The sequence below is a fragment of the Camellia sinensis genome, chromosome 5 (genome assembly GCF_055761805.1).
Source record: "Camellia sinensis isolate YWXY chromosome 5, ASM5576180v1, whole genome shotgun sequence".
NCBI lineage: Eukaryota > Viridiplantae > Streptophyta > Magnoliopsida > Ericales > Theaceae > Camellia > Camellia sinensis.
Window position 1 is genome coordinate 34688328 of NC_138965.1, and position 72089 is coordinate 34760416.

The 72089-nt window shown below is 35.7% G+C and overlaps 2 protein-coding genes across 4 annotated transcripts; both read left to right on the top strand.

Moving 5' to 3' along the window:
• Positions 1-17629: 17629 nt before the first annotated feature.
• On the top strand, positions 17630-19646 carry LOC114291737 (phosphatidylinositol 3,4,5-trisphosphate 3-phosphatase and protein-tyrosine-phosphatase PTEN1). Of its 2 annotated transcripts, XM_082868538.1 has the most exons (4): positions 17630-17754; positions 18083-18269; positions 18788-19024; positions 19380-19646. In XM_082868538.1, exons 2-4 carry the CDS (start codon positions 18219-18221, stop codon positions 19548-19550), a joined length of 459 nt encoding a protein of 152 aa, XP_082724664.1. In that variant the 5' UTR covers positions 17630-17754; positions 18083-18218; the 3' UTR covers positions 19551-19646. The 2 variants fall into 2 exon arrangements, with proteins under 2 accessions (XP_082724664.1, XP_082724665.1); XM_082868539.1 differs by lacking the exon at positions 17630-17754 and having other exon boundaries at positions 18039-18269.
• An 11969-nt stretch (positions 19647-31615) lies between these two features.
• On the top strand, positions 31616-50041 carry LOC114298000 (glutathione S-transferase zeta class). Of its 2 annotated transcripts, XR_014329341.1 has the most exons (14): positions 31744-31886; positions 32048-32159; positions 32257-32313; positions 33049-33134; positions 33227-33298; positions 34856-34909; positions 35035-35110; positions 38381-38596; positions 40149-40202; positions 40329-40404; positions 41998-42059; positions 48047-48106; positions 48777-48882; positions 49704-50041. XR_014329341.1 is itself a non-coding variant. In XM_082868549.1 (11 exons), exons 1-10 carry the CDS (start codon positions 31884-31886, stop codon positions 48879-48881), a joined length of 687 nt encoding a protein of 228 aa, XP_082724675.1. In that variant the 5' UTR covers positions 31616-31883; the 3' UTR covers position 48882; positions 49704-50041. The 2 variants fall into 2 exon arrangements, 1 of the variants encoding a protein (XP_082724675.1); XM_082868549.1 differs by lacking the exons at positions 33227-33298; positions 34856-34909; positions 35035-35110 and having other exon boundaries at positions 31616-31886; positions 38525-38596.
• Positions 50042-72089: the final 22048 nt, after the last annotated feature.

Here is a 72089-nt window from a genome sequence, read left to right on the forward strand (position 1 = left end):
GTGATCAAGGGACATGACCATTCGATCAGATCCATCAAGGCCTATAAATAGGCTGTGAAATCAACCATTTCAATCCATCCAAAAATTCAGAATTCATTCCTACAATTTTCTCTCTCTCCCTCTTGATTTAGAGTTTTCAATCAAGAGTTTCTTAAGCAAATTTCTGCTTTTCTTACTGGTAATCAAATTCTACAGATTTGATTATCAGTGTCTTGGTTTTTCTTGATTATATCAAGAGTGTTCTGATCTATTGTCGTTAGTGCAGACGTCGATAGACTTGATCTTTAGACCAGGCTTCATTGTATCTTGGAGGCAAATTTGTTGTAACCCCCTGCACACCTTTTGGTGGGTACAAATATTACCTTTAGGAAAGCGACTAAGTAGCGCGGCTTGAAGCATTAAATTTCTGTTCTACATAGACACAATCATCGCCAAATCTTGAAGACTCGAAGACCACTAACTGAAGAATTCAAGAAGACGAATTGTTCCAATAGGACACACTTCGGACTGGGGACACATGGTGTCCATTTTTGTTTCCCACTATAATAGCATACCCAAAGTAGATGAATTTGATAAGAATAAATATTTGGCATATAATTAATATATAAAATTATATATTTTTCATGTGTCCCCGCATGTCGTATACTATATTTTTTGAAAATTTATTTATCTGTGTTGTGTCACATGTTCTTACTTCTTAGACAAGTGCCAATTATATAGTCAACAAAAACAAAGTAATTGTAACAATTCAAACCAAAATTAACAGAAGGAAGATGCAACAAATATTTCAACTAAATAAATAGAGGGATGGGGGAATCAATTAAAATCTTGAATATAATATATATTCTGAAAGTCTTTTATAGTTTCTAAACAATAGGTTTTATGTTTGAACAAGAATGATCTCTCATCATGAGATAGATAAGTTAATACCCGAATGCACCAATGATATGTGTCCCATCAGCTGATTGCCCATCTACTTGCCACCTTGCTAGGCCAAAATCTCCCACCTACAATTAGCTCAGCAATTGATGATCAAAATAGGAGTTTGAAAGAGCACCAACAATTGTGTTTCCATACATAATCTGTACAGATTCTAACTTTCCAAAAATCCGTGTAATAGGTAGTAACAAAAATAATCACAAAAGGTTGTCATCGAAAGAGGCATTATTAACTGACCATGAGTTCAAAGTCATGGGTTAGGAGCATGTTGATTTCAGTGGATGTACAACTGGTGCGGTGGCTTTTTAAGCAATAGAGAACAATTCTGAATAGTAAGGAAAGGTGATCGGTCATTATTCGCTTGGTTATAATGCATAGACACCTCATCTCTTCATGGCGAGAGTTGCAAACACAAAGACATGAATATAGGTTGTAAAAGGATAGAAAGATACACTACAACAAAATACACATTTGGCGACTAAAAAAATTTAGTCACCAAAAGGTGGGGAATTGGCGACTAATAATTTTTTTAGTCGGCAAAAGTAAAATATTTATCTACTAATTTTTTTTAGTCGGCGTATATTGATTATTGGGGACTAAAAAAAATTTAGTCACTAAAAATTCCAGAATTGGCGACAAAAAAAAAAAATTAGTCACCGTATATTGAGTTTTGGCTACTAAAAGCATTTAGTTGCCGAATGGAAAGTAAAAAATTATTTTTTTATCTTTAGCGACCAAATGGAGAAAAACTTTTGGCTACTAGTTTTTAGTAGCTAAAATAAAAGCAGACTTTAGACGACTAAGAACTTAGTAGCTAAAAAAAATAAAATGAAAAAAATAAAAAGATGGAAAAACCCTTTGGCGACTAAAACTGTCACGACCCCATTCCGCCCCTAGTAGAATGGTGCCATGATAGCCAGTAATCCGAGATTACCAAAGGCCAACTTACAAGGATTCACACACAATCAGAGTACACATATGGGGCTAACATGTGCGGAAGCAATAAATTTAAATCTAATTAGTCCATAAGAGTTGTGCATAGATCGAATGAAATGTCATACATCTTAACAAGGTCTTACAACTTGGATACAATAAAATGAAATACAAAATACATCTTGACCAAAAGGCTTCTCAAGCCATCATATACAAAACACAATGAATTACAAGCTAAGAAGCATGATCTTCAAGATGCTACAAAATGCGAGTCCAAAACAAGTTGCAAAGCACATCTAGGCATCACCGCCGTCCTGCTCATCACCTACATATATAGAGAGAGGGTGAGCTTAGATACTCAGTGAATGGTACAAGTAATAAAAGGTTTGCATGAATAATATTCGAGATCTTTATCAAAGTGATACACATTATATCTTGCACAAAATCAAAGACAAAACAAGTTCATCTAACAAGTCTTCTAAGCTTCATCAATCAAAGTCTTTCAAGGCTTTCAAGTTTCAAGGGGTGACATTAACAAAGGTGCTACAAAAGCTTAGAGTTCTCTAGCACGTACGGACTTTCAAAGATTGTGCTACAAATGCTTATAATCCCCTAGCACGTACGGACTTTCAAAGGTTGTGCTACAAATGCTTATAGTCTCCTAGCACGTACGAACTTTCAAAGATTGTCATCCAAAACAAGGCTAACACTTGATACACAAAATAGGGATAATCATTCATACTTAACAAATACTTTTCCAAAACAAAGCAAAGCAAAGCTTTATCAAAACTTTATAACATAACTTTATTAAAAATACCACTCACATAGTTCTTCAAACGTCGCGGTCAAGCGAGAGTCCAAGTCCTACAAACACATGGCAAGGTCTATTGAATGCACTTTCAAACAAGCTTTACATGGATGCAAATGATCTCGGCATTCCTTCAAAACTAAGTCGAACCGAAACAAAACACTGTTTCTTATCTCGGGGAACACTTGCTGGGCACCAACCAAGTCTTGACCGGGGTCCCACACCTCCTTGTCGAGGTGTGGCCCCGATGGCCACATTCAAGGAAATGAAGTCGGGAAAATCTGGGTTTCCCTTTCTTGAAGAACATGAAGAACATGGATGCAAAGATCATAACTTATCATTACAAAATTTGAGATTTCATGCTATGAATTCAAAAACATGGACATGGGTACCCATACTCGAAGATTTTATGAAAACAAACACAAAAACATGAATCTTGATGCAAGTTTTCGGATCAAACAAGGTTTTTATTCAAGAACATGTGAATATCACTTTCTCTTTCTAAACCCAACTTTAAATCAATGCATGGCTTACAAATCGTGCTCGATCATGTAATGCAGCTAGATGAACATTAAGAACAACAAGAGTAGATTAAGATTCTAACCTCAAAACACGAATCAAACGGTTTGAACTCTAAGGATCAAGCTTGGAAATTTATTCCTCCTCTAAGAACTTCTCTCACCTCAAGAACAAGATATGATACAAAATGATGCATTTCTCTCTCTCTCTGCCGGCTGATTTAACACTCAGCTCGGACACGTGGCAACGGTTGGTTGGTTCTTCTAAAAAAGGTGACTGAGTGAAGAGACAAAACTATGACAAAGTGTGGTTAACAAGCAAGATGGCATAGGCACTCCGGTAGGTAATAATCTCGGCTAAGAACAAGGCATCGACAAGTAAGGGAACAATGATCTCGGCTAGGAAGGACAACACTTGGCCTAGCTGTGCCACACCTCAGCCTAGATGTGCCACACCTCAGTCTAGGTCGCACCAACCCAGGAACAAGATCTCTTAGGCGCAAAGGTAACATCTCGGCCTAGGTAATACACATCTCGGCCTTGGTGATGAACACGGCCTAGATGATGACATCTCGGCCAACATGCCTTGGTGAAGGTGGAGGTCAACCAAAGTGGTTCCAAGATGGTTCTAAGCTTAAGGTGACCTCGGCTTGGATTAACCTAGGCTAAACACACACACCAAACAAGGAACAAAGCATGCAAGTAACACTTATGCAAGACAAATCAAGGTTTTGCAAATGCAACATATCAAGACAAGATCATGTAATATATGCAAGCATGACTAGAGTAAAGTGAGGGTTGTTACAAAAACTTTGGTCGTCATAGATATATCAAGTTTTGGCGACCAAAGTTTTAGTAGCGGAAAATAAGATTTTTGGCGACTGAAAATATTAGTTGCCATTTATAGGACTTTTGGCGACTAAAAAATATTTAGTCGCCAATACCTTCGCCGACAAGCTTTCCGCGACCAATCCGGCGACCAAAATATTTAGTCGGGCAAAATTTTTAGCGACTAAAAATGTGTATTTTGTTGTAGTGATATGAGTCGTAATAAACAGCAACAACAAGGGCAATTACAAATTTTAGTGATTGCAATGGAGAGAATTCTGAAATTTGCGAGCGTTAGATTCAAATAACGTTTTAGTTCTTTTATATAATAGTTTAAGATTTATATAATAGTTATAGATATGAAGTCAAATATTAGAATTGGTGTGACCTAATCTAAGTACCAGAAATGCATTATCTCAGTACCATCCTCTAAAATATATGTATGTGTGTGTGAAAGTACGTCCAAATCTGTGAAAGATAGATTGGATTAATATTATTTTGATATCATAAGCCATGTTAGACAATTGGTATAGATTTTTTTAACACAGTTTAGGATTGGTAATACCATAGGATTAAGGTTGGAACTAGTAGATTAAATATAATATGAAACTACTTGTATTATATTTGATTAGGATGGAATATATAGCATTAGATACACTACAAGAATTTTCACATTTTGTGACCACTTTTGCCGACTAAAAAAATTTTGGTCGCAAAAAAAATTATATTTGGCGACCAAATATTAATTAGTCGCAAATGATCATTATTTTTGGCGACCAAATATTATTGGTCGCAGAAGGTTATATTTTGGCGACCAAAAAATGAGTTGGTCGCAGAAAGTGGTATACTTTTGCCGACCAACTACAAATTTGGTCGCGGAAGGTCACATATTTTTTGGCAACCAAAAATTTGGTCGTGAAAAACTTATTTTCAGCAATCAAAAAAAATTAGTCGCCAAATTAGTACTTTTAGCGACTAAAATTTTAGTCGCCGTTGATTGAGATTTGGCGACTAAAAATTTTTGTCAGCAAAAGAACCTGTTTTTGCGACTAATTTGATCTTTTGGTCACCAAAAGTTTGGGGGGAAATTTGAAACGTGGGGTGGGAATTGTATTTCAGAAAAAAAATTAAAGCCTGATCTCCCTTGTCTCTATCTAAAAAACGCCCTAATCTGTGTCTCTCTATGTTGGCCCGCCCTTCCCTCTTTCTGTGTTCTCTCTCTCAATCGATGCCCACTCTCTCTAGCTCACCGAAGTCCCTTACCACCATTGCTCACGTCCGTCGCACATCGCCATCGACATCGCCCTCTGTCTAATGGACTCCTCATTTCTGGGCCGTGGAAGCAAGGTTGAAGGGTGAGATACGAAGGGAACGAGTGGGATTCGGAGACCTTGAAGGTTTTTGTGGTCCCTCATTTGCATAATGACCCGGGTTGGAAGCTCACTGTTGAGGAGTATTATGATTGACAGTCGAGGCATATTCTTGATACCATCGTCGAGGCTCTTTCGAAGGTGATCTGGGTTTAATTTTGGGGTTTGAAATGTTGTTCCTTGATCTGAATTCAGTTGGGTTCTGCTTGTAAACTGAGTTTAATTAGTTAGTACTAGTTGCTTGATCTTAATTTTGTTGGGTTTTACTCATTTCAAAGGTGATCTGGGTTTAATTTTGGGTTTGAAATGTTCTTTATTGATCTGAATTCAGTTGGGTTCTGTTTGTGAACTGAGAGTTTAATTAGTTAGCAGTAGTTGCTTGATCTTAATTTTGTTGGGTTTTACTGATCTTTGATGAACAATGATTCTGCTTTCGATCTAGCTTAACTATAGTGCCGGTAAACTTACTAAGAAAAAAATTATACTTCATGCAAAAAAATCTAATGGTCTTCATTACGGAATAAGATACTTCCACACAAATTCACATTTTTGGTTGAATTTTGACAAATTATATATTTCATCAATTATTGGACCAAGTGAATTGGATGTAAGTGATGAAAAAAAAGTCCGTAATATATAGTAAAGTAATTTCACAAATGATTTTTTAGATACTCAGGCATTTAGTTTATTGGATGAGAAAATATATGCAAACTTGTTGGCTTTGAAAACTACTAATGGAACTAAAAAGTGAGAGGCTCACTAGCAGGTTTCCGTTACCAAATGCTCTCTCTCTCAAGAATGTTCAATCTAGTAGTTTAACAAATGATTTTTTGGGATTCAAGCATTTAGTTCATTGGATGAGAAAATATGCATACTTGTTGGCTTTGAAAACTACTAATGAACCTAAGAAGTGAAACGCTCACTAACAGGTTTTCTCTCTCTCTCTCTCTCTCTCAATTATGGTGTGTCAATTGCCTTGAACTTAATTGGGGTTGGATTGCTAGTTTATTGGTATTATCTTTGCCTAGTCTATGGCAAAAAGTTATTAATGTTGAATGCTGTCACAGCCCAAACCCGGCCCTATGGGTTTAGCACCGTAACCGGCCAGTAATCCGAGATTACCGAAGGCCTGCATGACAGTAATACAGTAAAACAGAGTACAGGGCCTGGCGGAAGCCAAAACAGTAAATAAACAATGCCCAATGAGCTGCGACAGTCTATATGAAAAGATTTTTCATACATTTATACGTAAACAGTACAGAACGGTATGCACAATATTTACAATCATTCCGACCAGGGGCTCAACCCTATTAAACAGTACGGTAAACATTCAGTCTATACAAAACAGTGAAACAGTACAGAAGGGGGAATTGTAAAACACCCCTAAGCCCTAACACGTTAGGCTCGGAACCTCGCAGTGAGGCACAAAGGCTGGCTTGACAAAACTGGAGTTACCCTGACGCCTCTAGCCGCGGTCTGGTGCCTGTACACCTACATATATATATGAGCAGTGAGCTAAAGCCCAGTGAATAACATAAAGTGTAAAGGGGTTTAGAATGAATGTCCTTACAGTAATGTAAACAGTTCATTAAACAATACTTCAGTCTTTCAGTCAGAACAGTTATTCAGTCATATGTGGTACATCCATTAGCATAGCAGTAAACAGTAGGTCTTAAAGACCGAACAATAATGATGGCCATCAGTCAGTAAACAGCAGTGGTTCCACGAGGGAACCGACAGAGATCTCTGTAACAGTAACAGTAACAGTAAACAGTAGGTGCTAAGGATGCCACAATACAGTTCAGAAGATAGGACATACATTCATTCAGTAAACAATATCAGTTCAGTAAACAGTTCAGTTCAGTATTCAGAAGATAATCATTTGAACATATCTTTACACAATTGTTACTCACAGAGTTCGGGCTACAGTAAGCTAGAGCGTGTCTCTCCAGTCGCCAACCCTACACAATTAACAGATTGAACACACTAAGCTACACAGCTGGGAAAGATAATAATTTAACCCCTAATGCCTCGGTGTGTTCTACATCTATATCCTCAACTAGATGTCTACAACTAGGCCTAAGAATGCCTAGAATGAGATGAGGATGCAAAGATGCACATTTAAAAGCATTTTCAGAAAAACAGAGTTCCGCTCGAGCGCAGGTTTCCCCGCTCGAGCGGTAATGCAACAAAGGTACACGCTCGAGCGTAAACTTTCCCGCTCGAGCGTACTGTAAAAGTACTGGATGGGTGAAATCTCCGCTCGACGCCCGCTCGAGCGTGAGACATGACTCCGCTCGAGCGCCCAATCCTCCGCTCGAGCGTAATGCAAAACAGTGCAGAGAGATGCTGGATGCTCGGATTCCACGCTCGAGCGGAACTTCCCCGCTCGAGCGGAAGTGCAAAATCTGGAAACCCAGATTGCACCTCCAAGCTCAAACTCAAGTTTAAATGCATCAAAACCGATCCTCTTGGGCTGAATTTCCAGAAAACATTTATAAGCACATAGAATAACATGGTTCAAATCAAAGCCCAAGGGTGTTTAATTCAAATCCAATTTCAAACCATTTTCCAAGAACATGGAGAACATGCAAACATGCATGATCTTAAATCATTTTCAAAGCTTTAATGCTGTTTCAAAAGAGCTCAAACCTTCAAAAACAAGATGAACTCATGGAGTATGACCAAAAGATGGACATGCATGTGAGGAAACATGGACTACAACCTCAAAACTTCAATATATGTACATGCATGCAACAATTAAGCCACAATTCAACATCTAAACCATGTTTTGGCTCTACACTCCATCAATATGACATGAACCATGCAAGAATCAACTTAAAACATGAACAAGAAGACAATGGAGCTACCTTTAGTCTTGTAGTTCAAGAAGGGAGCTCAAATATGCAATCTACCCTTCAACAATTCTTCAATTTCCAAGCAATATTGAGATGAACTCAACTCCTCAAGTCTCTCTCTCTCTATGGTCGGCTAAGGGTCTCACAAATAGGCCAAAGAAATGTTTGATTCAATGTATAAGGCTCAAGTGTGTGTGTGAGATAGTGGTCTACTAGGGGTAGTTCGGTAAATAAGGCCAACTCTGCAATTGATCAATATTTAATCTAATTTAATCGTACCTAATCAGTTTTCAGATAATTATACCATAAAATCATTTTAAATATGACGATCATAATACACTAACCCATTCCCGATTCGGCCGCCGATAAGGCCTTCAATTAATAGTTTAAACATAAAACACGAACAGATCAAACAAACAGTCAACAGATAAAATGCAATTCAAACAGATGTATTCACTCAATTCAGTTTCAATTTCGGTCAGTCAGTTCAGTACTTTTAATCAGTTCAATTATCAGTCATTAATCGGTAAACAGTATGAGGGTTGTTACAGTCTCCCCTCCTTATAAAGAGTTTAGTCCTCTAAACTCGAGTTACCTTCATTCTGGAAGAAAACAGGGTTCAGTGGAAACAGTTCAGGATATCTTTTAGCCATGTCATCTTCCCTTTCCCAAGTGGCATACACGCCACCATGGTTTTGCCAGTCAACTTTCACTAGTGGGATCGTTTTGTTTCTCAGTTTCTTGATCCGTCGGTTTACAATCTGTATAGGCCGTTCCTCGTAAGTGTAGTCATCACTCAACACTACGTGGGTAGGCTCTATTACATGGAAGGGATCCCGGAGATAATCTCTTAACATCGAAATGTGGAAAACATTATGCATATGCTCCATTTCAGGAGGGAGCGCAACTTGATACGCCACCGGATTGATTTTCTCAATAATCTCATACGGTCCGACGTATCTTGGCGCTAACTTGCCTTTGACTCCAAAACGAGTCTGGCCCTTCATTGGTGTCACTTTCACGAAAACGTGATCACCCACTTCATACTCTCTGTCCCGCCTTCTGACATCTGCATAACTTTTCTGTCTACTCTGTGCAGTTTTCAGTCTTTGCTGTATCAGTTTCACTTTCTCAGTGGTTTCATAAACAATCTCGGGCCCAAGCAAAGGCCCATCTCCAACTTCTGCCCAGCAAATTGGAGATCTACATTTTCTGCCATACAATGCCTCGAAGGGCGCCATACCAATACTCGAATGGTAGCTGTTGTTGTAGGCGAATTCAGCCAAGGGTAAATGGCTTTCCCAGTCTCCCTGAAAATCAAGGACGCACATTCTCAGTAAATCCTCCAGAGTTTGGATGGTTCTTTCTGACTGGCCATCTGTCTGAGGATGATAGGCGCTACTCAGTCTCAGTTCAGTACCCAGTGCAGTCTGTAGGCTTTGCCAAAATCTCGATGTAAACTTCGAATCCCTGTCAGAAACAATAGACACAGGCACTCCATGCAATCTTACAATCTCATCAATATAGATAACAGCCAATTTGTCCGCATTATAGATTGTTTTGACAGGTAGGAAGTGAGCAGATTTGGTTAGTCTATCAACAATAACCCAAATTGAATCCATACCTTTTCTGGAGCGAGGCAATCCCACAATGAAGTCCATCGTGATATGCTCCCATTTCCACTCTGGTATGGGTAGGGGTTGCAATAATCCGGCAGGTCGTTGATGTTCAGCTTTGACCTGTTGGCAATGAAGACATTTGGACACAAAGTCAGCAATTTCTTTCTTCATTCCTGGCCACCAGAAATTCCGTTTCAGATCTTGGTACATTTTTGTATTCCCCGGGTGGATAGATAATTTCGAATTGTGGCCTTCTTGCAGGACCCTTCTTTTCAGTTCAGTATCATTCGGTACACACAGTCTTTCATGAAATTTCAGTACATTATTCTCAAATTTGAATCCCGGTCTCAGTTTAGATTCTCTTTCTTCGATGATCGTTTTCAAGAAGTCATCCAGTTGCTGTTTCTCTTTAATCTCCTCAATCAGTGCCGGTTGAGCAGAAATAGCAGCTAAGGTTCCACCTTGTTCTCGTAAAACAATTTCAATTTCAGATTTTTCAAGGTCATAAAGCAACTCTTTCTGTCTGGTAAGCAAACATGCTAAGCTTCCAATCGCTTTCCGACTCAATGCATCGGCAACGGTATTGGCTTTTCCCGGATGGTACAAAATCTGCAGGTCATAGTCTTTAATCAGTTCTAGCCATCTCCGCTGTCTTATGTTCAGTTCTTTCTGTGTGAAGAAATATTTCAAACTCTTGTGGTCGGTGTAAATTTCACATGTCACCCCGTACAGATAGTGACGCCAGATTTTCAGTGCAAATACTACTGCAGCAAGTTCCAGATCATGGGTCGGGTAGTTCTTTTCATGTGGTCTCAACTGTCGGGAAGCATAAGCAATAACTCTCCCATTCTGCATTAAAACACATCCCAAACCCTTATGAGAAGCATCACTAAATACAGTATAACCATCCGTACCTGAAGGTAAAGTCAGAACAGGTGCAGTCACTAATCAAGTCTTCAACTCCTGAAAAGCAGATTCTCTTTGATCAGTCCAGTCAAATGATGTCCCCTTCTGAGTTAACTGAGTCAATGGTAGGGCAATTTTGAAGAAATCTTTGACAAATCTTCTGTAATATCCAGCCAATCCCAAAAAGCTTCGGACTTCAGTCACATTTGTTGGTCTAGGCCAGTTCACTACAGCTTCAATTTTCTGTGGATCAACAGAAATCCCATCTTTGCTAACAACATGCCCCAAAAACATAATATGGTCAAGCCAAAATTCACATTTAGACAGTTTAGCATACAGTTTCTGTTCTCTTAAGGTTTGTAGGGCAAGTCTTAGATGATGTTCATGCTGTTCTACACTTTTGGAGTAAATCAATATGTCATCAATAAATACAACAATAAAGTCATCAAGGTAAGGTTTAAAAATTCTGTTCATGAGGTCCATAAAAGCAGCAGGGGCATTCGTGACTCCAAAAGGCATAACTAAACATTCGTAATGTCCATACCTCATTCTAAAAGCAGTTTTCTCAATGTCATCTGGTTTAACTTTCAACTGATGGTATCCGGATCTGAGATCAATCTTGGAAAATACTTTAGCACCCTGTAACTGATCAAACAGGTCATCAATACGCGATAATGGGTATTTGTTCTTTGCAGTTACCTTATTCAGTTCACGATAGTCTATACACAGTCTCAGTGAGCCGTCTTTCTTCTTTACGAACAAGACAGGTGCGCCCCACGGTGAAGTACTGGGCCTGATAAACTTCTTGTCTAACAGTTCTTGCAATTGCACTTTCAACTCCTTCAGTTCAGTTGGAGCCATTCGGTAAGGAGCTTTAGAAACCGGCTGTGTTCCGGGAATCACATCAACGGTAAATTCAATCTCCCTGTCAATCAAATCCCCTGGCAAATTGTCTGGAAAAACATCTGGGAATTCTCTGACTATAGGAATACAGTTCACATTAGCATTATCATCAGTAGATACAGTCAGTACAGAACACAAACATCCCTTACAGCCCTTTCTAATCAATTTTACAGCTTTCACAGATGAAATCAGATACGGGGGAGGTACTACTCCAACCCCATTAAACACAAATTCAGGCAGACCAGTGGACGGAAAACAACTTGCTTGGTCACACAGTCAATAGTGGCATGATATTTTTGTAACCAATCCATTCCCAATATTACATCAAAATGATCAATGTTCAATGGCAGTAAATCGATAAACAGATGCATATCCCCAACAATAATTTCACATGCGGGGTACAAATAAGCACATGTCATGGATCCCCCTATGGGTGATGATACGGCTAGCAGATAGTTCATGGGTTCTAAGGGTCTATTCAATTTCCGTGAGAAAGCATGCGATACATAAGAATATGTAGACCCCGAATCAATCAATACATATGCATTTTGCGTACAGATAGAGAGGATACCTGACACGACGGTCTCTGTATTTTGCACGTCTCCCGGTACTAGGGCGAACACTCGGCCCTGCCTCATGGGCTCTTTCCCGGTAGCTTTGGGGTTCGGCTTTGGTGCTACAGTTGATGCTGCTGCGCTTGGTGCAGCTTTACTACTGGCTTGTGGGGCAGAGGGGCAGTCTTTAACCATGTGACCCACCTTGCCACACTTGTAATAGGCTCCAGATATTTTGTAGCAGACCCCTTTGTGCTTCTTGCCACACTCAGAACAGGGTGGTATGAACCCACTCCCTTGACTGGGGCTGGTTGTCGACCCCGTATTCTGTTTCTTGTTGGCCGGGTTATGCTTGCCTTTCTTGAAACGTGGGGCGGGAATTGAATTTCAGAAAAAAAAAATTAAAGCCTGATCTCCCTTGTCTCTATATAAAAAAAGCCCTAATCTGTGTCTCTCTATGTTGGCCCGCCCCTCCCTCTTTCTGTGTTCTCTCTCTTAATCGATGCCCACTCTCTCTAGCTCACCGAAGTCCCTTACCACCATTGCTCACGTCCGTCGCACATCGCCATCGACATCGCCCTCTGTCTAATGGACTCCTCATTTCTGGGCCGTGGAAGCAAGGTTGAAGGGTGAGATACGAAGGGAACGAGTGGGATTCGGAGACCTTGAAGGTTTTTGTGGTCCCTCATTTGCATAATGACCCGGGTTGGAAGCTCACTGTTGAGGAGTATTATGATCGACAGTCGAGGCATATTCTTGATACCATCGTCGAGGCTCTTTCGAAGGTGATCTGGATTTAATTTTGGGGTTTGAAATGTTGTTCCTTGATCTGAATTCAGTTGGGTTCTGCTTGTAAACTGAGTTTAATTAGTTAGTACTAGTTGCTTGATCTTAATTTTGTTGGGTTTTACTCATTTCAAAGGTGATCTGGGTTTAATTTTGGGTTTGAAATGTTCTTTATTGATCTGAATTCAGTTGGGTTCTGTTTGTGAACTGAGAGTTTAATTAGTTAGCAGTAGTTGCTTGATCTTAATTTTGTTGGGTTTTACTGATCTTTGATGAACAATGATTCTACTTTCGATCTAGCTTAACTATAGTGCCGGTAAACTTACTAAGAAAAAAATTATACTTCATGCAAAAGAATCTAATGGTCTTCATTACGGAATAAGATACTTCCACACAAATTCACATTTTTGGTTGAATTTTGACAAATTATATATTTCATCAATTATTGGACCAAGTGAATTGGATGTAAGTGATGAAAAAAAAGTCTGTAATATATAGTAAAGTAATTTCACAAATGATTTTTTAGATACTCAGGCATTTAGTTTATTGGATGAGAAAATATATGCAAACTTGTTGGCTTTGAAAACTACTAATGGAACTAAAAAGTGAGAGGCTCACTAGCAGGTTTCCGTTACCAAATGCTCTCTCTCTCAAGAATGTTCAATCTAGTAGTTTAACAAATGATTTTTTGGGGATTCAAGCATTTAGTTCATTGGATGAGAAAATATGCATACTTGTTGGCTTTGAAAACTACTAATGAACCTAAGAAGTGAAACGCTCACTAACAGGTTTTCTCTCTCTCTCTCTCTCTCTCTCTCTCTCTCAATTATGGTATGTCAATTGCCTTGAACTTAATTGGGGTTGGATTGCTAGTTTATTGATATTATCTTTGCCTAGTCTATGGCAAAAAGTTATTAATGTTGAATGCTGTCACAGCCCAAACCCGGCCCTATGGGTTTTGCACCGTAACCGGCCAGTAATCCGAGATTACCGAAGGCCTGCAGGACAGTAATACAGTAAAACAAAGTACAGGGCCTGGCGGAAGCCAAAACAGTAAATAAACAATGCCCAATGAGCTGCGACAGTCTATACGAAAAGATTTTTCATACATTTATACGTAAACAGTACAGAACGGTATGCACAATATTTACAACCATTCCGACCAGGGGCTCAACCCTATTAAACAGTACGGTAAACATTCAGTCTATACAAAACAGTGAAACAGTACAGAAGGGGGAATTGTAAAACACCCCTAAGCCCTAACACGTTAGGCTCGGAACCTCGCAGTGAGGCACAAAGGCTGGCTTGACAAAACTGGAGTTACCCTGACGCCTCTAGCCGCGGTCTGGTGCCTGTACACCTACATATATATATGAGCAGTGAGCTAAAGCCCAGTGAATAACATAAAGTGTAAAGGGGTTTAGAATGAATGTCCTTACAGTAATGTAAACAGTTCATTAAACAATACTTCAGTCTTTCAGTCAGAACAGTTATTCAGTCATATGTGGTACATCCATTAGCATAGCAGTAAACAGTAGATCTTAAAGACCGAACAGTAATGATGGCCATCAGTCAGTAAACAGTAGTGGTTCCACGAGGGAACCGACAGAGATCTCTGTAACAGTAACAGTAACAGTAAACAGTAGGTGCTAAGGATGCCACAATACAGTTCAGAAGATAGGACATACATTCATTCAGTAAACAATATCAGTTCAGTAAATAGTTCAGTTCAGTATTCAGAAGATAATCATTTGAACATATCTTTACACAATTGTTACTCACAGAGTTCGGGCTACAGTAAGCTAGAGCGTGTCTCTCCAGTCGCCAACCCTACACAATTAACAGATTGAACACACTAAGCTACACAGCTGGGAAAGATAATAATTTAACCCCTAATGCCTCGGTGTGTTCTACATCTATATCCTCAACTAGATGTCTACAACTAGGCCTAAGAATGCCTAGAATGAGATGAGGATGCAAAGATGCACATTTAAAAGCATTTTCAGAAAAACAGAGTTCCGCCCGAGCGTAGGTTTCCCCGCTCGAGCGGTAATGCAACAAAGGTACACGCTCGAGCGTAAACTTTCCCGCTCGAGCGTACTGTAAAAGTACTGGATGGGTGAAATCTCCGCTCGACGCCCGCTCGAGCGTGAGACATGACTCCGCTCGAGCGCCCAATCCTCCGCTCGAGCGTAATGCAAAACAGTGCAGAGAGATGCTGGATGCTCGGATTCCACGCTCGAGCGGAACTTCCCCGCTCGAGCGGAAGTGCGAAATCTGGAAACCCAGATTGCACCTCCAAGCTCAAACTCAAGTTTAAATGCATCAAAACCGATCCTCTTGGGCTAAATTTCCAGAAAACATTTATAAACACATAGAATAACATGGTTCAAATCAAAGCCCAAGGGTGTTTAATTCAAATCCAATTTCAAACCATTTTCCAAGAACATGGAGAACATGCAAACATGCATGATCTTAAATCATTTTCAAAGCTTTAATGCTGTTTCAAAAGAGCTCAAACCTTCAAAAACAAGATGAACTCATGGAGTATGACCAAAAGATGGACACTCAAACCTTCAAAAACAAGATGAGCTCATGGAGTATGACCAAAAGATGGACATGCATGTGAGGAAACATGGACTACAACCTCAAAACTTCAATATATATACATGCATGCAACAATTAAGCCACAATTCAACATCTAAACCATGTTTTGGCTCTACACTCCATCAATATGACATGAACCATGCAAGAATAAACTTAAAACATGAACAAGAAGACAATGGAGCTACCTTTAGTCTTGTAGTTCAAGAAGGGAGCTCAAATATGCAATCTACCCTTCAACAATTCTTCAATTTCTAAGCAATATTGAGATGAACTCAACTCCTCAAGTCTCTCTCTCTCTATGGTCGGCTAAGGGTCTCACAAATAGGCCAAAGAAATGTTTGATTCAATGTATAAGGCTCAAGTGTGTGTGTGAGATAGTGGTCCACTAGGGGTAGTTCGGTAAATAAGGCCAACTCTGCAATTGATCAATATTTAATCTAATTTAATCGTACCTAATCAGTTTTCAGATAATTATACCATAAAATCATTTTAAATATGACTATCATAATACACTAACCCATTCCCGATTCGGCCGCCGATAAGGCCTTCAATTAATAGTTTAAACATAAAACACGAACAGATCAAACAAACAGTCAACAGATAAAATGCAATTCAAACAGATGTATTCACTCAATTCAGTTTCAATTTCGGTCAGTCAGTTCAGTACTTTTAATCAGTTCAATTATCAGTCATTAATCGGTAAACAGTATGAGGGTTGTTACAAATGCTATACTAATTAACATTCTTTGAACTTGGATTTGTAGGATCCTTGCCGCAAATTTATATGGGAGGAGATGTCTTATTTGGAGAGATGGTGGAAGGATGCCTCAGAAACTAAAAAAGAATCTTTCATCAATCTAGTGAAGAATGCACAGTTAGAAATTGTTGGAGGTGGGTGGGTGATGAATGATGAGGTAAAATCCGCAAACATGTGGATAGTTTGAACATGCGTGTTTCACCTCTGGGCTTCCTTATAAATTTATTTAGGGTGTGGGTTTGAATGCAATTTCATGAAATGCAGTTCTATTGGCTATTGTTTTGTGCAAGCTAATTCATCACCATCTTCAAATCAATCAGAGAATGTGCATTGCCATGCTTGTGGGCACTAAAAAATTGCCACTATTGTGCTATGTTCTTTCTCTGATGTACTAACTCCTAGTGCTTTGACTGCAATTTATGAAAACTTTATTCAATGTCTTTGTCTCTGACTGGAATTATACATCTGAAAATCATAATACTAAGATTGAATGAAGTTATTTACATAATCTTAGACTTATGCCAAGGGCTAAAGGAACTGATCTTTCATTTGTTCTCTCAGGATTGTTAGGCAATTGTATATTGAACAAGCTTGACTTACTAAATTTGAGACAACTTTTTGCAGGCTAATTCACATTATTTTGCTATCATTGAACAGGTATTGAACTCCCTCTTCATAGGTTTTGTATAGACATAAAATTTTTGGTATCTAAATTGAGTAGTTAATGCATTGAACAATCTACATATAGTTTTTTGATCTAAGGCCTTATGGTGCTTTTAACTGAAGTAGGCTATGTAGATTGCTTTGCATGAGGAGATTATTAATAGAAATGATTATGTTGGTCTGATTGTCCCCTATACGAGTATATGACGAGTATATGAATTGTAGATTGCTTTACATACCAAAACAAGCTTTTAAGTGGTATACGAGTATTTGACGTTGAGATATATTTTTTTTATTTTTTTTTTAAACTTGTGCTTGGTATGTAGTCTCACCAAAGGTTTTTAATCCTTGTTACTAAGTACATCATCTTTCCTAACATTTTTGGGCACGCTCGTGCTTCTACCCTTCTGATGGAAAATTGAGCCTTCCATGGAAATTTGATAACCCATGTCAGAATGTGAAATCAGATGATGTTTCCTATTTGTCATGTGCATAGAATCTTAATTTTCCGTTTGGTTATTCATCTACCATGGCATATCTTCTCCGTCGCATGGGCTTTGAGAACATGCTTATACAGAGGACCCATTATGAGTTGAAAAAGGAATTGGCTTTCTCTAAGAATTTGGAATACATATGGCGCCAAAGTTGGGATTCTGAGGAGGCTCTTCAAGTGTATGACATAAGCAGACTACCAATAATGAAGGAGTAAGTCATATTATGTATAAAAGGCTATCATGTAGGATTTTGTGAAGTAAATGACAATGAAATGCAATTTAGCAGTTTGCACATTTTCAGTTTACAAATTGCTTCACTAAGGAACAGGGACGTGTATGGGTCGATTTGGTTTAGGTGGGCAAGTAGCAGAATCAAACCAAGAAACCTTGGCTTGGTTAGGGCTACTTAATATTGAACTATCTATACGTTAATAAATTGAACATCTTAAAGGATGGTATTAGATTCATTAGCCAGCCTTGACTTTCGGTAGTTATGAGTATTTTGTTTAGAAGTTCATTGATCTGCATGTATTGGACAGGTCTCAATACCAAGCCAACGGCGTTATGTAGGGTACTGGGAGAATACACTTTCTATTCCTAGGGGAGTTGATCATGGCCCTCCATCTGTGAACTCGCCTGAACCATGTAGCAGAGAATTGGTTTGAATTCGACTTTATGACACGGTTAACACTGGCTGTCTTCTTTGTGGTCTCAGAGTTACAAGAGGTAAGTGCATTCCACACTTTTGAGAAAGTAAATGATATACTAAATTAGAAGTGCATCTAGCTAGAAATCCCAAAATATAGGATGCTGGAAATCCCAAAAATAACTCAATGAAGATGGTCAACATAAAGACTTCACCATGTTCCTTGGGTTTGTTGTTTATATATGTATGTATATATGTTAAAATGCTACTAGTAATGCTTATAAAAAAAATCTTGATTCTCTAGATTTTCTAATTTTTTATTGAGAGTTAACCATGGCTTGGGTTTTTAGCTCTTTATTGATGATTTTCTATATTGTAAAAATTGACTTGGAGAATGCATTATATTGAAAGTGGCACAACTTTTGTGCTCTTGCCATTTTCTTATTAATTTCAAGTGGGATAGCTTGAATTGTTATGTGATACCTAAGATCATTTAATAGTGTTCATGAGTCAATCATAATATTTTTGAATTTAAGCTTGGTTATCTGCTTTGGTTTATGTAATTTGATTGGAATTTCCTCACATTCATTTTAAACAGGTTCCTGGTCAGCGGTATTGTCCACCCGTGGAAGTCTTTAAGAGTTGCTGCAGAGAAGTTAAAAAAGGTTGTGTGAGACCAAACAGCTCCCGGTATTATCTCTCTTTTGTTGATCAATGTGGAGAGGGGAATCGATCAGAACCAGTAGAACCTCATCTGGTAGTCCAAATGGACACAGAGAGTTCTGTACTGTACCAGAAAACCTGCCTCGACTATTGTTTTGAAAAACCAATAAAGGTGAGAAATTTATAATACATTCACATACGTAAAGAGCATTGTCCATCGACTATTGTTGTTGCAACCATTGTCTCACTTAAAGAGCAGGTGGAAGGGATACAGGAAATCAACCTGTCAGGTGGAGGGGATACAGGAAAAACCAATAAGTGTATACTGTCAGATGTTTTGAAATGCCTTGGTGACATTAAAAAACATATGAGAGAAAGCACTCTGACTACTTTAGATGCTTGGCTTGCTGCTGTTCATCTCGACAAAATGGTTGGGTTCCAATTTCTCTATTTCGTTTATGCATTAATTAATTTTATATATTTATCATGCTTCTCTGATAAATTTTCCAATTATGTTTCTTTATTAGGTGCCTTACATCACTACTGCTTTGATGGATGCGAAGCTTGGCACGGAAGGGCGCAAGGATCTTTTTGATTGGCTATCAAGGCAACTTAGTGGATTAAGCAATTTTCCTGATGCTGTAAATCTGAATTATGTATTGTTTCAAATTGTTATGCTAGATGGATGTGACTTATGAATGAAAACTTAGAATAGTTGTATTGTGTCGAATGTTAATGAATTATGTATTGTGTCGAATGTTAATGATTCAGTTAATTTGAATGATACTTTAAAATTATAGGTTTGTTATGGATTGAATGAATTATTAGGAATTACAGGTGTATTGTTTTCCGGCTTTGGCGACCAATTTATTAGTCGCGACAAATAAATAATTTTTTTTCGCAAAAAATGACAATTGCTGACCAAGAGTTTTGGTCGCAAAAAGTACATCTATTGCCGACCAAAACAGCTCTTGGTCGTGGAAACTCACTTTTGCCGACCAAAAATTTTGGTCGCGAAAAGTAACAAATGGCGACCAAATTTTTTGGTCGCGAAATGTGACAATTGTCAACTAAGAAATTTGGTCGGGAAAATATCACTTTTCGCGACCAAAGTGTTTTAGCGACAAAATGAATTAGTCGCGGTAATTAAATATTTAGCGACCAAAAATTTAGTCGGCAAATCCAACTTTTGCCGACCAACCAAAATTTTGGTCGCGAATTACTTTTGCCGACCCTCAATTGGCGACCAAAGTAGCGACCAAAAAAATTGGTCGCAGATAACTTTTGCCGACCAAAAATTGACTTTTAGCGACCAATTTTTTTGTTGCCAAAAGTGTTAATTCTTGTAGTGATAAGAAGAAAAGGATTATTTTTGACAATTGAAGAGGATTATTTTGGTAGAGTTATAACAATTTGTGATTTAGAAATTAAATTACGTATTTTGTGATAATGTTTACACATTTTTTCATCGAAACATTGTTTAACCTCAAAATTGCATAACATTAAACAAAAATGTTTGACTTTGAACCACAAATTTTTGTTTATCTATCAAAAAATTATGCAATATTTGTCACAAAAATGTATAACACATACAAGCAAAATGCGTAACAATGTGCTATGATACACACCTTATAGGAAGTGTGTACCGAAGGGATTTTTATATAATAAAACAGATCAATTTTTGAAAATTATTTTAGAGAACATAGTTGAGGGTTTAGATTGAAAATCTAATTGAGTATAAAAAAAATCTATATAGTAAAATAGATATGTTTTTCTTTAAATGTTACATGTGGCATAGTTGATGGCTAAAATTGAATAAATTTAATAATAATGAAAAATATCTGATGTGACATATGTAGCGGTCCGAGTTAAAACCTAACATTTCTTGTTCTTTTGTTTGGGTTAATGCTTGTTGTGGGTTGCATTATTTTGTGTTGAATCTCATCTATGGCTCGGAACCTTAGCATTTAACCCAGGAACCAGTGAGCAACCTGTCCTGTTTGGCTGGTAGGCCGCAGTCTCCCTAATCACGCCTACGGTGTGTGTGTGTTTGGTGGTCTCGCCCGCAATGGGCTGCAACCAGGCCACGACCAAAGTGTGTCGTCGGGTCTGTTGTATTGGAAGAAAGTGTGTGGCCCACGAGGTGGGCCGCGGTTGTGAAGGTCGCGCCCGTGAGGGTATTGGTTGTGCCTAAGGTGGTGAAGGTCGCACCCGCGACCTGTTGTTCACCCTGCAATCCGACTGCTCTATAAATAACAGCCAAAAGCTGAAAATATCTGTTTTGAGTTCATCTTCTTTTCTAACTCTCATGTTTCACCATTTTTGAACTTTTTGTACGGGCAGTTTGGTCATTTTACATTCCACTATCATTTCAAATACATTTTTCAATACAACAATTCAAATAAAAATTCATCCCATCTTTCCAAACACAAAAATTAAAATAACCTATTAAAATAGTCAAATAGCCAAAAAAAATCTAAAAATAGCCACTTTTCAAACCCACATAAAAATACCAAAAGGAAAAAAATAATTATAATTTAAAATGGGCCTTTAATATAAAAACAATAAAAGATTTTCATTATTACCTAAGTCAGGGACCTTCATATACAACAACAGGTCGAACGGGCCTTTATTATAAAACCAATAAAAAAAATTTCATTATTACCCAAGTCAGGGACCTTCATATACAACAGCAGGCCGACCTGTTGTGTTTGGTTAAGTAATTTGAAAAAAGATTTAAAAAAAGAAAGGAAAAAATTTGTGAAATTAAGTGAAATATAAATATATTTTATTTTTATTTTTTTCTTTCCAATTTTCTTTCTAAATCTCTTAACCAAACACAATGCAAATGGTTTAGTTGTAAAGCCGGCTCTAGATCTGATTATTATAATATTTTTAATTTATTATATTTATTTTTAAAAAATTAAACGATAAATATATTTTTAAAAATAAATATGATAAATTAAAGAAATTATGATTATTAAATCAATTTAGTTATGATCTATGATATACAACCCTTGAAAGGTGTGCATTTTATGCACTTAGTTACAATTTTTGTGGTATTTGATTATAATTTATTGTGATTATTCTTATATTAGTTATGACTCATCACGATATTAATTATGACATTATTTGAATGGAATTGGCTTTCTTCCAGTCTCAGATTAGATAGAGAGTGTTGTTGGGCCCGTAGAGATCTACTACAAGTCCCGTTTTGATAATCCGAACCGTTTAATGTGTAGAACTCTTCAAGTACTATATCACTATAAACATTACATTGATTAGATATCGATAATTACTTGATCAAATCAGTTTTGTATAAAAAAAAATAGACGGTGAAAAAATAAATGGTTGACAGAAAACTGATCTGATGAGATAGCTATCGATATCAGATCAATGTGATTTTTTACAGGCATATAATACTCAACGAGTTCTACACATTGAACGGTTCATATTATCGAAATGGGACTCGTGGTAGGCCCCCATGGGCAGTGGCGGAGCCAAGAAAGGGGCACTTATTAATTACAACATTAAAAATTTTTATAAAAATATTTCACATAAGTTTTTACGATTGACTTCAAGAAAGATTTATATATATATATATATATATATATATTATTTATAACTAGTATATCATGGACAATATATAAAAAAAGTCATGGATATAATTTTTAAAATAAATTATATAATAATAAAGTATTTTTTTATACAAAATTTCAGTAAAAATTCAATATAATAGTCATACTACGTCATCATTGATATATGATATCACCAACCAATAGTAGATAAACACATAAAGGATGAATCCCACTTGTCAAATGTAACTAACAATTCAATAAATTTCATATCTTCATTGAGTTTAATTATAATTGCACGTTAAGAATGATGGACATCACCATTGTATTGAAATTTTCATAAATAATAATATGATTTATCGTAATATCTTTATTTTCAATGATAATAAAAAAAACCATTATTATTCTCATAATTTTAAAAAATGTCATTGATATTTCAATCTAAATAATATTTTATAATTTTTTTATTTAAAATTTTTTCTTTATATTTGCAAAATATATATATATATATATATATTCCAAAACCAAGAGGGGGCATGTGACCCCCCGGACCAAGTGTGGCTCCGCCACTGTCCACGGGCCCAACAACACTCACGCCAGTCCGACCTGGGACCAGAGAGAAGCCATGTCCTATTTTAATTATGATCCAAATTTTATTTATTTATATTTCATGTGGTAGTTATAACTCAAATTTTATTTTTTGTAGTTATGACCGAATGAGAATTTAATTATGACATGTATGATAAGAAATACCACAAAATAGTATAATTTACATATAATATACAACCTAAAAAAATATACCATAACATTATCTATAAGCCTCCACAAATTTTAAAATTCACTCAAATTCAAACTGGAATTGTTGACCTGAAATTATCTGGAGGCTTTTCCCAAAATACGCCAACTTGCTAACTTATTTTCCAAACTAAGTCTAGTTTGGCCGAAATTCCCAAAATAAGCTGAAGTGTGTTTCCAAAACACACTTTTAGCATGTTTCTGACCCAGGCGCACAAAATGAATAAAATCATAAAAGCGTGGTTACAAAACACGCTTTTAATTAAAAAAACGCTGTTCCTATTAGCGTTTTTATGTTTAGTGAAAGCGTGTTTCCGAATCGCACTTTCAATAGAAAGCATGGTTAGGAACCATGTTTTAAAGAAAATTTTCTTTTGAAAGAAAGCGTGGTTTGTAACCACGCTTTTAAAAGCCATATAAAATGGCCCACCACCCTCATTTGCAACCATGCTTTTTCTAAACACTTATGTTTTTTTTTCCCCCGAACCAGTTCTCCCTCTGCTCTCACTCTCTGTCTTCGTGGGTTCTCTGCTCTCTCTCTCTCTCTCTCTCTCTCTCTCTCTCTTTATGGGTCGCTCTCTACTCTCTCTCTCTCTCTCTCTCTCTCTCTCTCTCTCTCTCTCTCGTTGGTATGTGGAGATTGACGCAAGTATTCATGTCTTATAAACTCTAAACTCACATGCCGACAATGAAGTACTGATACTTCAGGAAGTTCACATGGTAGCTGTATGTTTAAAATTACTGTAAAAGAGTTGTCACGTTAACCTTTATGACCTGAATAATTATGCATCAACTTTATAGGAGTTGTCACTTCAACTTTTATTGACTACTCAGTACATATCTAAAGGTTTAAGCAAAGTTCAAATCTGTTTAGAAATTTTATTTCACTTTTCCGCTTACAAATATAATTCAATTTATTTTTCATTATACAATAGTTTAATTTCATTTTTTACCTTACATATTTAATTTAATTTAATTGGAAAAATTTAACCAATTTAATTTCAAGTTAACTATGTGTTGATTTAAGTCGGTGTTGTTCACATTGAAAAACCCATCTATAAGTACTCTACTACAAATTAATCTTCAATGCATTCCAACTCTATAATATTTTCTCTTCAAGATTTATGAATCTATTTGAAGCTGCATAGGGTGGCTTTCTAAACACAAAGGGTCTAATTATTTTATTGTTTTGTTCTGACACCCCCTCATCCCATTATGAATTGCTGAAGTTCACATGGGCACAGTAGCTATGGTACAACCTCTTGCTTTTTTCATACAGTGAGTAGTCTCGTCAAAGTCGTCGCAGTGATACGTCTAACATTTCTCAGTCATGTAGTGATGCAGTGACTTTAACAGAGGTAATAAATTAAGGAACTCAATGAAATGGCCAAGTTCACATGGCCACAATAAACAGTGTACGGATGATTGGCCTTTTTTGAAAAAAGTGAGTAGTCACCTTCGAGTGACGATTGAAGTACTAGTTGTGTGGAGCGCGTTTAGCATTGATTGTTTATTACTCATAAATATATGGGCTTTTAATGGCACATGACTTTGTGCAGCACGACTTAGTTGGTTTGTTTTTTCCTCACATTTTAGATTTGAATTATTAATCACATTAATACGACCACATGGCAATAGTGTTGACAAACAACTATATAAAGGACTGAATGAGTGATGGTAAACATACAACCTTTCCACTCAGTTCTCCCTAGGAAGCTATCATTCATTTATTGAGAAAAAATCAAATGGAGTATACATTCACGGTAAGGGGTAGGAATCGCAGATGTGAGAGTTCACGACGAGGAAGAGGAATGGGAAGGGGACTCGCAGGGGGTAAGAAATTCGAAAGAGATGAGAGTTCCCGCCGAAGAAGAGGAACGGGAAGTGGAAGTGGCGATGCTGAAGTTGAAACATCGTTTGCTTTGTTAGATGCCTCTTGTGTTTATTATGATAGGTTTGGGAAGCGACATTCTGTGATGCCGAAGTACTATTGAGATCCATGTGGTTTCGTGGAGAATCCATCTGTTAATCAAACAGGATATGGTTTAGCAGACGCTACACTTTTGAAGTTGCCTGCACTATTTATAGAGCGCGTGCAAATGGAAAGATTATATCAGAAAAATCGACTGAAGGTGCCGAAAGCACGTTCAGTTAAGATCCAAAAGGAAGATCCAGATAATGTTGATCGACTATGTGAAAGACTTTGACGTGAGATTTCTCAAATGCGTCGTAGGTTAGCTCGCGATATGAAACTATCTATACTGAAGTCGGATGCCAAGAAGAACGGAACAGCACCAAATGGTAGGCTGTCAAGGAGGATCCTACACTTCTCTCTGACCCTGAGCTCTCAGATTATTCGGACTCTGAGATTGCTAATTTGAGCGAGGATTAGGCGTCTATCTGTCTACTAAATTATATTAGGTTATCCATAACCATGTATTGTGTGTGTTAAAATAACTCTTTCGACAATGAGTTTGTGAAAGGTTTGTCTAATATTTGTCTATGTAACTGTTAAGTATTGTACTTGTCGCTTTATTTTATGTACTGTGTTATGTTGAATGTTTTCACAAATTATTTTTGTGGAACACTTATCATTGAACTAGTTACGTCGTTCTGAAGTGTTATAAGTGTTATAGTCATACCTTTATTTTGTTTTCCTGTTCGTAGTAGTAATTAGCAAATTAGATACTTTGTATACATTGTGTGAAGTTTTATTTAAATATTTCTTGGCAACAAATATTTAAGAGCACAACAAATATTTAGTTTCGAAAATTCTGCGAAAGTAGACTTAGTTTGGGAAATAAATTAGTATAGGGGCTTAGTTTGGGAAAAGCCCTGACAAAATCTCTCTGAAATTGCTCAAAATGTTTTCTAGGGAAGGTGCGTGTCTTGATGTCATTATTTTCTTCTTCTTTTTTAATTTTTAATTTTTAATTTTTTATTTGTTGTCTTTATTTTTGTTCATCGATCTTTTTTAAATTATAGTTGAATTATAAATTTAAATAAAAATTTAAAAAAACAAAATAATTAGGTAAATTAAGCAAATATTTAATTTACATTTTTTCATATTTTTTTTTACTTTTTTATTTTTAAAGTCATAAGCGGTGATCATTGATTCGATGGTAAAATCTTAGTCTAATAATCTTTGATATGATGTTTATGCTTGCTTATTTGTGGTTTTCTTTTTATTTTCTTATGCCGCGTCGTTATAACTTAAATCAGAACTTTAATTTTAAAGCTCTTAATCACTACTCTTTAGATAATTCATGCTGTTTATTTTTTAAAAAAATTATGTATAAATTATTTATGTAAATATCAAATTGATCTGATAATCGTATATATAATTTTATCATTTTTTTAAAAATACTGGATGAAATATAATTTCAAAATTACATAATTTATTTTTAAATATTAAAATAATAAAATTTGGTAGTTAAGATTGTTTATCAATACGATATTTTATATGAATAATTTATATATAGAGATCTAAAAGATGATTGAGTGAATTATAAAATGTGGATTGAAGAAAAATCAATCAAAATAATAATAATAATAATAATAATAATAAACAGCTTTTTACTAATTTCAGGGGCTTTTGAAAGTGTGGTTACGAACCACGTTTTCTTTTAACAGCAAATTTTCTTTAAAAGCGTGGTTAGAAAACCACGCTTTCTATTGAAAGCGCGATTCGGAAACACGCTTTCACTAAATATGAAAACGCTAATAGAAACAACATTTTCTTAATTAAAAGTGTGTTTTGTAACCACGTTTTTATAATTTTATTCATTTTGTGTGCGTGAGCCAGAAACATGCTGAAAATGTGTTTTGTAAACACGCTTTAACTTATTCTGAGAATTTGAGCCAAACTAAACTTAGGCCTAGTTTGGAAACAGGCTAATTTAGTAGCTTTTTGGCTATTTAGCTAAAATATGAGTTTAAAAAAAATTAGTATATTTGGGATGACTTTTTGACTTTTTACGAAAAGATGTGTAAAAAGTAGAAAGAAAAGAAAATCTTTGACTTTTTGACATGAGTTGTTGACTTTTTAACTAATTTACTAACTTTTTGACTAAAATAGAAGGCCCTCAAACTAGGTCTTTGTTTGAAAAATAAATTACAGCAATGATTCATCCCCCCTTTCCTCCCACCCCCTTTGACCCCCTCTCTCTCTCATTGGTTACATTTTCTTTTTCTTTTTCTTTTTTTTCCTGCTCCTCCAATCACCACCCGCCACGTGGCAAAGGGGGGTGAGGGGTGACCCCAAAAGGGAGTCCCAAGCATTATTCAATAAATTAATAGGTTGCCCTATTTTGAGAAAAGCCTCAATTATCTGCGATGGTAATTTGACTATGTGTTTTTAATATAATAAAGGCAGAGGCGGCAGTGGTCGGACATGGCGAAGCTGGCATTTATCTCTTCTGAGCTCATCGCATACGCAACTCTTTCAATATAAATGCCTCATTCTAATATGCTATCTTTTTCTAATATGCTATTGTACATCCACTCTAGACAAAGGCGGCGGTAGACTTAGTGGCCTTCGCCAAATTATTTTGAAAAATAAGGTAAAAGTTATATATTTTTTTTTAAAAAAAATAATAATGTGACTTAAAAAATGTTAAAAATAAAAAAGTTGGCTTTTGTGGATTTGGTTGTTTTAAATTGTCATATCAATTTGGAAGAGAGTTTAAACTTGGTAAGTTTATTTTATGGTTGATTTCGGTGATTCTAATTATTTATATTTTAGAATTCGTTGAGTAGAATATTTATATAAAAAATGAAGATAATTGAACATCGGTAATTATATGTTTGAATCAGATTTGTTTTTAAAAAATAAACAATAAATATAATTTTAATACAACAATGATAGAAATCTCCCTTTTTTAGAGACCCCACAACTCCTAAAGTGATCCACACCACTCATGATGTGGGTTTTGGGGATATGTGGGGATCCCAAAAAAAAAGGGGTCTCACTCATAAGTGCTTAAAATACAATTTAATAAATCATTAAAATAATCAATTTTATTAATAAATTATTAAGTCAATTAACAGTTTTTAATGATATTATAAATTTATTTCAATTAATCATTCAGGTAACTTTATCATTGTATAGCAGAACAATTAAGAATTTTATTTTTTCAATTAATTCTGTTAAATAAAAAATTATAATAAGGGGGTATTTGTTATTTTTCAAACCATAGAAAGCAATCCATATTTTAAACAAACTTCAAGAGGTGTATTTGCAATTTACCCATAAGAAAATTACCTGAATTATTGATCGAAAAGGGTAAATTATAATACATGCCTTTGAGGTTTGCTTAAAATATAAATTATCTCATGTGGTTTGAAAAATTATAAATATCCATGTGTCATAATTTTTTTATTTAATAAAATTAATTGAGAAAAATAAAAATTTTAATTGTTCTCCTATACAATAATAAAATTATCTGAATTATTAATTGAAATAAATTTATAACATCATCAAAAACTATTACTTAATTTCATGATTTATTAATAAAATGGGTTATTTGTGATGAAATTAGAAATTTTAAGGTGCAAGATGTAATTTCCAGAACCACATGAGCTAAATCGTATTTTAAGTAAATCTCAAGAGGTATATATGTAATTTATCCTTTTATTATTATATAAGAAAACAATTAGGAATTTAAATTTTTCAGTTGATTTTTTTAAATAAAAAATCTAATAAAGAGTATTTGTAATTTTCTAAACCATAGGGAGCAATCTATATTTTAAGTAAACCTTAGGGGATATATTTGTAATTAATCCTTTTATCTATCCATCCAAACGTGTATATCATATGCACTCTATTATGCATTTTTGTAGTAAATATAACCTAATTTTTTGGTAGACGGCAATTTGTAATTTAAAAATGAAATTACTTTTTTTGTGATAATATTATATATTTTTTTATCCAAATATTTTTTAACCATAACTCTACCATAAAATAAAATAAAAAAATACACCATAACTCTACTAAAAAAAATTACTAACAATGATGCATATAATACATACTTTTTGAGAGGTATGTACCATAACATTACCATCTATGTCTTATATTTTAGATTTTTTTTTTCCAAAATTCCCCTATAACAATTATTTAAAACACAAAATGGGGTGAATGGAGTTTAAACTCAAGACCTTTGATCTGCGAAACAATAATTTTATCATTTGAGTGACACACAACCAATACACTTTTATATTTTACAGATTTAACCAGAAACCCACTAATATATATATATATATATATAGATGGTGCTTGATAAAGTTTGAAAATTGAAAACTGAAAATTAAGTACTGAAAATTGAACGCTGAATTTTTTAAATTGAAAAGTTGATTATAAAAATTTAAGTGTTGAATTAAGGCAAGTTGTTTGATATGTATAAAATTAAATTTGAAATTTATTATTTTTAAATTGTATCTTTTAATTTTTATATTGTGATGGTGAATTGGTGGTGGTGGAGGCGCCGGCATTAGCTGTGGCGCTGATGTCAATGGTGGTAGAGATAGATAGATAATGGTGTTTGTAATGGTGGAAGGGTAATGAGAATGGTTGTTGTCCTAGCTATGACAATGATGGCAATGATTATTATATAGGTAAAAGATTGTAGTGGTTGTTGTAGGAGAATGGATTCCTCCAGTCCCAGATCATACTGGAGTATACTGTTGGGTCTATGGGGGCCATCAGGAGTCTTGTTTCGATAATTCAAACTGTTTAATATGTAGAACTCGTTGAGTACTATATGCTTGTAAAAAATCACATTGATTGGATATCGATAGCTATGTGATCAAATCAGTTTTGCATTAAAAAAAATAGACGGTGAAAAAATAAACAATTGAAAGAAATTTGATTCGATGAAATAGCTATCAATATAAGATCAATGTGATTTTTTACAGGCATATAGTACTCAATAAGTTCTACATATTGAACGGTTCAGATTATTAAAACGGGCCATGATAGGCTCCACAAGTCCAACAGTACTCTCTAGTCCAATCTGGGACTGAAGGGAAGCCATTCTCTTGTTGTAGTAATAGAATGGCAACTACAGTGGTGCTAGTAGTAAAATGATAATGGTGCTTATAACAATAATGACAATGACAATGAAGGTGGTGATAGTTGTAGTGGCGATAGTTGTAGTGGCGGTGGCAGTGGCATAATGGTGATGGTGGTAGTCGTAGTGGAAGTGGTGGCGGTGGTCGTGGTGGTGATGGTAGGGATGGTAGTGGTAGTGGCAATGGTAATGAGTTTATAATAGGGTATATTGATTCTTATGTTCAGTATTTATAAATTCAATCACAATTAAATAGTTTTTATATGAGTTGAATTTTTTTTAACTTTTAGCTTGACTTTTAAGACACTTAAATTTTTAAATGATATCAATTTTGGTTATTAAACGGATTTATTTGATTATCACTTAATATATTCAATTTTAAGTGCTAAACCAAGTTATCAAACACTCCAAAATCATTGTATTAATGTAAGTGAAGATGTTTGTAGTATTTAAATCAACTTAAAATGTAACTAAAAAAAATAACAATGAATAATAATCAAACACAAGACATAATAAAGACATTTTCAATTATAACCAAAATAATAATTATAACAGGTGATAACCAACATAAAAAATAGTCATAATTAAATATTATAACCAAATATCATTTGGACATAACCAATGGCCTATTCGATTATAATTAAAATAAAAGTTAGGAGAAATAAAAAATGAGAAGTAGAAAAAATAATTATAAATTTATAAAAGTACAATATTTATCTGCACAATTTAGTACATAAATGACTTTTTCCTTTTTTCTTTTTTATAGAACGAAACCATACATCCATATATTAAAAAACTTTTAACTGTTGGTAGTTACCTTTTTACCCAAATTCTACGCTGGTTGAATTACACTTCTAGCAACTTTACAAATACAAACATAGTCCAAACACTTAGCATAAGCTATAATATCATTAATAATAGTAGTAATATGCCAATCCTCCTGGCGGCTTGTCTGCTGCAGCAGCTTGACCATGACCTGACAATCTGTATGCACTGTTATTTGTTTCAAACCTTGATGTACAGCCCATCCGATGGCATCCAAACATGCATGCGCCTCGGCTAGTAATGGATGTTGTAATGATATCTTCACCACAGCCCGCCTTTCAATTTGTTGCTTCTTGTTATCCAAACAAATCCATGCAATTCCAACCTGATCTGTTGAAGATTTCCATGATCCATCTATCATAAAATTCCAAGAATCTATTGCACTGTTGCTATCCCTAACATCCTGCACAATGCAAAGGTTAGAGGAGTTATTGTCTAGAGTAGTTGCAGAAGTAAAGCAATTGCCATTTCCAATTTTATTAGGACTTGAGGTAATTACTTGTTCAACAAACCACTCCTTTGACATTTTCTCTAAAAATTATAAATAATTATAATTAAATCATAATTAATATTATAATAAATTATAATTAAGTCATAAACTGATCAAAATAAAAAATTACAAAATCATTATTGGCATATTTGATAGACCAAAAATGATACTAATAATAAAATAAGTAAATAAATAATGTGTACACTAATATAAATAGGGACTAATTTGAAAACAGAGTCAATTTTCAGTTCCAATCCAATCGAAGTTTTCAAGCTAGTTATGGTGTGCATTTCTCTCTCTCTCCTCTTTCTGTTTCTACACTCACTTTCTTTCTCTATGTTTATATAATTTATGCAGAAACAAATATTTTTTCTTGCTCATTTTCTCGGAGCAATTCAAGTAATTGACCCCTGAATTGTTGAATTTTTGAAATCGATGATTAGGCGAGTGGTGGTGGTGGTGGTGTTGTTGTGGAGCCCAAAACGAAGTTGCAATTGTATTCTTACTTTCGGAGCTCTTGCTCTCAACGTGTTCGTATTGCTCTCAACTTGAAAGGTCTCTCTCTCTCTCTAACTCCCTAAATTTGATTTCTTTTTCAAACCCAATTTTGATGAATTGGTGGTTGATTTTTGTTCATCATGTTTATAAACAGGTCTTGATTATGAATACAAAGCAGTTAATTTACTCAAGGGAGAGCAGTTGAGTCCTGGTGAGATGTATTTTACTGGTTGCTCATTTTCACACACAGATAGATTGTTGTTAGTAGTAGGTGTACTTTTGTAACAGTTCTGCTACTATTAAAAGGGAAATTTGGGAATTTTATAAAGATTTTGATGAAAAGATTGTAGTAGTTCATATTAAATCAAATTTTTTGTTCAAATTTAGAATCAAATTCGATGAAAAAATTGGTGAAGGGTTGGAGATGGTCTGACACGGAGACCAAAAGCACTGAATACATATGAATGGATAAGATTTGGGAAAAATATAGGTAGCCGCACACTTTTGACATAATTACACTGGTCTCCGTCGAGGTTTTAATTCACAACAACTAGGTTTTTTTTTTTTTAATCAATAAATCATTAGTTTTATGAATGAAAAAAATAATATTATTATCTCTTTTCAACTAAAATGTATGTTTATCTTTGTTTATTTCAAAGTCTATCCACCATCTGCGTTAGTTTCAGTCATTTTAGCCTTAGTAAAAGGGAAGTCAGTGTAATTATGTCAAAAGTGTGGGGCTAACTGTATTTTTCCCAAACCTCAAGGAGGTGAATGCAGTTTATATTATATATATATACATAAATTGCTTTCAATGACGTTGATTCTTGAGATACATATGCATATTATAAAACTAGGAGGCCAAAATTTTGGGTTCCATCATAACTGAGACTTGTTACAGACACTGTAATATGCTTCATAACATTTGTTCCTTTCTCGAATGTAGAGTTTTTGAAGCTCAATCCTGTTGGTTATGTGCCGGTGTTGGTGGATGAGGACATTGTGCTTTCAGACTCTTTTGCAATCTTAATGGTGAGTGGTTGGACCTTTATTGTCATCACCCCATTGGATTTGATTTTAGTAAAAATTTTCAATTTTTCTAACATGTGCTTAGTAATTTGCAGTATTTGGAAGAGAAGTATCCTCAACATCCATTGTTGCCTCATGATCTTCAAAGAAGAGGCATCAACTACCAGGTATAATGCATGTAATCTCTTATTTTTTTGATCAATTGATATGAGTTGTTTATTATTTACGACAACATTTTTGAGCTTTGTTCCATTCACCAGTATGATATTTATTTGATTCAATGTGTTTGAACCTAAGCATCCATGTGAGGCTCTGGAAAGGCCAGAATTTCACTGCTTGCATAATTTTTATGTCGTCATATTTTCTACAAGTTCTCACTAATATTAGCACACTTTATTTGAACCAAATATAGTTACAACTAGTATTAGCAAACTTTATTCAAATCGAATATAGTAACAAATCAATTTTTATGAGGAATAAGCTAGAAAATTCAGACCTGGTGAAGAAACACTAGTTGGCTTAAAATTCATTATGTGACAACAGAGTTAACATTATATTGTTGTGGAGTTATGCTATATGCATCTTATTACTCTCACAGTTGAAGTTGTTTAAACCAGGAAAATTTAATTAAAATATCCTACAAATGTTGGGTTGCTATAATGCTTGATGAAGGTCTTGTCAATCATATGGAGGTGATTACTATCTTGGTATTGGTCAATGACATGCCTAAAGAGCCATATACACATCATAAGTTCAAATGTTCTCTTCACAAGCCCACTCCTTTTTTAGCAAATTTGGTTGCATTGGGCTAACCAGCATGTATGCATGTTAGTTGCTTCAAATGCTAATAGCCTCTCTTTATGTAAATCATAAAGAGGGTAGAAATCTCTTCTTCAACAGAATCTGACACCTCATGCATAGGTGTGGTTGCCTCCACAGACACTATGAGAAGTTATTGGCTAAATTAATCACCAATGGTAGTCACTTTCCACAAGGATATTCCTCTTATCAAGTTGGCCTGTATTGTTTTGAATGGGTTACCCATTGTTGTCAAATTGCGAATCAAATCGTGAATCGTATCGAATCATGAATTGTACGATTCTAACAACCATACCAATATGACTATTGTCAAATTTAAACTTTCAAACCACTTGATTATATTCATGTGAGGAGTGCAATGAGATCAAATGTTTCTCAATCACAAAATAATGAACACAGGAATTCGTTGGACTGCTTAGCAACAGAAAATCGGTGATCTAAGCTTAGTGGTATCTGTTTGACCTCTCTCATCTTTGATGTTTGGTGCTCAAATCCACTTGTTGGTATATATGTGATCTTTTGTGATCAAGATATGCACCTTCAATGGTATTTTCATTTCTTAGATAAGTTAAGGAACTTATTGAAAGATAAGGGAATTCTTGGGAGGATGGAGTATAGGTTATAGCAATGCTACTGAAAGTCTGAAAATGGACCTTAGTGGGTCCAACACGTACATGCAACTGTCATTTTACATGGAAAAGGATATCCTTAGAACACCCTTGCTCTAGTTGAAGTGCTTTATCCTGCTTTAAGGGAATAACATGTTGTTAAAGTAATAAAACTTTAGGCTAGCAGAACTATTCATTCATTCCTTCTACTTTCTCAATATATATATTTTTTTTCCATCCTGTTCTGCTCTGATTACTTAAACTAATCCTCAAATGTATTTATTATTTGATTTATAGGCTGCAAATATTGTTTCCTCAAGCATACAGCCTTTTCAGAATACAAGTGTACTGGTGAGTATTGGAGTGGGATCACTGCTTTAAAATTTCTGTTTCATTGCTAAAATTCATATAATGCTATCACAACATTTTTTTTAGCATAGTGATGGGCATCTTTTTCCCTGCCTTTTAATGTACAGAAGTATATTGGGGAAAAAGTTCATCCTGATGAGAAGCTTGTTTGGGTTCAGTATCATATTGGGAAAGGCTTTGCAGGTAAGCTTTACCTAATGAACTATAGATTATGGATTTTTATTTTGTTTTTTCATTTAAAGAAATCTGTCATACCAGTTTGAATACACAAGCTGGTTGTGTGTAGCCTGCTAGACTATGAAGCATGGGTACTTTGAAAAACATGCCATACCCATACCGGGTACTTACTGGCGTATAGTACCTCGTATGGTATTTCTGCATACGTACCGGGTACACGAAAAACGTACTCAAATTTTTTCTTCTAAATTTTTGGCGTACCCAGACGTATCTAGTATATACTCAAGCCGTACTGTACCTTAGTTGAAACAATATTTTTTTCTACTACAGAAATAAAACTCCTTTCCCTAAACTTTTTATTTTTATTTTTATTTTTAGTTTTATACTTAGCATGATTTAAAATTAAATTATAGTTTGTAAGTTATTTAATCTATTGACATTTAATTTTGATTTATACTTTTATTTTTGACATTAAATGTTAATTATAGGTTGGATCTTAACAAATTAAACTATTTAATTAATTTTTACATTACTCTAAATTAAAAATAAATAAATTTTTAAAAGTGTACCAAGCCGTACCCGTATCTTACTTTTTTTGGATTTTAGCGTATCGACGTACCCGTATCATACCAGTATCAGTACTCGTACCCGTACCCGTGCTTCATAGCTGCTAGAGCAGACTACTCAACGTTTCACCTTCTTAACCTGTTGCCTCCAATCATCCAAGCAATACTTTGTTTCCTTGTTCCTATCAAAGAGCAAGTGTGTGCAACCAATGGACGTCACAGTTTGATCCAAACTCCTTTATGATAATTTTGTTTTAATAATGTATTTTAATTATTTTGCTAGTATCAACCAAATAATAGCTGGATCATTGTTAAGAAGACTTTATGAAGTGACTGGAACCTTTTTCCTCCTGCCAATTACCAAATTAATTTATTAGTCATTGATGTTAGCATGCTTTTAAAACATTCTTGTGTTTTATCCTTTTCCTTCCATCTTACCTAAGCCAAAGCATCAGTGGTACACAGAATAGTAACCAAAGCATGATTAGGATCATCAAATAAATACATAAAAAGGAGAAGATATGATCTTGTTATCTATTCAAATCTTCACTTTGTCCTCTACCAAAAACCCTATAATCTAATAAGCATGGACATGGACACACCGATACAACAATTTTCCAAAAAAATGCAGGACATTACATGGGGACATGAGTAAAATATATATATATTTTTATATTTATTATATGTTATATATATAAATATTCCAGTCAAAGTTAATAAAAATACACAACATAACACGCATTTCCAAAGTTCAAATGAGAATGGATTAATGAGTATAAATTTACGTTTTCTTATAATTATTAGTTCCTAATTTATTTTGTTCAACTGTGTAATGTTATGTGTCCCTCAAGTTTCCAAAGCGTGTCTGAGTTTAAATTTTAGTTGATAATAATAATAATAATAATAATAATAATAATAATAATAATAACAATAATAATAATAATAACTGGACGTGTTTGACACATGTTGGAAGTGTCTAAAGACGAGTGTTTGAGTCCAACAAATGAAAATGGGCATGTCATTAATATACCTTGTTTTAGCATGCCTTACATTGAAAGGATGGAACTTTTTTAATACAACCTATGTTTCAGTCCAATGGAAACATGTTCTATCCTTTTTTCTTTTGTCCTTTTTTTCAAGCCAGACAACTTATGTGCAATGCAAGTTAAATTTGAGGCAACTTTATATTTTATGCCATGAGGATCTACAAACCATTCAAATGATCTTAGTAGTGTATCAAATATAGGACTTTGCACACAAGTTCTAGTGCTTTAAAAGGATTAATCGACGCATTCAATAAGAATGCATCAATTTATCTAACTGAACATACATAATTAGGATTAGCATATTCATTGTTAAGAAGAAGACTTTATGAAGTGACTGGAACCTTTTTCCTCATGCCAATTACTTAATTAATTTACTAGTCATTTATGTTAGCTTACTTTTAAAACATGTCTTGTGTTTTATCCTTTTCCTTCCATCTTACCTAAGCCAAAGCATTAGTGGTACACAGAATATAACCAAAGCATGATTAGGATCATCAAATAAATACATAAAAATTAGAAGACATGATCTTGTTATATATTCAAATCTTCACTTTGTCCTCTACCAAAAACCCTATAATCTAATAAGCATGGACACGGACACACCGATACAACAGTTTTCCAAAAAAATGCGGGACATTACGTGGGGACATGAGTAAAATATAATTTTTTGTATTTATCATATGTTATATATATAAATATTTCAGTTAAAGTTAATAAAAATACACAACATAACACACATTTCCAAAGTTCAAATGAGAATTGATTAATGGGTATAAATCTACATTTTTTTATTATTATTAGTTCCTAATTTATTTTGTTCAAATTTGTAATGTTGTGTGTCCCTCAAGTTTCCAAGGCGTGTGTGAGTTTAAATTTTAGTTGTTAATAATAATAATAATAATAATAATAATAATAACTAGACGTGTTTGACACGTGTCGGAAGTGTCTAAAGATGAGTGTTGGAGTCCAATAAATGAAAATGGGCATGTCATTAATATACCTTGTTTTAGTATGCCTTACATTGAAAAGATGGAACTTTTTTAATACAACTTATTTTTCAGTCCAATGGAAACATGTTCTATCCTTTTTTCCTTTTCCTTTTTTTCAAGCCAGACAACTTATGTGCAATGCAAGTTAAATTTGAGGCAACTTTATATTTTATGCCATGAGGATCTACAAACCATTCAAATGATCTTAGTAGTGTATCAAATATAGGACTTTGCACACAAGTTCTGGTGCTTTAAAAGGATTAATCAACACATTCAATAAGAATGCATCAATTTATCTGATTGAACATACATAATTAGGATTAGCATATTCAATTGGTAATCATCTCCATGAATGTGGGGAGTGGATTGAAAGTGCATCATGGCACCCTATTGGTTTAAGTTTCAATTGCCATGAAGGTAGGTGAGAATTTGATCTTGTACTAAGCATTAGGAAAAAAATCACTGCTGATTTAAATTTATCACCAATAGGAGTTTCTTTTTGTAGAATTCCTCTGAAAAAATCCTAACCTATTTTAACTTTTGAGTTGGGAAATTTTCCATTAGAGTAATTTCTGGGCAAACAGTGACCAAAAACAAGTTTGCTATGATATGATTAAGGTTGCTTTGAAAATTGAGTGTTGAATTTGAGCTGATTTCTATGTACACACGTTGCAGCTCTTGAGAAGCTATTAAAAGATTATGCTAGGAAATATGCCACTGGAGATGAAGTCTGTCTTGGACCTTTATTGTCTTCACCCAATTGGATTTGATTTTAGTAAAAAATTTCAATGTTTCTAACATGTGCTTAGTAATTTGCAGTATTTGGAAGAGAAGTATCCTCAACATCCATTGTTGCCTCGTGATCTTCAAAGAAGAGGCATCAACTACCAGGTATAATGCATGTAATCTCTTATTTTCTTGATCAATTGATGTGAGTTGTTTATTATTTACAACAACATTTTTTAGCTCTTTTCCATTCACCAGTATGATATTTATTTGATTCAATGTGTTTGAACCTAAGCATCCATGTGAGCTCTGGAAAGGCTAGAATTTCACTGCTTGCACAAATTTTCTGTCGTCATATTTTCTACAAGTTCTCACTAATATTAGCACACTTTATTTAAACCAAATATAGTTACAACTAATATTAGCAAACTTTATTCAAACCGAATATAGTAACAAATCAATTTTTATGAGGAATAAGCTAGAAAATTCAGACCTGGTGAAGAAACGCTAGTTGGCTTAAAATTCATTGTGTGACAACAGAGTTAACATTATATTGTTATGGAGTTGTACTATATGCATCTTATTACTCTCACAGTTGAAGGTGTTTAAACCAGGAAAATTTAATTAAAATATCCTACAAATGTTGGGTTGCTATATTGCTTGATGAGGTCTTGTCAATCATATGGAGGTAATTACTATCTTGGTATTGGTCAATGACATGCCTAAAGAGCCATATACACATCATAAGTTCAAATGTTCTCTTCACAAGCCCACTCATTTTTTAGCAAATTTGGTTGAATTGGGCTAACCAGCATGTACGCATGTTAGTTGCTTCAAATGCTAATAGCTTCTCTTTATATAAATCATAGTAAGGGTAGAAATCTCTTCTTTCGACAGAATCCGGCACCTCATGCGTAGGTGTGGTTGCCTCCACAGACACTATGAGAAGTTATTGGCTAAATTAATCACCAATGGTAGTCACTTTCCACAAGGATATATCTCATACCAAGTTGGCCTGTATTGTTTTGAATGGGTTACCCATTGTTGTCAAATTGTGAATCAAATCATGAATCATATCGAATCATGAATTGTATGATTCTAACAATCATACCAATATGACTATCGTCAAAGTTAAACTTTCAAACCTCTTGATTATATTCATGTGTGGAGTACAATGAGATCAAATGTTCTCAATCACAAAATAATGAACGCAGGAATTCTTTGGACTGCTTAGCAACAGAAAATTGGTGATCTAAGCTTAGTGGTATCTGTTTGACCTCTCATCTTTGATGTTCGGTGCTCAAATCCACTTGTTGGTATATATGTGATCTTTTGTGATCAAGATATGCACCTTCAGTGGTATTTTCATTTCTTAGATAAGATAAGGAACTTACTGAAAGATAAGGGAATTCTTGGGAGGATGGAGTATAGGTTATAGCAATGCTACTGAAAGTCTGAAAATGGACCTTAGTGGGTCCAACACGCACATGCAACTGTCATTTTACATGGAAAATGATATCCTTAGAACACCCTTGCTCTAGTTGAAGTGCTTTATCCGGCTTTGGGGGAATAACATGTTAAAGTAATAAAACTTTAGGTTAGCAGAACTATTCATTCATTCCTTCTATTTCTACTTTCTCAAAAAAAAAAATTTCTCATCCTATTCTGTTCTGATTACTTAAACTAATCCTCAATGTATTTATTATTTGATTTATAGGCTGCAAATATTGTTTCCTCAAGCATACAGCCGCTTCAGAATATAGGTGTACTGGTGAGTATTGGAGTGAGATCACTGCTTTAAAATTTCTGTTTCATTGCTAAAATTCATATAATGCTATCACAACATTTTTTTTAGCATAGTGATGGGTTATCTTTTTCCCTGCTTTTTAATGTACAGAAGTATATTGGGGAAAAAGTTCATCCTGATGAGAAGCTTGTTTGGGTTCAGTATCATATTGGCAAAGGCTTTGCAGGTAAGCTTTACCTAATGAACTACAGATTATGGATTTTTATTTTATTTTTTCATTTAAAGAAATCTGTCATACCAGTTTGAATACACAAGTTGGTTGTGTGTAGCCTGCTAGTGCTGACTACTCGACGTTTCACCTTCTTAACCTGTTGCCTCCAATCATCCAAGCAATACTTTGTTTCCTTGTTCCTATCAAAGAGCAAGTGTGTGCAACCCATGAACATCACAGTTTGATCCAAACTCCTTTATGATAATTTCGTTTTAATAATGTATTTTAATTGTTTTGCTAGTATCAACCAAATAATAGCTGGATCATTGTTAAGAAGAAGACTTTATGAAGTGACCGGAAACTTTTTCCTCATGCCAATTACTTAATTAATTTATTAGTAATTGATGTTAGCTTACTTTTAAAACATGTCTTGTGTTAGGATCATCAAATAAATACATAAAAAGTAGAAGATATGATCTTGTTATCTATTCAAATCTTCACTTTGTCCTCTACCAAAAACCCTATAATCTAATAAGCATGGACATGGACACACCGATACAACAGTTTTCAAAAAAAAAAAATGCAGGACATTACGTGGGAACATGAGTAAAATATAATTTTTTTATATTTATCATATGTTATATATATAAATATTTTAGTCAAAGTTAATAAAAATACACTACATAACACGCATTTCCAAAGTTCAAATGAGAATGGATTAATGGGTATAAATTTACATTTTTTTTTTATAATTATTAGTTCCTAATTTATTTTGTTCAAATTTGTAATGTTATGTGTCCCTCAAATTTCCAAAGTGTGTCTGAGTTTAAATTTTAGTTATAATAATAATAATAACTGGACATGTTTGACACGTGTCATAAGTGTCTAAAGATGAGTGTTGGAGTCCAACAAATGAAAATGGGCATGTCATTAATATACCTTGTTTTAGTATGCCTTATATTGAAAAGATGGAACTTTTTTAATGCAACCTATGGTTCAGTCCAATGGAAACATTTTCTATCCTTTTTTCTTTTTCCTTTTTTTCAAGCCAGACAACTTATGTGCAATGTAAGTTAAATTTGAGGCAACTTTATATTTTATGCCATGAGGATCTACAAACCATTCAAATGATCTTAGTATTGTATCAAATATAGGACTTTGCACAGAAGTTCTGGTGCTTTAAAAGGATTAATCAACACATTCAATAAGAATGCATCAATTTATCTGATTGAACATACATAATTAGGATTAGCATATTCAATAGGTAATCATCTCCATGAATGTGGGTGGTGGATTGAAAGTGCATCATGGCTTCCTATTGGTTTAAGTTTCAATTACCATGAAGTTAGGTGAGAATTTGATCTTGTACTAAGCATTAGGAAAAAAATCACTGTTGATTTAAATTTATCATCGATAGGAGTTTCTTTTTGTAGAATTCCTCTGAAAAAATCCTAACCTATTTTAACTTTTGAGTTGGGAAATTTTCCATTAGAGTTTGGTAATTTCTGGGCAACCAGTGACCAAAAACAAGTTTGCTATGATATGATTAAGGTTGCTTTGAAAATTGAGTGTTGAATTTGAGCTGATTTCTATGTACACACATTGCAGCTCTTGAGAAGCTATTAAAAGATTATGCTGGGAAATATGCCACTGGAGATGAAGTCTGTCTGGTTTGTTTCTTCCCTCCCTGCTATCTGTGTTCAAGCCTATATGCATACTGTATGTTTAGGGGGGATCCTTTGCAGAGTGTTAATATCTAAAGCCCTAATGAAATTTTAAAATATGAGACCACGCTAGCTGTGTAACCTGAATAGATAGGTTTTTTTTTAATAGCAAACACACGTCATTTCGAAACAAATTTCCCAAACTCAAGCCGTTGTGAACTTATATACCAAACCAAGTTTGTTTTTGAAATCATGTTTTCAAAACATGACTTTAAGATAAAAACGTTTTTTGAAAATATGATTTTAAAGGCAATGGAGAGTTAATATGTGTATTGATTTCACGATTTCATTGAAATCGTGTGATCAATGCACAACTTCCATGGCTAAAACCCTTCCCTAACATAAAAGCCTTATTTCAATTAATGTTAGTTAACCAAATAGACAGAAAGGGAATTTACTGGATTTGTATGCTACGGTGGTGGTGGTTGCCCCATAATCCTATAATTGATTCACCAACTGTGTTGTGGGTTTTAGGTGATGCAATCAATAGACAGAATGGGAGAATGAGTGGGACAGAGAGGGTGGAGTAGAGAAGGTGGAGGCACAGGTGGGAACAATGGGATGAGGGATGCATTGGATTTTGTTTGGCTAATGAAATAGGGGAGGTTGTGGGTGGTGATAGTGTTTGGTTAGAGAGCAAAATGGATGGTTTTGAAATATGTGTTTGTTTGGTAACAGATATTAAAGGAAAGGATTTTTTTGGTTAGAAATATTGTGATGGAATTTCGGTATTGTTAAAGGGCAAAAGGTTAATTTCACGTTTCCCTTTAATCTTGGTCAGCCAACAACTCTAACAGGGGAGTCAGTGTAATTTCAGAAACTACATTGAGGTCTGTGTAACTTCTTTTTCTTTTCTTTTTTTTCCCTTCTTGAAGTCATGTATTGGGAACAAGACTTCACACACAAAATCGTGTTTTGAATACATGACTTTAAAAACAACCTAGGTTTGGGGAACAAGTGTGTGCTTGGTTTTGGAAAATTAGTTTAAAACAAACGTGGGTTTGATAAAAAATATTGCTGAATAGACGAAGTACCAAATTGTACATGATAGACCCTAAAATGGTATAACTAAGTGTTGAACTTGTGATGTATGACATTTCAGAACTTAGGATAGTGTTGCCTACACTTATTTTTGTGGTGGCCTTCTACGTTACACAAACTCGGGTACGAGTATCGGGTGCGGGTGCGGGTGCGGGTGCATATCTAGGAGTTGGACACTTTAAAATTGAAAATGGAAGATACGGGGATATGGATTCAAATTTGGATATGGGTACGAAAATACGGTAGATAGTTATTTTTAAAAAATATTTGTTAAATTACCATGTTAAAAACTTATCTAAATAATATTTAATTAATTAAATACAGCATATTAAATATAATAAAAAAATATTTTTAAATAAAATTATTATCTTTATAAAGTTATTATTTTAAAAGTAATGAGGTGAGAGAGAGAGAAAGTCATTGTCTTTAAATAAAAGTGGGGAGAGAGAGTCATTATATTTAAATAAAAATAGTGGAGTAGTGGTGAGATATTATTTAAATAAAAGTAGTGGAGTCAGCAGGACTAGAGAGTCATTATTATCTTTAAATAATATTGGGGTGAGAGAGAGAGAGAAAGAGAGAACATACGGAAGAGAAGACAGATCGAGAGAGAGAGAGAGAGGGAGAGAGAGAAGAGGAGATCGAGAGACGAAGAACAAGAGAGATCGAGAGAGAGAAGAACACAATATCAAGATCGCAATAGGAGAGAGAAGAACAAGAGATCGACACGAGTACGGTTAAGGAAGACGAGATCGACTACGCACTTCGAACTCGATCGCACTTTGACTTCGTCTTGCTGAACTTTGCTTCAACATTTCAGGTTTCTTTTCCTTTCCGTTCATTTCAAATTGTGAATTTCTGTATTTCCTTGGTTTGTTTCTTCCCATCTTGCCCTCTTCTTGTTCAAACCTTAGTAGCAGGATCGTTCAACTTGCTCACAATTCCTCCTCAAAAGCGCAATTTTGTGCTTCTAACTCAGATTCGTAGAAGAATCACGAGTTTGATGCTAGAGAAATGCGAATTTGATCGCGGATCTGTTTCTTTTCTTCCTCTCTATCTGTCTATCCCTTTTCTCTCAATCTCGATCTCGTGACTTGTCTTCTCTAGATCAATCAATCTCATCTCGTCTCTCCCTCGATCGATCTCGTCTCGTCTCTCGATCTACTCTTCTTCTCTCTCAATTGATCGCCTCCTCTTCTCACTGTCTCCTCTCTCGCCTTTCACTTCGTTCTCTCTCGCTTCTCGGTGTTCTCTCTTGTGTTTGTCTGAGTCTCTCTTCTCTCTTTCTTTTTTATTTCTTTTGATTATAATATAAACATAGTTGTCAAATCGGGATTCATATTGTGAATCGAAATGGCCTTGTATCGAATCGTGAATCGTAAAGATTCGGTCACTTTTTATAAATTACTTAGAAACATATATTTACAAATTTAGATGTTAAATATATCTTATGAATATAAAATATTTAGACTTAAATCAATAAAAATGTTATTTTGAATAATAATCGCGTAGTATAATAGGTAAGAAGTTAATGAAGGTTCCTATGTAAGCTTACCATCTTACCTTTTTTCTTTTTTAATATTTCTTATCAACCATTCTTAATAAAGATAATAACCAAATAGACAAACTATCAATTTTCAAAGTAACAATAATTAACAACAATGTTGATATTTAGACAATAAGCATATATACTTTTCTAAGTAACAGTGAGCAAATAATAAGAAAGAATTATTTAGAATCTTTTATTTTAAAGCCTAAAACATTTTAAAAATGATAACTGACACATGTAATATTCAATTTAATAAAATAGTAATAGATAATTCATAGTGTATCTTTAATCTTAAACATCTTTAGAAGATATATTATGATTTTTTAAAAGGAAAAAAAATGAGAAGAAAGGTTAAAAATATGTTGAGTACTAAAATAATAACAAATCATGTATATATGCTGGTTATTTTAGTATTAAACGCTATTAGAAGTTGTATTATGTCATTTTACTAAAAAGATAGAGGAAAAAAGAGTTGAAAATATGTCGGACACAATAATTTCAAAAATTACATGAATTGTAAAAAGTAAATCGAATCGTGAATTGATTGTGAATCATGCGATTCACTAGAGATTCACTTCCAAAATAGATTCACCCATAAATTCGTATTGATTTTGCAAAAATTGCGAATCGTAAGATTCTGATAATAGAGAATATAAATATTAAATAATGAAGATGGGGAAGAAGTTGAGAAGTCAATATTAATAGTTACTTTTAGTGTAGTGCTTATATTATAATAATGACATGGGCTGAAGCATCGGGTGGTTTTTCATGTGATGTATAATGGTTGAAATTTGTGTTACATGGACTTGGCACTTTGGGAAGTACCCGTGTCGACATGACACGATACGGGTGCGGGTGTGGGTGTGGGTGTGGGATCTATATCGGATTTGCCTATTTTCTCTCTAATACGGCTCTTTACAGATAGCAAAAGAAATGGAATAGGAGTGAGCAAGAGAGAACCTAGTCGCCTTTCGAAATGACGAATACATCGGTCACCGACTTCGATCCTTCTGGTCGCAGCTTCGACTTTTGCTCGATGCTCAATGCTCGATCTCCTTCTCCTTCTCTGTCTTCTCTCTCGTCTCTCAATCTCCTTCTCTATCTTCTCTCTCATTTCTTGATCTCTCTTCTTCTCCTTTCGTCTCTCGATCTCGATCTCCCTCTTCCTCTCCTCTCTTTTGTCTGACTTCTCTCTACTCTTTATATTATATACATTTAGATTAGTATATAATATAAATTACATTAATATAATAATATATAATATTATTTATCCAAAAAAAATTATATAATATAATATATCATAAATAATATAATTTTTACGTCTAAAATAAAAATACTTATTTTATTATATATAATATAATTCATTTTATATATAAAATAATTTTTATTTGTTATTTATATAATATAACTCATCTTTATATAATAAATATAGTTTTTTTCATATAATAAATATTTATTTTTTTTAAAAAAATTATTTAATGTATCCCCGTACCAGTATCCAAATTTAGATATATATCCACGTATACTCAATTTTTAATTTTGAAGTGTCCGACCCCTACGCACCCGCACCTGATACCCATAGCCGAGTTCATGTAACATAGGTTGAAATTATAAATTTTTCCTGTATTTATAATTTGTTCTCTCTTTCTCTCTCAAAAGATATTTAATTAATATATATGTCAATTATAATATATATATGTCATATATCAATAAAAATAACTGTTTATAAATCATATTTATTTATAATATATATGTCAATTAAAAATTAAAAATATATATAAATCGATTAAAAATATTATCAATAAAAATAATAAATATATTTAAATAAAACATAAATGTTGTTTTATTAAATAAAATATAATAAACTTTATTCAAAGATAATGACTAGTGTTCTAAAAAATATCACTCCTCTACTTTTATTGGTTATTCATTTTTAAAAAATATTTTTTTATGTTGTATTTAATTAATTAAATATTGCATAAAAATAAAAAAAAATTATAACATATATATGTTAATTAAAATTTTAAAAAAAAACGTTTATATAGATAAATTAAAAATATTTCAATAAAAATAATATATAAGCCACGCTTCCCTGCTCTCGCCCCTGCTCCTGCTCCCGCTTCCGCTTCGAGCAACTAAGGTTCAAACCAAGAACAAGAAAGAAATTTTGTAACAAAAATATTATAGAAAAACAATTAGTCGTATCCATTTTTATTTCGCCGTATCCCGGCCATATCCCGTACCCATACCCGTACCCGTGTCGTGTCGTGTCGTGTCATGTCGTGTCGACACGGGTACCTCCCAAAAATGAACGAGTCCGTGTAACGTAGGTGGCCTTGGTTGGGGAAAGCTTTTACATTTATGCTGTATTTGGTTGGGGGATTTAAGAAAGGATTTGGAAAGGGAAATGGAAAAGGAAGGTGAAATGTAAATAAAACATACTTATATTTCACCTAGTTTGACACACCTTTTCCCTTTCTTTTTCCAAATCCGTTCCCAAATCCCCCAACCAAACACAGCATTAGAGTTCTAAGGGTGGAAGAGTCCTAAGGTTGTAGTCAACAAGGGATTGAAATTGGCTTGGTTTCCAAGGTGCTGGGTTTCTAGATTCTTGGAAACTAATCACTTGAAATCTGTAGACAGAAACAAATTTGAGGGCTTTGAATTGAAGGCCACAATTTGGTTTATTAGGACTCGACTAGCTAGGTAGGGACTTTGGACTGAAATAGGTTTGTTTTGGGGTTGGGGGGAGGGGGCTTCACCATCGCAAGGGTTGATAAAAACCACACTAAAACAATCTCAATTTTTAAAACCTCTATTGAACAGAGGTTTTACATGGACATCTACAAATTTGTTCTCCTCCTAATTCTACTAGGACCAATATTCTGTTGATGTAGTTTATTTTCTCACAAATGAAAGCAAATGCTTGATATTGGTAGATTCTTTAAACCATCGTATAGACTTTCTACCCACCACAATATATAATTTATAAATTTGAAAACCAGGAGATTGTTTGTGCTTCAATCTGAACACAATTATGCGCTAAAACCATAGGTCAATAGTTTCCAAGCAGGAAGAGTACCGACTATTGCTCCAGAATCTGACATGAAAAATTGTTGCTTTTCATACTTGTGGCAATTTTTTCCATATAACCTAGATTACACATAGATAGGAACCAGAATCCAGATATTTGGTTTTGACATGAGAAATTGTTGCTTTTCATACTTGTGGCGATTTTTTTTCCATATAACCTAGATTACATGTAGATATATAACAAGTGCTTATGTAAAATTATTTTGTACTCCTATACTACCTGAAATATAATATTGGCTATTGCTTGCAGGCGGATTGTTTTCTAGCACCTCAGATTCATGGAGCAATCAAAAGGTTCAGTCTTGACATGGTACGTCATTCTTTTGGTTCATGGCCAATTGAATCTGTACTAATTTATATTTCAGCTTCAAATAATTTTTGTATTTTACATGTCTAAATTTTGCCATACCCATTTCTTAAACAAACGGAGGAAAAGAGATGCGGGGAAATCCACATTAATTGTGTTAACTTTCTCTGCTGTCAGCCTTTTTAAAATATATGGAATGTATGCTGGTGCATTGTTTGCAAGAATTGTGGTTTCTGGTAGTCTCAAATCCAATAGAATGGGTTTGTGTAGAATCTAATATAACCTAGATTACACTTGAAAATCTAATATATCATCAACTATCTTCTTGATTATGTGATGGTTGCAATCAAATACGAATGTGTTGTGCTTCTGGACTTTCTTAATTTTTTCTATCTCCTTGTAACATCTTTAGTTTTGTCATTGTGAGGAAATGGATCCATGTAGCCGACCCGGAGTAAAGACTTGTGAGTTGAGTTGAACTTCAACACCTTAGGAGTTCTTTGTACAATGTTAAATCTCTCTCCATCTCTGTGACATGTGTGCACACCACTGTGGCCGCAATTGCAGCCTGTTTTCTTCCTGCTTGTTACGTGGAATTGATGCTATGTATTTTCTGTGCACCTGGTATCGCTCAGAGAAAGTTCTAATTACAAGTTTCTTGTTGTTCTTGCAGACTCAGTACCCTCTTCTCTCTAGGTTGAACGATGCATACAATGAGCTTCCTGCCTTCCAAGATGCCATGCCAGAAAACCAGCCAGACGCACCAGTTGAGGCATGAGGTAATAAACTAGTATAAAAGTACTTCTTGATATATGCTTTGTTCTCTCTTCCTTTTCTTCCCCCCCCCCCCTTTTTTTTTTGGGTTTGTTTTTTTGTGAGGAAAGGAGGATGAGTTTATGCATTCATTTACCACCATTGTGTTGCTCTAGTTGAGGGTGCCTTACTTCCTGACATGTATTTCTTAGATGGATGTAAGCTTAGCCCTTCAGTATTGGGTTCTAATGAATTGCTGTGGTTGGTGTTTGCAATACACAAGGCTCCAACAAGGCTCCAACAAGGCCAGTGGTGGTTTAGTGGCTTTGAACCTTAGTAGCTGTATTTAGGTGACATTTATTACTCAAAAACGTGATTTCGCACTCCCAATTAAGAAACCTGTAAGAAACTCACTCCTGCTGAGGAACTCACTCTCATCTAAGATAGAACTTCTCAAACATACAATCTCCAAAAAAAATGCAAACAAACCTTAAGCTTATTCTAGTACTTTCTATTTACATAATATTTATTTGTCCTTAACAAAGACAATTTGTAGTTGATATCAATCTCTACTAATAATTCATATTTTAACACATATTACAACTAAAAATAATAATTTGTTAAAATATATTTATATATTTATATATTTTATATATAAAATACACACGCTCACATAGGCGCTCCCTGCCCTGCCCTTGCTTCGTGTAACTATTCTTTGAATTCTCATAATATTGTGATGCTTGGTTCAAGTTTTCTTTCTTGTTAAATTTCAGTTCGACCTCACAGAGTTGGTGCAAAGCTTTGTTGGATTTTTACTAAAATTTCCTCCTTTTGTTTCTACATTTAGATCAGAAGAGGCGGGTTAGATTGAACTTTCAAGGTAAAACTGGTGAAGCAGATCTGATGCAGAGCTGTCGCTAGCAGATTGTAATGCCACCAAGCTTTGTCTGTACATTTGAATAACAATAATGCAATAAAATTAAGTGATGTGATTATACGTTTTGAAACATCTAAGCATAGTTTCCTGAAGTTCAAACTGGCTTCTTGTACCCTCTTTTTAATTGTTAAACTGTTGATGTTTGTCAACTGTACCACACAGATGTTGACATTGCCCAGTTAAAGGTTTCCTTATGTTACTGTGTTTATGCTGCTATAAATAAATGAGAATAATTTAAGGCTTTGTTATTTCTTGCTCTCTTTCTTTGTCTCTTGGTGCTTTAAAATTACTTTGTTGGCTGCTTTTGTTCCGTACAAAAATGTAAAACATCCATCTTGTTTCGAGAGACAAAGGCCATGCTTGGAATTGTAAGAAACAAAGTTTCGGAATTCTCATATAATACTTGACAGCTGTTGAATTATATTTTGAGATTAGAGTTGACAGGTTGACGGCTTAATGCTTCTCAAAGATGGTTTTATAGCCTTTAGGATAAAGAAATTGTTAGGTCCCTGTGTTGTCAAATCCGGAGACAAAATCTTGTGTGGATTCAAAACTATGTTTTTCTGTTTTTGTACTGTCCGCTCGAGCGGAGACTCTTGAGCTCGAGCGTAGATTAGCAGGTCACAGTAGTTTGACAGGACAAGCACAGATACTGGTGGGTGTGATTTGACGCTCGAGCGGAAACTCCTACGCTCGAGCGCATCTCTGTTTCTTCGTTTGCAGTTTTTGTTCAGTCCGCTCGAGCGGGCTATGTTGAGCTCGAGCGGAGATCGCGATTCAGATTCCTATTTAAAGCTGCTAACGTTGTTTTGTTTGGGACGGGTTTTCCTAGATCTGATAAAAACAAACTAGGGTTGTGTTTAAAGTCTTCTGGGAGATTTTTGAGAGTTTTTCTTGATGTCTTGAGAAGAGTTCTTCACTCAGGATCTAAAATACATACATCAAGGAGTTGGTTTCTTTAAATTCAAGAAAGAGTTCTCTTCGGTGGATTCCGAAGATTCTAGCATATAGTTTCGAAAGGTGTTTGATTCTATATGTGAGTGAGGTTGTGGAATCAACTTCAAGATTGATCAGTTCCGAGATGAAGTCGTGAAAAAGAGTTACAGAAGATTCGAAGACAGATTGACTAAGTTGGGTAATTTGTAAGATATCTTTGTAATCTTTTTACTTCAGTAGTGGATTGATTTATGGCGTTTCGCCCGTGATTTTTTTAATCACAGTTGGAGGTGTCCAATTGTGGTTTTTTCCACGTAAAAATCTTTTGTGTCGATTTATTATTTAATCTGACAAAAACAAACAATCTAAATCACTTTCGTAAGTGCTTGTTGATTTAGATTGTGTGTTTTGGTTTTTTTTTTGGGTTTTGGAATATTTTAATCTTGATCTAATCACGAATCACTTAGATTTTCAATTGGTATCAGAGCGGGTCACTCTTTGTTTTTTCAAAACTATAGGAGTGTGATTTTGTGTGATTAGTATCATGGATTCTATTCGTGAAGGTAACTCCACTCATAGACCCCCTTTACTTGACGGTACAAACTATTCTTATTGGAAAGCTCGTATGAGAGCATTTTTAAAATCCATCGATGAGAAAGTTTGGCACTCCGTAATCTTTGGGTGGAGTGAACCTACTATCACCATTGATGGAAGTGATATTCCTAAACCCCTGGATAAATGGGACACAATCGATTACCAGAATTCGAGTTGGAACAGCAAAGCTCTCAACTCCCTCTTCTGCTCTGTCACACCTGAAGAATTCCGTCGAATTTGCACGTGTGAAATAGCAAAAGAGGCGTGGGATATTCTTGAAACGATTCACGAAGGTACCACCTCTGTTAAAAGGGCAAAACTTCAACGTCTCACGTCCGCCTTTGAAACCCTTTTTATGCGCGACGATGAGACGTTCGATGAATTTTATGCAAAACTCAGTGATATCGTGAATTCCTGTTTCACTCTCGGTGAGAAAATCCCGGAAGCAAAAGTTGTTGGAAAAATTTTGAGGTCCCTTCCCGAGAGGTTCCAACCAAAGGTGACAGCCATTGAGGAGGCTCAGAATGTTGATACCCTCAAGCTCGATCAATTGGTTGGAAATTTGCAGACTTATGAAGCCCACCAAATTTCTAAGAAAAAGCAAAAAGAAAATATGGCTTTCACGAGTGCCCATGAGACTGCAAAACCTCCGGAGACTGAATTTGATTTAGAGTCTGAGATGACGGCTATGCTTACAAAACAGTTTAAAAATTTTTTGAAAAAGAAGCCGAATTTCAGAGCCCCTATTTCAAAAGATAAGAGTAATGACAAACCCAAAAATGTTCCACCAAAATTTGCTCAAACTACTGAAAAAAAGATTGTTAGGGGACCAGGGGTCAAGTGTTATGAGTGTCAAGGCTTTGGTCACATTGCCCTTGAATGCCCTTCGAAAAAGAATCGAAAGAAAGTCTACACTGTAACTTGGGATGATGAAAGCGGGTCGGAGCAAGAACCCGAAGAACCTGAATCTGGAGAAGACGGGGATAGTGCTTTTATGGCTTTTTGGTCCACTTTCACTCAAACTCTTCCAAAGCCAGCGGAGTTAGCTCGTGGTCAGAACTTGCATCATGCTCCTACTTTTGATGGGAGTAACTACCTGTTTTGGAAAATCAGAATGAGGGCTTTTCTGAGAGCCTTTGATCCAGAAGGCTGGCAGGCCATTGAAGAAGATACAGAAAGTGTTGACAGTCCGAGCAATCTGAGAGCCCTTAGCACTATTCGTAGAGCAATTTCTGCTGAAGAACAGCAACGGGTTGTTCGTTGCACAAAGGCTAAAGAGGCATGGGAAATTTTGAGCCAATTCCATGAAAGAGGAAACTCACATTCACCACCATCCAGCGACTTTTCAGTCTTAGTTGCAAGATTGGAGGAGGCAAAGGAGAATGAAGAGCAAAAAGAGGATGATGAGACATCTGAGGATAATGAGGAGATCAATGGCGATGAACTACAACAAGCCTACGAAAAGCTGTACGAGGAATCTTTGAATTTGTCCAAACTCAACGACAGACTCTCTCTCAAGCTCAAGACATGTGAGGGTGAGAATGTCAGGCTGAAAGAAGAACTTGTAGCAGCAAAGCAGAATATTGTCAAGATCTCGAGTGACAGGCAAGACTTATGTGGAAAATTACTATCCTCTGAAACTGAAAGGAATGAACTTCTGAAGGTGTATTCCACATATGAAGAAAAGCTTGAAAGTCTTGAGCTGTCACAAGCCAGATTGGAAGAGATAATCTGTCAAAAGGATGAAGAGCTTCGGGTTGCTAGAACCACTATTGCCATGTGGAACAAAGGTTCAAAATCCTTAGAAGACATCCTCGGGTCTCAACAAATGGGTTGCGACAAAAGCGGGTTAGGCTATGATGCAACAGCACACAAGGGACAGGCCTCTACTTCACATGACAAGAAGACTCAAGCAAAGGGAAAATTGAAGGTAGACCAGGCTGATCTCTCTCTCCGTCTACCGAAAGCTGGTAAAATTAACAAAAAGGAGGTAAAACCAGTTTTTATTTGTCATCACTGTGGTAGGTATGGCCACATTCGTCCTTACTGTTTTGAACTCTTTGGTAAGGTGTCTCAAAAGGGTAGAAATTCTAATACTTTTTGGGTTAGGAGACAACCTTACATGGCTAGGCTGAACACCAAGACTAAAAAGATTTGGATTAGAAAAGAGGATTTGACTTGTTTTGTTGCTCACACTGCTCTAAAAGCACGTGATTCACACATGTGGTATCTTGATAGTGGGTGTTCTCGTCATATGTCCGGTAACAAATCCTACTTCACCTCCCTTGAAAAATATGAAGGAGGAATTGTTACCTTTGGAGACGGTGGCACTTCGAGAGTCATTGGTAAGGGCTCTATAAGTGTTGCTGGTCTTCCCAAGCTAGATAATGTTTTACTAGTTGATGGTCTTAAAGCAAATCTTTTAAGCATTAGTCAAATGTGTGATTCCCATCATGAAGTATTGTTTTCTAAAAATAAATGTGAAATTTTGGATAAAAAAGGAAATACTGTCTTACATGGGGTTCGCACATCTGATAACTGTTATGGGATTGTTACAACTAATGATCTCACTTGTCACTCTGCCATCATTAGTAACATTGATTTGTGGCATCAAAGATTAGGTCACATGAATTTCAATGACCTAACTAAGATTGCCAACAAAGAGCTTGTGAGGGGAATACCTAAACTAGGTAAGAATTTGAGCCATGTGTGTGGACCATGTCAGCTTGGAAAGCAAACCCGTGCTCCTCATAAAAAAGTGAACAGCTTTACAACCAAACGTCCTCTTGAATTAGTTCACATGGATTTAATGGGTCCTACTCGCACTGAAAGCATCGGAGGTAAAAGATACATTTTTTTAACTGTTGATGATTTTACTCGATTTTCGTGGGTAAATTTTTTAAGGGAAAAATCTGATACGTTTGATGCTTTCCAGGCCTTAGTCCCTAAAATCCAAAATGAACAGGGTGTTTCCATTGGGCATATCATAAGAATCCGAACTGATCATGGTCGTGAATTTGAAAATAGTTCGTTTTCGGATTTTTGTGATATGCATGGAATCAAGCATGAATTTTCTGCTCCTATTACTCCACAACAAAATGGAGTTGTTGAGAGGAAGAACAGGGTTGTTCAAGAAATGGCTAGGGTCATGCTCCTTAGTAAGAAACTTCCTCCTAAGTTTTGGGCTGAAGCCTTAAATACTGCTGTTTATGTCATAAATCGCGTGTATTTAAGGCCCGGCACTTTACAAACTCCATATGAATTGTGGAAGGGGTTGAAACCTAATGTAAAATACTTCAAAACTTTTGGGAGTAAGTGTTACATCTTCAAAGATAGAGAGCCTTTGGGCAAATTTGACTCCCGAAGTGATGAAGGTATTTTTCTAGGGTATTCAACCACTAGTAGGGCCTTTAGAGTCTATAACCTGCGAACTTCATCTTTAATGGAATCTATCAATGTGGTTATAGATGACACAGGTGCACCTACTCCAGCAACAAATGAGGATGATAATGATGAGTCTCCAATCTTGGACACGGAATCACAAAATCAAGGAGAAGGTGTGGACCCATCACAAGAAATGGTTACAGAACCATCTTCACAGGTAAGGTCAAGTCCAAAGAGTGCTCGAAGAGACATAACTCCTGTTGCCCCTGTCACTGCGAGTCCTGAGCTTAAACCATCAGCTAGGGTGAAACTAAATCATCCAGCTCAACAGGTGATTGGAAGTGTCTCGGATCGAATGAAAACCCGAAGACAGATTCGAGATGAGGTATCACATATGTGTTATGTTTCTTTAATTGAACCTAAAAATTTTAAAGAGGCCTTGCTAGATGATAGTTGGGTCAATGCTATGCATGAAGAATTAGGTCAATTTGAACGTAACAAGGTTTGGACTCTAGTTCCCAGACCTAGAGACATGAATGTGATAGGTACCAAGTGGATCTTTAAAAATAAATCTGATGAGAATGGTACAGTTGTGAGGAACAAAGCTAGGTTGGTTGCTCAAGGCTACACACAAGTAGAGGGTGTTGACTATGATGAGACATTTGCCCCAGTTGCACGTCTCGAATCTATTCGTATTTTGCTTGGTGTTGCATGTTTTCTTGGCTTTAAATTGTTTCAAATGGATGTGAAAAGTGCCTTTTTGAATGGGTACTTGAGAGAAGAGGCATATGTTGAGCAACCAAATGGGTTTGAGGACCCTAAATGTCCTAATCATGTCTACAAGTTAGACAAGGCTTTGTATGGGTTGAAACAAGCCCCTCGTGCTTGGTATGATAGACTTACTACATTTCTTCTCGACAATGATTTTCAAAGGGGTAGTGTGGATAAGACCTTGTTTGTGAAACATACTAAGTCTCATATTCTTGTTGCTCAGATTTATGTTGATGATATTGTGTTTGGATCCACTGCTGAACATCTTGTGAAATATTTTTCGGATTGTATGACACATGAGTTTGAGATGAGCATGATGGGAGAGTTGTCTTATTTTTTGGGTCTTCAGATTAAACAGTCTCCTTCAGGTATATTTGTGTCTCAGTCTAAGTATGCGAAAAATCTTGTGTCTAAGTTTGGTCTTGAGTCTTCCAAGCATGCACGCACTCCCATGAGCACCAGTCTTCACCTCTCCAAAGATTCCTCTGGTATTGATGTTGATCCTACCCTTTATAGGAGTATGATAGGGAGTCTTTTGTATCTTACAGCCAGTCGTCCTGATATTTCTTTCAGTGTCGGTGTCTGTGCTCGTTACCAAGCCAGTCCTAAAGAGTCTCACCTTCTTGCGGTAAAACGCATCATCAAGTATGTTAATGGGACTTTGGGGTATGGGGTTTGGTTTTCCACTGACACTACAGCCGAAATTACTGGTTTTTCTGATGCCGACTGGGCAGGATGTGCTGATGATAGGAAAAGTACATCCGGGGGGTGTTTTTACCTTGGGAACAATCTGGTTTCTTGGCATAGTAAAAAGCAGAATGCCATCTCTCTTTCCACTGCTGAGGCTGAGTACATTGCTGCAGGGAGTTGTTGTGCTCAAATGTTGTGGATGAAGCAAATGCTTCATGATTATGGGATAGAACAGAACACTCTTACTCTTTTCTGTGATAACACAAGTGCCATAAACATTTCAAAAAATCCTGTCCAACACTCTCGCACCAAACACATTGACATTCGTCATCATTTTATTCGAGAGTTAGTGGAAGAGGGCCTTGTTGTTATTGAGCATATTCCCACTGAGCATCAAAAAGCTGATATTTTTACAAAACCCCTTGATCTTCTTCGGTTTGAGTTCCTTAGAAAGACCTTGGGTGTCATGCTCGATCACTAGAGTGTTACCTGTTTCTTGAGTAGGTGTAAATGTTTGTGCCTTATGAATGCTTGGATGTGATAATCTCATTATCATTGATTTCTGTTTACTTGCATCCAATTTTTATACACTACTCATGCTGCTTACAAGATCTCATTGTTCATTGGTCATAGCTCATTTTGAATGCCCATGCTCATTAACCTCATGATCTCATTCTGTACACATCCTTGAGATTAATTGTTGCAGGGGTTTCCGCACATGTGATCAAAGTTCTCTATGGACCACTAACAGTGTTTCTTGTACTTTTACTGTGGAATTGACCGATACTAGCATATCATGGGTGATGTTGAGTCTCTTAACCATCCACCATCTGTTTTCACTTCCACGGTTTCTCCCTCAGTTCCTTGAAGTCCGGGCATTAGGAAAAGGCTACCTCAGAGGCACCAACCAGGCCATCCTTTATGATTTCATTCTTCTCTGGTTTGGTTTCCATACTCTTGAGAGTGAAAGCCACCAGTGAGTGCCCACAAGAAAAAAAAAAAAAAAAAAAAAAAAAAAAAAAAAAAAAAAAGACTCTTTGACTGAGGGGGAGCCTCCGCTTTTACTCAACAAATACCCCGTGATTCCTAGTGGTTTGACTTTTCACTGTATTGTTGAGTTACTCTTGATGGAGGTCCAGCCATCCGATCACTACTAGGATTAACTCTAGCTCAGTGACCTCTCATGGATTGCACACACACACTTTTTTATGTGAGCTCTCATATTGGATTTTGAGTTGTACATTCTCATGTAGCTTATGATCATTGATGATATTTTTTTTTGCTATGCTCATGATTTCCAGTGTCCTTTTTTTAAAAATAAAAAAAGGTGCAAGTTCACACGATTCATGAATTGTGGATTATTTCATCTTAGTATTCATTTGGCTCAGTCTGATCATCTATTTTTGTTTCAGGTCTCACCTCGTGATTTTGCATATTGGATTGTTTTCTTAAAATAAAAAAAATAAAAAAAAAAAAAAATGTGTTTTGTTTTGTTTTGTTCCGCTCGAGCGGAGTGTGTTACGCTCGAGCGTGGTTTTCACTCTTGCAGCAGTTTGTTCGTGTTTTGACAGTTCTGAGAGATGGTTTTTTGAGCTCGAGCGGCCTTTTACACGCTCGAGCGGGAGTCTGCTTGCAATATTGTACGCTCGAGCGGTACTCAGTACGCTCGAGCGGACCTGTTTCATACTTAACTCCCTCTCTTGACCCTTCGAGGTATTTTTTTCTCTTCCTGTTTCATTCTCTCGATCTAGGGTTGGTCGTGTGGCTGCATTGTGGTCGATTCTCCTCCCATTCATCATCCTTCCCACTGATTTGCTCTTTGGTAAGTTTTATCCTCTCCTTTTTTCCCGTTTTCTTGTTCTATTTGGTTCGATTGGTTGTTGGGTTTGTAGCTTTGTGGGGTGTTGTGTGTCGTGTCTGTGGTTCTCTCTCTCACATTTTTTTTCGTTGTCTGATTGTCTGTTTTTTTTGTGTTTTTTTTCTGTGTTGTGTCTGTGGTATTTGACGTTATCTGTGTTCCTACTGTCATGGACTGTTGAGGTCTCCTTGCGTGGGTATCAATTTGGGCTTAGATACATTGCTGTGATTTACTCATAATTCATACTTATTCTGTGCAATTTCTCTCACATTTTGTGTATTCATTATGAGTTCTTCAATACCATGCTCTCATGCCCTGTTTTTTGTTCTGCTCTGTGTTTGATTTGATTCTTGCACTAATGTTTTGTTTGGTTTGTTTTGGTTTGGGATTGGGTTTTGGGTTTGCTGATTTGTTGGGTGTCTTAGTGTCTTCTTCGGTATGTCTGCTCCTGCCCCAAAACGCCGAAAGGCCACCGTTTCTCGCCCTACCTATAATCCTGAGAGGTTTCAGTCAGCCTCTCAATCCAAGTCATTCCATAAATCGTTTGTGGCTCGAACCGTTCATTTAGAACGTAATGTTCAACCCGATACTTTTGAGTCCATCAAAATTCGTCCATTGTTCGACCCTCTAGGTGGTGACCGTGTTTTATTATTCTCGGGGCGTCAGAATCTCGATTGGGTTCGAGAATTCTACTGTAATATGGAGGGTATTCGGGATTATGAGCCATCTTTCACCACTTGGGTTAGGTCCAAATCCATTTCTGTCACCCCTGCTTTGATTCGCCAACTTCTACAGATTGAGCAAGGTTTTCCTCAATACTATCCGTTTCCTGTACCTGATCGTCCTACTTGTGACTTTGATGAGGTGTCTTTGGAACTTTGTGGTGTTGCCCGTCATTGGCCTAAAGGCGGTTTGATTAAACAGTTTGAACTTCTTCCGGAGTTCAGACTGCTTAATTTGATTGTCTGCGCCAACATCATTGTCACCACACATTCTTCCGAGGTCAAACAAGACCAAGGATTCATTTTGTCTTGTATTGCCAATCACCGCTCTATTGATCTTGCCTCTCTTATTGTCACCAAGATGATCAGTGCTCATGGCCATTCCAAGCTTGGCCTTCCTTACGGTTGCTTGATCAACCGCCTTTTGTCTGACCTTAGGGCTCCTACCCTCGATGATGATGAGTTTGCCTCTCCCTCTCGCCCTTTCACTAAGAAAACTGTCTCACAGAGTCGGGCTCATGTTAAGGGGGAGTCCTCTCGGGCTGGTCCTTCTACAGGTACCACTGCTGGTCTTGCTGAGGAGGCTGAATATGATGCTGCTGCCGCCGGGGGTGAGGAGGATCCTACTCCACCTGTTCCACCTAGCTCGTTTCCTGATCAGTTTCGGCATTTTGAGGAGGCTATGACTCGGAGGTTAGACTTTCTTGATGCTCGCTTTGACGCTTTTGATGGTCGTCTTGGTCAGCTGGAGCAGACTGCTGTGCACAATACTTCGCAGCTGGATCACATCATTTCCTTACTGACGCTTCAGCCGCCCCCTCCTCCGTCTGGTGCTTGATTTGTAGCTTTCTTCATTCCCGGTCAAAAAGGGGGAGAGTTTGGTTCATGTTGGATTGGACATGGGTATATTTTGTTGATGGTACATGGATATTGTTGGTATATTTTGTTTTGTATGGATATTTTGATATTGTGTATGGATATTTTGATATTGTGTTCCGTTGGTTCTATGGAATGAATACATTTTGCTATATTCTTATACAGTTCCACAAGTTTTGGTTTTTCTGGTATGTTGCTCGTTTTTTCACAGGTGAATGGTGGATGATGAATTGGATTGATGGATTGATATATGGCAAGATTGGAAAGCTTGTTTATTAATAGAGTTGTTTTGAGTTGTTTTGAGTGTTTTAGTATTGGTTTTTGAATTTTGTCTAGTGCTTGTGTTTAAGGACTTTTGTTTAGAAAAGTTTTGTCCGGGAATTGACAAAGGGGGAGATTGTTAGGTCCCTGTGTTGTCAAATCCGGAGACAAAATCTTGTGTGGATTCAAAACTATGTTTTTCTGTTTTTGTACTGTCCGCTCGAGCGGAGACTCTTGAGCTCGAGCGTAGATTAGCAGGTCACAGTAGTTTGACAGGACAAGCACAGATACTGGTGGGTGTGATTTGACGCTCGAGCGGAAACTCCTACGCTCGAGCGCATCTCTGTTTCTTCGTTTGCAGTTTTTGTTCAGTCCGCTCGAGCGGGCTATGTTGAGCTCGAGCGGAGATCGCGATTCAGATTCCTATTTAAAGCTGCTAACGTTGTTTTGTTTGGGACGGGTTTTCCTAGATCTGATAAAAACAAACTAGGGTTGTGTTTAAAGTCTTCTGGGAGATTTTTGAGAGTTTTTCTTGATGTCTTGAGAAGAGTTCTTCACTCAGGATCTAAAATACATACATCAAGGAGTTGGTTTCTTTAAATTCAAGAAAGAGTTCTCTTCGGTGGATTCCGAAGATTCTAGCATATAGTTTCGAAAGGTGTTTGATTCTATATGTGAGTGAGGTTATGGAATCAACTTCAAGATTGATCAGTTCCGAGATGAAGTCGTGAAAAAGAGTTACAGAAGATTCGAAGACAGATTGACTAAGTTGGGTAATTTGTAAGATATCTTTGTAATCTTTTTACTTCAGTAGTGGATTGATTTATGGCGTTTCGCCCGTGGTTTTTTTAATCACAGTTGGAGGTGTCCAATTGTGGTTTTTTCCACGTAAAAATCTTTTGTGTCGATTTATTATTTAATCTGACAAAAACAAACAATCTAAATCACTTTCGTAAGTGCTTGTTGATTTAGATTGTGTGTTTTGGTTTTTTTTTTTGGGTTTTGGAATATTTTAATCTTGATCTAATCACGAATCACTTAGATTTTCAGAAATGAACATTGGATTTCATAGAGAATGCCTTCGGCCTCCTCTGAAATGCCCAAAAAAATTCTTTGTATTCATATCAGGATTTCGCACTGAGGAGGGCTCTTCACTCTGTTCGGATGAGTTGGTCAAGATGTGGTGTCCAGGCACTTATGTTGGTGAGGAATACGATATGCCACCTGTCAGTAGTAAAGTTTTAGCAGGCTGATGGTAGGTCAGACAGGTCTGGGTAAATGTTTTGGGATAGGAAGAGAAGGGATTTGGGAATAGAAATTCTTTGGCCATCAAATCCCAATTGTTATCCATACTTCAACTATGTGGCAGTAGTTTGACAAGATTTGTTTTGGCAAATTCATGCCAAGCTAAATCCATTAGACAGATAACTGAGCTTCACTTATTTAAGAGAAAATAAATTAATTTGCTTCAAACATTTACTTTTTTCTTTTTCTTTTTTCATCACCTAGCCTGTGTTTTTCCCCCAGAAGGTATTGCACCATGCTAGTGCACCTGTGACATACAATACTTTCTCCTACCATAGTGTTGTGACCCCTACCTATTCTTTTCCCTCTAACGCACACCATTGCATGGGGGTATTCTTCCCCCTCTATTGCACACCACTGCAACCCCCACCCCTTCCTCTCCATCTCTACCACTATCACACACTGCTTCTACCCCTTCCATCTTTGCCACCTCACACACCGTCGTGACCCCCCCACCCATTCTCCCTTTCCATCTTTGCCTCCATCAGACACTGCCTACCAACAGCCCATTCACATTCTCTCCTGTATCTCACCCATTCTCTCCTGTGCTTGAGGAAAACGATAGACTATGGAATAGTCTATAGTGGCTATCCAACAGTGTTGGAAGGATTCACAGATACTAGTTGAATAACTGACCGTGAAGATCACTCGTCCACGAGTGGTTGGATTTTTACTCTTAAAGGAGGAGGTATCTCCTGGGATTCTAAGAAGCAAACATGCATAATAGACTCAACCATAGCGTCTGAGTTTATAGCATTGGCTTCTTGTAGCAAAGAGGCAAAATGGCTAAGGAATCTCTTGTTAGAGATGAAGATATGGCCAAAACCTATGCCACCAATATCTTTGCATTGTGATAGTGAAGCAACTCTATCACGGGCCTATAGCCATGTCTATAACAGAAAGTCCAGACATATAGGACTGAGACATAGCTGTGTCAGGTAGTTAATCACAGAAGGTGTGATTACTATTAGTTATGTAAAATCAAGTGAAAACTTGGCTCACCCCTTAACAAAGGGACTTGCAACGGATTTGGTGTGGAAAACATCAAAGGGGATGGATCTTAAGCCTACTTAACATAATCACTCCTGGTGGAAACTCGACTCAACGGTTGAAGAAACATCAAGTCTTGAGTTCAATGAGCCCAAGTACACCATATGTCGTGATTGTAAGCACTTAGTTTTATTTTATTTTCATCCTAAGGTTGAAGTGCTTGATACCTATAATGTGAAAAGAAGAGGATGAGTTAGCAAACTCTTAATAAGCTTACAACTGGTTTGTTAGGGTACTGTAAATTACAGGGGTACTCTCAGTAAGCTTACCTATGTGAGTGTAGGAGGTGGTGTCGCTTCCTATAAGTCCAAGGGCTCGACTCTAGAGCCCTCATGAAACAGGATATAGACACAAGGCCAATTCACGTGTCAGTTTGTTTGAATACTTGAGGTAACCTATACTATGCGTGAGACATGTCCGGTTAGTCGAATAAGATCGCTAGTTCAAAGACAAGTCTACTATGCCATCTTGACTAACTTTGTGATGTCTTCACTAAGTGAATGATTCAAATCGTAAGATATCTTCACCTATGCATTTCAAATCATAAGATATCTTCACCTATGCATAAGGTTGCCAAGTGAACCAAGAGTCATCATCTAGTATTTTGAAAATGGTGGGGGAATGTTGGGGAATTTTCAAAATGGTTTTGAAATTTATGGTTTAATTTTTTGGATGTTTTCAAAACCTTCCTTGTTTTTCTTTGGAGAGCATTAATTAAGCTTGGGGACTTTGTCTCACATCGAAAAGAGAGGAAAACACAGAGCACTTAATAAAGTGCTACATGGAATATTCCTTTAAATATGGAATTGTAAGGTGAAAACTAGTGTGCATGCATCCACACCACAAGGATGGTGCTTCACACCATCCGCACACGCGTGGGCAGTGGACTGTGTGGCGTTTGATGGCGCACTTTATACCGACGCATCGGCGCAAGGCGCCATGAGGGCGCTTTCCTATTTGCATCGAATAGGTTGGAGCGATGATGTGGATCCAACGTGGCATGGGTGACGTGGAATATAGTCAGCTCCACGTGGCAATGACGTGTCGTTTGTCGGCGATGAGTCAACCAACCGATCAAACGATTGTGTGTTCAATCTGGAGCAGGTTGATCATAGCCGTTGATTGGAGATGTGCGCGATCATACGGTTGAGATGGCACCCGATCGTGATCAGGTGTGATCAGTCAAGGTAGCTATTCGATGTTAGAATGATCTGCACCATAGATTGTTGATCCAACGTTCAGATCTGATCGGATGCGATCAAGGGACATGACCATTCGATCAGATCCATCAAGGCCTATAAATAGGCCGTGAAATCAACCATTTCAATCCATCCAAAAATTCAAAATTCATTCCTACAATTTTCTCTCTCTCTCTCTTGATTTAGAGTTTTCAATCAAGAGTTTCTTAAGCAAATTTCTGCTTTTCTTACTGGTAATCAAATTCTACAAATTTGATTATCAGTGTCTTGGTTTTTCTTGATTATATCAAGAGTGTTCTGATCTATTGTCGTTAGTGCAGACGTCGATAGACTTGATCTTTAGATCAGGCTTCATTGTATCTTGGAGGCAAATTTGTTGTAATCCCCTGCACACCTTTTGGTGGATACAAATATTGTCTTTAGGAAAGCGACTAAGTAACGCGACTTGAAGCATTAAATTTCTGTTCTACATAGACACAATCATCGCCAAATCTTGAAGACTCGAAGACCACTAACTGAAGAATTCAAGAAGACGAATTGTTCCAACAGGACACACTTCAGACTGGGTACACATAGTGTCCATTTTTGTTTCCCACTATAATAGCATACCCAAAGTAGATGAATTTGATAAGAATAAATATTTGGCATATAATTAATATATAAAATTATATATTTTGCATGTGTCCCCGCATGTCGTATACTATAATGTTTGAAAATTTATTTATCCGTGTTGTGTCACATGTTACTTCTTAGACAAGTGCCAATTATATAGTCAACAAAAACAAAGAAATTGTAACAATTTACAAACCGAAATTAACAGAAGGAAGATGCAACAAATATTTCAACTAAATAAATAGACAGAGAGGGATGGCGGAATCAATTAAAATCTTGAATATAATATATATTCTGAAAGTTTTTTATAGTTTCTAAACAATAGGTTTTATGTTTGAACAAGAATGATCTCTCATCATGAGATAGATAAGTTAATACCCGAATGCACCAATGATATATGTCCCATCAGCTGATTGCCCATCTACTTGCCACTTTGCTAGGCCAAAATCTCCCACCTACAATTAGTTCAGTAATTGATGATCAAAATCAGGAGTTTGAAAGAGCACCAACAATTGTGTTTTCATACATAATCTGTATAGATTCTAACTTTCCAAAAATCCGTGTAATAGGTAGTAACAAAAATAATCACAAAAGGTTGTCATCGAAAGAGGCATTATTAACTGACCATGAGTTCAAAGTCATGGGTTAGGAGGATGTTGATTTCAGCGGATGTACAACTAGTGCGGTGGCTTTTTAAGCAATAGAAAACAATTCTGAATCGTAAGGAAAGGTGGTCGCTCATTATTCGTTTCTCATCTCTTCATGGCGAAAGTTGCAAACACAAAGACAGGCATATAGGTTGTAAAAGGATAGAAAGATACACTACAACAAAATGCTTATTTGGCGACTAAAATTGGTGACTAAAAGAAATTTAGTTGCCAAAAGTTGGTGAATTGGCGACTAATAATTTTTTTAGCTGGCAAAAGTAAAATATTTAGCTATTAATTTTTTTTAGTTGGCATATATTGATTATTGGCGACTAAAAAAAATTTCGTCGCTAAAAATTTCAGAATTGGCCACAAAAAAATAAATAAATTTAGTCGCCGTATATTGAGTTTTAGCTACTAAAAGCATTTAGTCATCGAATGGAAAGTAAAAAATTATTTTTTTATCTTTAGCAACCAAATGGAGAAAAACTTAGCTAAAATAAAAGCAGACTTTAGGCAACAAAGAATTTAGTAGCTAAAAAAAATAAAATGAAAAAAATAAAAAGATGAAAAAACCCTTTGGCGACTAAAACTTTGGTCGCCATAGATATTTCAAGTTTTGGCAACCAAAGTTTTAGTAGCGGAAAATAAGATTTTTGGCGACTAAAAATTGTTGGACAATCTTCATTGTATTTAAAAAGATTAAATTATGTTGTGTACAAAACAACAACAAGAATATAAAGAAATAAAGAAAAGGAGAGAATTTGTTTGATTACAAAAATCAAACTCGAAATAAAAATAAATAAATAAAAACAGATTTTATTTTGTTACAAAAACAAAATTTAAATCTGATTTTAATAAATAAAAACAACACTGAAAATAAATTAAATAACTTACTTGATTTAATTTGTTCGAATTATTTTCTGATCAAGTCCAGTGTTTGACACTGTGTCCTTAAGACAGATTCGTCCTCTCCACGGTGCTTTCAGAATTTGGACGTCTATCTCCCAGGATGAAATGATCTACCACAAACAATAGCAGCACTACAAATTGTTTGCCTTACGAACACACTAAGTGTTTACACTCTTTCTTTTAGAAATAAAATGCAACAAAATGAAGAATAGAATAAACAGAGGTGAAATACGAAATTTCTGAATGTATAACATCAAATGAGGGTGGTCCTATTTATAGATGTAAAGGTGGCTCTTGGTTTTAAATTGAACAGGTATGATACCTGTTGGTTTTGAATTCAAACAGATTTGAATCTGTTAATAATTCAAACAGATGGCAAAAAACGGGAAGGGCCCTGTTTGGGTGTGCACTAATTCCAAACTGCTCTGTTTGGATGTACAGAAAATCCAAATCAGTTTAATTTGAATTCTGGATTTTATTTTACCAAAAATAAAATTAAATTCAAATATTTTTGGTCCAAAAAGCTTAGTATTAGGCTGAACAAGCCCAACCACGCACACGCACCCAAGCCTAGCCAACCCGGACGGAGGGCGGCGACGACGTGCGCGTGTGGTGATTTTTGGATCCAATGGGTCTAGCCCATAACCTCTCCCTCTAAAACACTTGGGTACCCCTTGGGGCACACCCAAAGTATCTCACCCAAGCCTTATAAACCCTTTCAAAACTTTCCATCAAATCAATGTGGGACAAGCCAATTTACAACCTTAAGGAATTTCTACCAAAACTCCATTTCCATGGAGCACACTTTGGCTTCAATTTCCCATTCACTCGGTAATGGTTTTGAGCAACCAAATATACCACGTGAATCACAACGCGGCATAGAACGCGTTACCACTTTGACCCGAGTAAATCGACGCTCGGGGCTCACCTAAAAAATAGACCAAACTTAAGAAAAAATTCTGGTTTTACCCAGAATTTTTCTACCATTTCCAACAAAAATATTAGTCGCCATTTATAGGACTTTTGGCGACTAAAAAATATTTAGTTGCCAATACCTTCCCCGACAAGCTTCCCGCGACCAATCTGGGGACCAAAGTATTTAGTCGGGCAAAATTTTTAGCGACTAAAAATTTGCATTTTGTTGTAGTGATATGAGCCGTAATAAACAGCAACAACAAGGGCAATTACAAATTTTAGTGATTGCAATGGAGAGAATTCTGAAATTTGCGAGCGTTAGATTCAAATAACGTTTTAGTTCTTTTATATAATAGTTTAAGATTTATATAATAGTTATAGATATGAAGTCAAATATTAGAATTGGTGTGACCTAATCTAAGTACCGGAAATGCATTATCTCAATAACATCCTCTAAAATATATGTATGTGTGTGTGAAAGTACGTCCAAATCTGTGAAAGATAGATTGGATTAATATTATTTTGATATCATAAGCCATGTTAGACAATTGGTATAGATTTTTTTAACACAGTTTAGGATTGGTAATACCATAGGATTAAGGTTGGAACTAGTAGATTAAATATAATATGAAACTACTTGTATTATATTTGATTAGGATGGAATATATAGCATTAGATAAGAAGAAAAGGATTATTTTTGACAATTGAAGAGGATTATTTTGGTAGAGTTATAACAATTTGTGATTTAGAAATTAAATTACGTATTTTGTGATAATGTTTACACATTTTTTCATCGAAACATTGTTTAACCTCAAAATTGCATGACATTAAACAAAAATGCTTGACTTTGAACCACAAATTTTTGTTTATCTATCAAAAAAATATGTAATATTTACCACAAAAATATATAACACATACAAGCAAAATGCGTAATAATGTGCTATGATACACACCTTATAGGAAGTGTGTACCGAAGGGATTTCCATAAAATAAAACAGATCAATTTTTGAAAATTATTTTAGAGAACATAGTTGAGGGTTTAGATTGAAAATCTAATTGAGTATAAAAAAAATATGTATAATAAAATAGATATGTTTTTCTTTAAATGTTACGTGTGGCATAGTTGATGGCTAAAATTGAATAAATTTAATAATAATGAAAAATATCTGATGTGACATATGTAGCGGAGTTAAAACCTAACCTTTCTTGTTCTTTTGTTTGGGTTAATGCTTGTTGTGGGTTGCATTATTTTGTGTTGAATCTCTTCTATGGCTTGGAACCTTAGCATTTAACCCAGGAACCAGTGAGCAACCTATCCTGTTTGGCTGGTAGGCCGCGGTCTCCCTAATCACGCCCACGGTGTGTGTGTGTTTGGTGGTCTCGCCCGGAATGGGCTGCAACCAGGCCACGACCAAAGTGTGTCGTCAGGTCTGTTGTATTGGAAGCAAGTGCGTGGCCCGCTAGGTGGGCCGCGGTTGTGAAGGTCGCACCCGTGAGGGTATTGGTTGTGCCTAAGGTGGTGAAGGTCGCACCCGCGACCTGTTGTTCACCCCCGCAATCCGACTGCTCTATAAATAACAGCCAAAAGCTGAAAATATCTGTTTTGAGTTCATCTTCTTTTCTAACTCTCATGTTTCACCATTTTTGAACTTTTTGTACGGGCAGTTTGGTCATTTTACATTCCACTATCATTTCAAATACATTTTTCAATACAACAAATAAATTAAAGAAATTATGATTATTAAATCAATTTAGTTATGATCTATGATATACAACCCTCGAAAGGTGTACATTATATGCACTTAGTTACAATTTTTGTAGTGTTTGATTATAATTTATTGTGATTATTCTTATATTAGTTATGACTCATCACGATATTAATTATGACATTATTTCAATGGCATTGGCTTTCTTCCAGTCCCAGATTGGACTGGAGGGTGTTGTTGGGTCCATAGAGATCTACTACAAGTCTCGTTTTGATAATCTGAACCGTACAATGGGCCCGTTTGGTAGAGCTATGAGAAAGTGATTATAGATTATAACTTAACAGATTATAACTTACAGCTGTGAACATAAGCTAGTAACCTGTTTGGTGCAGCTGTGGGATTTTGAATTTAAGCAGCAAAGTAGTGTTTGGTAAATAAGCTGTAGAATAGCCTTTTTCTATATAATTGTCATTTTTGCCCTTGTAAGATATAAAATTTGTGATTTCATTTATAATACATTTTTTTCTTTTTCTTTTTTTGGACAAATTACAAAAACCCCCCTCGAGATTTGGTAAAAATACAGATTTCCCCCTGAGGTTTGAGAAATTACATCTCGCCCCCTGAGGTTTATATTTTCATAACAAATTGTCCCCTGATGTTTTTATTTTCATACAGATTCACCCCTAATTTGTCATGCAAATTTGATCATCAGGGGGCAATTTGTAATTTCTCAAACCTCAGGGGGGAATCTGTATTTTCAACAAACCTCGAGGGGGGTGTTTGTAATTTGTCCTTTTCTTTTTCATTTTATTTTCTTTTCTTTTCTTTTTCACCTTCTTTTCTTTTCTTTTCTTTTTTAATTTTTTTTTTCTTCTCTTCTTTCTTTGTTAATTTTTTTTAATTTATTAATTCATTAAAATTAATATTCATGTTCTAATTTATATTAATGTTGTGATTTCATTACATATTATCTTTCATATATTCATTATCAAAATTATTGATTTTTTCCTTCTCTTCTTATCTTTTTCACCTTATTTTATTTTTTTCTTCATTAATTATTAAAATTAATATCAATTTGTCCATCAATTATTATTAGTATTATTATTATTATTATTATTATTATTATTATTATTATTATTATTCATTTTAATTATTACAATTAAATCTGTGATGTCATTACATATTATTTTAATTAATGTTGTAATATCAATTTATTTCAATTAATTCTGTAATGTTGTATCAATTTATTTCAATTAATGTTGTGATGTCATTACATATTATTTTATTTCAATTAATTCTGTTTAATTTTGTATTAATTCTATGTAATGTTGTAATACCAATTTAAATTAATTATGTTTTTATTAAAAAAATTTCATTACAATTAATTTTTTTTTTGAAATAAATTGTTTTCATTTTATTTTGAAAAGTAAATATTAATTCTGAAAAGTAATTTTTTCTTTTTTAATTAACATTAATATTGATTTTTTTTTTCAATTTATTTTCTAGGGTTTGAAAACCCTAGCGCACAGATCGCGATGGGCTTCGCGATGGTTCAGGCAGAGCTTCGCGATCGCAATGGCGACAACGGCGTTGAGAGATCGCGATGGTTCAGACAGAGAGACAGAGAGATAACAGAGCTTTGCGAGCTTCGCCGAAGAGAGAGAGAGAGAGAGAGAGAAAAGGAGATAGAGAGAGAGAAGAGACAGTTGTTCGTCGAAAATCGCCTGGGTTCACCGGGAATCGCCTGGGTTCGCCGGAAATCGCCTGAGCCATTTGTGTGAGAAAGGAAAAAATGAGTGATTTTGGTTTATATACCTGGCACACTTGTAATTAGATTCAAATGGGAAGGACATTTAAGTCATATTGCCCCAATAGTGATCAGCTGCGCGCATAAGCTGAATTCATAAGCACCTTTTGAGCAACTTAAAGATTTAAGCCAAAAATGGTTTAAATTAAGTTATAATCTGTGCCTATAAGTTGAACCAAACACACTAATATAGCTTAATTTAAGCCAAAAGTTGATTTAAGCTGAAAAAAAGTTTTACCAAACGGGGCTAATGTGTAGAACTCTTCGAGTACTATATCACTATAAACATTGCATTGATTAGATATCGATAACTACGTGATCAAATCAGTTTTGTATAAAAAAAAAAATAGACGGTGAAAAAATAAATGGTTGACAGAAAACTGATCTGATGAGATAGCTATCGATATCCGATCAACTTGATTTTTTACAGGCATATAGCACTCAACGAGTTCTACACATTGAACGGTTCAGATTATCGAAACAGGACTCGTGGTCGGCCCCCATGGGCAATGGCGAAGCCAAGAAATTAAATCAAGGGGGGCACTTATTAATTACAACATTAAAAAATTTTATAAAAATATTTCACATAAGTTTTTACGATTGACTTCAAGAAAGATTTATATATATATATATATATTATTTATAACTAGTGTATCATGGATAATATAAAAAAAAAAAAAGTCATGGATATAATTTTTAAAATAAATTATATAATGATAAAGTATTTTTTTATACAAACTTTCAGTAAAAATTCAATATAATAGTCATACTACGTCATCATTGATATATGATATCACCAACAAATAGTAAAGAAATACAGAGAAGATGAATCCCACGTGTCAAATGTAACTAACAATTCAATAAATTTCATATCTTCATTGAGTTTAATTATAATTGCATGTTAAGAATGATGGACATCACCATTATATTGAAATTTTTATAAATAATAATATGATTTATCGTAATATCTTTATTTTCAATAATAATAAAAAAAACCATTATTATTCTTATAATTTTAAAAATGTCATTGATATTTCAATCTAAATAATATTTTATAATTTTTTTTATTTATGAGCCGGTTATGGGCCGAGTTAGAGGCCGAGCAGATTGGAAGCCCAATGGTGCGTTGGGCCGCGATAACTTTGGATTTGCCCGGAGCTGGGGCTGCTCAGAGATGGACCGAGCCACTTGGATCTGCGCAGGTGATAACCGCGCAACTTGCGTTGCTCGGTCGATGGCGCGCACCGTTAGCCCAGTCGAGAAGCTTGTGCCAGAAGCCCGGCTGGATGGCCTTTGGTTGACCGGTACGACCAGTCTGAAGGTCGGCTCCGCCGGAATGCTGCCGAGCATGGCTGGAAAGGATCTCAGTTCTTGGAGCAATTGGGCATGGAACACAGCATGACCGTCGACAGCCGAGAAGATTCAGCCCGGCTGTCGAGCTCCCAGTAGAGTGGGCTGGCAGTCGGGTTAGGTGATGATCAGCAAGATTTGTGCTGACAGATGGGATAGCAGAACCACGTGTTGAGAGATCACTAGGAGTAGATTTGGGGCACAGAAGGTATATAAGCAAGTCTGTGCCCCCTATGCTGTGAACGAACATTTTGGTAAAAAAATACTTACACTCAACTCAGTCCTCTCTCTCTCTCTCTCTATCCCTGTGTGTGTGTGTCTGACTTGATCGTCGGAGAGGTTTTCCAGCCACACACCGCCAGGTAGCTCACCGCTATTGTGCATGCAGGTGATCGGATAGAAACGGAGCTCGAAAGCAATGAGTGCGGGCTCGCCTGGATATTTTATCCCAGCACAATTGGCGCCGTCTGTGGGAAGTCGATAGACAAAACCTTGTCTTCCAGGCTCATCTGATCGCCATCCATGGCGAACATCGAGGAGATTCTGCTGTCCGCCGTCGACGGAGTTACCCCGGAGTCGGGCAGACGGAGAGAAGGACATCCCACCATCATTCCTCCGATGGCGGACCTGGAGATTTCTCCAAGAGGACATTCAAGAGATACGCGGGATAAGCGCGGAAGAAGTTATGGTCATTCACGGAG

Bases quoted from the DNA above. Each gene is read 5' to 3' on its own strand.
- LOC114291737 (XM_082868538.1), top strand. From the start codon at position 18,219: ATGACACGGTTAACACTGGCTGTCTTCTTTGTGGTCTCAGAGTTACAA. The intron at 18,270-18,787 runs GTAAGTGCATTC...CATTTTAAACAG, and splicing joins TGGTCTCAGAGTTACAAGAG to GTTCCTGGTCAGCGGTATTG. The intron at 19,025-19,379 runs GTGAGAAATTTA...TTTCTTTATTAG, and splicing joins GTTTTGAAAAACCAATAAAG to GTGCCTTACATCACTACTGC.
- LOC114298000 (XM_082868549.1), top strand. The intron at 42,060-48,046 runs GTTTGTTTCTTC...TATTGCTTGCAG, and splicing joins CTGGAGATGAAGTCTGTCTG to GCGGATTGTTTTCTAGCACC. The intron at 48,107-48,776 runs GTACGTCATTCT...TTGTTCTTGCAG, and splicing joins AAAGGTTCAGTCTTGACATG to ACTCAGTACCCTCTTCTCTC.